Source organism: Mesocricetus auratus, unplaced genomic scaffold (assembly GCF_017639785.1).
Source record: "Mesocricetus auratus isolate SY011 unplaced genomic scaffold, BCM_Maur_2.0 Super-Scaffold_100014, whole genome shotgun sequence".
Classification (NCBI taxonomy): Eukaryota; Metazoa; Chordata; class Mammalia; order Rodentia; family Cricetidae; genus Mesocricetus; species Mesocricetus auratus.
The window spans coordinates 24,611,023-24,678,694 of record NW_024429197.1 but is presented as its reverse complement, the minus strand read 5'-3'; the positions used below and the strand labels follow the sequence as shown (position 1 = coordinate 24,678,694).

At 47.8% G+C, this 67,672-nt stretch overlaps 4 protein-coding genes and 6 non-coding genes across 13 annotated transcripts in view; 3 read left to right on the top strand and 7 right to left on the bottom strand.

Moving 5' to 3' along the window:
- The window catches only part of Plk3 (polo like kinase 3), a 4,829-nt gene extending 3,070 nt beyond the window's left edge, over nt 1-1,759 (bottom strand). The window contains exons 1-5 of the mRNA XM_005072046.4: nt 1,430-1,759; nt 1,215-1,322; nt 1,008-1,124; nt 729-858; nt 551-638 (exon numbers count right to left, since the gene is read on the bottom strand). Coding sequence (XP_005072103.1) covers nt 551-638; nt 729-858; nt 1,008-1,124; nt 1,215-1,322; nt 1,430-1,642 — 656 coding nt within the window. The 5' untranslated portion in view covers nt 1,643-1,759. The remainder of the gene's footprint in view (nt 1-550; nt 639-728; nt 859-1,007; nt 1,125-1,214; nt 1,323-1,429) is intronic.
- Nucleotides 1,760-18,371: 16,612 nt separating this feature from the next.
- Nucleotides 18,372-22,473, top strand: Best4 (bestrophin 4). The gene is made up of 9 exons (XM_005072044.3): nt 18,372-18,523; nt 18,608-18,702; nt 19,162-19,395; nt 19,585-19,739; nt 20,322-20,399; nt 21,004-21,201; nt 21,289-21,369; nt 21,463-21,617; nt 21,727-22,473. Exons 1-9 carry the CDS (start codon nt 18,372-18,374, stop codon nt 21,992-21,994), a joined length of 1,416 nt encoding a protein of 471 aa, XP_005072101.1. The 3' UTR covers nt 21,995-22,473.
- Nucleotides 22,474-25,417: 2,944 nt separating this feature from the next.
- Rps8 (ribosomal protein S8) lies at nt 25,418-27,895 on the bottom strand. Its single transcript, XM_005072043.4, has 6 exons — nt 27,744-27,895; nt 27,254-27,360; nt 26,723-26,822; nt 26,196-26,371; nt 25,870-25,999; nt 25,418-25,572 (listed from the first exon to the last, which is right to left on the bottom strand). Exons 1-6 carry the CDS (start codon nt 27,745-27,747, stop codon nt 25,463-25,465), a joined length of 627 nt encoding a protein of 208 aa, XP_005072100.1. The 5' UTR covers nt 27,748-27,895; the 3' UTR covers nt 25,418-25,462.
- Nucleotides 25,686-25,755, bottom strand: LOC121144182. The gene has a single exon (XR_005881505.1). It is a non-coding gene; the product is annotated as a small nucleolar RNA SNORD38 (small nucleolar RNA).
- On the bottom strand, nt 26,079-26,148 carry LOC121144183. The gene has a single exon (XR_005881507.1). It is a non-coding gene; the product is annotated as a small nucleolar RNA SNORD38 (small nucleolar RNA).
- LOC121144184 lies at nt 26,899-27,001 on the bottom strand. The gene has a single exon (XR_005881508.1). It is a non-coding gene; the product is annotated as a small nucleolar RNA SNORD46 (small nucleolar RNA).
- LOC121144177 lies at nt 27,449-27,527 on the bottom strand. The gene has a single exon (XR_005881500.1). It is a non-coding gene; the product is annotated as a small nucleolar RNA SNORD55/SNORD39 (small nucleolar RNA).
- Nucleotides 27,896-35,157: 7,262 nt separating the features above from the next.
- Nucleotides 35,158-59,299, bottom strand: Kif2c (kinesin family member 2C). 4 transcript variants are annotated; one of them, XM_021228350.2, is made up of 21 exons: nt 59,050-59,299; nt 58,020-58,114; nt 54,474-54,575; nt 54,267-54,315; nt 50,386-50,508; nt 48,608-48,730; nt 47,256-47,356; nt 46,596-46,691; nt 44,225-44,279; nt 43,975-44,137; nt 42,602-42,692; nt 42,325-42,388; nt 42,162-42,253; nt 41,306-41,448; nt 40,308-40,512; nt 40,096-40,206; nt 38,929-38,996; nt 38,498-38,603; nt 38,302-38,412; nt 35,885-36,008; nt 35,158-35,767 (listed from the first exon to the last, which is right to left on the bottom strand). In XM_021228350.2, exons 1-21 carry the CDS (start codon nt 59,183-59,185, stop codon nt 35,685-35,687), a joined length of 2,241 nt encoding a protein of 746 aa, XP_021084009.1. In that variant the 5' UTR covers nt 59,186-59,299; the 3' UTR covers nt 35,158-35,684. The 4 variants fall into 4 exon arrangements, with proteins under 4 accessions (XP_021084009.1, XP_005072096.1, XP_040612803.1 ...); XM_005072039.4 differs by having other exon boundaries at nt 59,125-59,298; XM_040756869.1 differs by lacking the exons at nt 58,020-58,114; nt 59,050-59,299 and adding an exon at nt 54,668-55,056.
- Nucleotides 59,300-63,011: 3,712 nt separating this feature from the next.
- On the top strand, nt 63,012-63,127 carry LOC121144213. Its single transcript, XR_005881532.1, has one exon. It is a non-coding gene; the product is annotated as a U5 spliceosomal RNA (small nuclear RNA).
- Nucleotides 63,128-66,410: 3,283 nt separating this feature from the next.
- On the top strand, nt 66,411-66,527 carry LOC121144214. The gene has a single exon (XR_005881533.1). It is a non-coding gene; the product is annotated as a U5 spliceosomal RNA (small nuclear RNA).
- Nucleotides 66,528-67,672: the final 1,145 nt, after the last annotated feature.

Here is a 67,672-nt window from a genome sequence, read left to right as displayed (position 1 = left end):
CCTGCAGGACAGGAGGAGACCCTGACCCCATCACAGCCCACTCTCCAAAGGTCAATACAGAGGGTCCATGACTGATCCCTTCCCCCACTCCCGTCTGTCACCTCCCACAGTCTGTGGCGCACACAACCAACCCCAGCTGTCATACCCTCCATAAACACTCACCTGCCACACATGCTATCTGTGTCACACACACCCTGTCACAGGGGTCTTCTTAGACACATAGGGTATCATGTCCTGTCATTCCCACACTCAGTCTGCCTTATATACATATGCTCACTGCCTGGCCTGTTTCCCCATTCAACACAGATCAGCCACACACTTTCCAAAAATCCCTAGACTCCCATCTGTGTCGGGGACTCAAGGCCCATCTGTGGCACACATTCATAAGATTGTCCTAGGTTGCCACCTTTACCTTCACACATACAAGACAGCCCATCACCCCATCCCTGTTCATCCCACACACATCAGGTCACCTTGCTCTGCATAGGCACACTGTCACACTACATCATCTGTGTCACATACAGACCATGGCCATCATGCCCTCACTCACTTTTTCCTCTGCTCAGGGGGCTCTAACCGAGCTGCCAGTCCAAAGTCCCCCACCTTCAGCTCCATGTTATCAGTGATGAAAAAATTTCCTAGATAGTGGCAGAGAGACGTGTCAGATTCTTCACTCCCTCCCTTCCCTCCCAGGTCCCCACCCTTCCAACCAGATCCAGGAATCTCACCTAGCTTGAGGTCTCTGTGCAAGATACCCCTCTGGTGCAAGTACTTGAGGCCAGAAAGGATCTGGCGCAGGTAGTAGCGAACCTCTGGCTCCAACAGGGTGTGCCGGGCCTTCCAGATGTGGGCCAGGGACTGCAGAAAGCCACTGTTTCAGTCCCTGCTTGCCTTCCCAGACCTGCCCTCCATCTGTGCTTGCTAAGGGTGACAGGAACCCAGCTTTGGGTATTAAGAACCACTTCCTTTCCCACCCCTGTTCCCGATGAATCCCCTCTACTTCGGACCTTTCGGCTACAGAGCTCCAAGAAAATGTATATGTTGTCAGCATCCTCGAAATGGTGCGAAAAGCGAACGATATGGCGGTGCTGTAGGTCTCGGTGCAACTCGATCTCGTTTAGGATCTGCGACCAGAGCGCGAGATCATCATCTTTCCAAGGTTCCCATGCCACCATCCCCTCCCTACCCTCCTGGTCCTCAGGGCCTGGACCCACCTTCTCGCGCTGATGCGGCTTGGCGACGCGGCTCTGCGGGATGATTTTGACGGCGTAGGCTACACCGGTCTCGGTGTCAGTGGCTTCATAGCAGCGGGCGAAGCCCCCCTAGGAGGAGAGGATGCATCGGTCCGGGAGCTCCGGAGAGGCAGGGTCGGGCCCGGAGGGCTCCCCTCCATCTCCACCAGCGTCACCCCAAAGCCCCGGTGACCTACCTTGCCCAACAAGCGGCCCTTGATGTAGGTACGGCCGCTGCACGGATCGGTGATGAGGCGACCCGGGTCCGGAGCCGGTGGCCCGGCCAGCACCTCAGGCTCCGACCGCGGCGAGGCACTACCAGGCGGCCCCGGTCCAGCGGGGGGCGCCGGCAGGGAGGCCGCGCGCGGGAAGGGGCGCGGGGACAAGAAGCCGGCGGCGGCGGGCTCCATGCGGGCGGCGCGGCGTAGCGCCGGCCCCAGCTGGTTTTCGGTTCCGCCCGGCCCCGGCTGCGCGTGGCGCTGCCTGGTTTCTCTACTCTGCGATCGCGCCCGAGGGAGCCCGGCGTTTTTATCAATGAACGCCTGCCCCCTCCCGGGTGACTCGTCATCGCGAGCTCCGCCCTTTTCCTGGCAGCCAGGCTTGGAGAAGCCACGCCCTCTGCTCTGCCTCACGTCACCTGGGAGAGCCTCCCCCCTGTCCGGCCACGCCTCCTGCTCTGGCCTTAAAGGCGCGGTGGTAGAGTTTCTCAACCCAGCAGGTGCGCCGCTTCTCTTTTTTTTTTCCTTCTCTGCTACCCCGTCCACGTGGTGACTACGTTGTTCTGCCAAAGGCAGCTCCTTTCTTTCTTGCTCCTTGTGGGTATGTGCTGAAGTCGGAGTGGAGGTCAGGTATCTGGAAGCCTCTTCTGAGTAACAAGGATCAGCGTTGCAGCTGGGAGAGGAAAGGCAGGGGTGGCGCAAACTTTCCTCAGTGCTCGTCGCCAACGCGGGCGGTCTCCTGTAAGCGTCTCTAGCTCTGGAACACAGCCCGCAGTTCTAGCCTAGTGCTGCCCTCTTTGGGTACTATGAAATAGCACGCTTCGGAGCCTGATTTACCTGATCTGGGACTGTACAATTGGTTTGTGGAACGAAGCCTGGTATTCACGGTTTTGTTTTTGTTTTCTTTTTTTTTTCTTTTCTTTTCTTTTTTCTTTCTTTTTTTTTTTTCGAGACAGGGTTTCTCTGTATTGTTTTGAAGGCTGTCCTGGAACCGAGTGCTGGGATTAAAGGCGTCCGCCACCACGATCTGATCATTCTTAGTGGAGGCAGTGCCTGTCACTTGTCAGATGCTTCCAGTAAAACTGAGGCCTGGATGGATAGCTCAGAGCAAAAACAAAGCCCACAAAAACAAAAGACGATGTGTCATCCTTGGACAACGTCAGAGGGATTAAGATTCTAGGGTGTTGGGTAGGGGGCTGAGGGAGGGCAGGTGGAGGGACAAGGGAGGAGGGGTAGGAGAGGGAGCTGGGACTGATATGTGAAGCATGCATGCATGTTTCTAAGACATAACTTATTTTAATAAAAGTTAAAAAAAAGATTCTAGGGTGAAGCCTTTAATCCCAGCACTCTAGAGGCAGAGGCTGTTGGATCTCTGAGTTCGAGGCCAGCCTGGTCTACGGAGTGAGTTCCAGGACTGACAGACAGACACAGATAGGACTCTATATCAGACAAACAGACAGACAGGGCTACATAGAGAAACCCTATCTTGAAAACAAAAACAAGCCGAGTGTCGGTGGCGCACGCCTTTAATCCCAGCACTCGGGAGGCAGAGGCAGGTGGATCTCTGTGAGTTCGAGACCAGCCTGGTCTACAATACAAGAACTAGTTCCAGGACAGCCTCCAAAGCCACAGAGAAACTCTGTCTCGGAAAACCAAAAAAAAAAAAAAAAAAAAAGAATGATCAGATCTGCAGCCCTACTTTAGTTTACATTAATCTGCTTTATGGAAGCAGTACATAAGCAAGGTAATTACAGGCTGTGAAAGGTGCTAAGAAGGAAGTAAACAAAACAGCAACAGGAGTTTGCTTTACAAAGACTAATCAAAGAGCCAGCACACACATACACCTAATTCCTGCCAGCTAGTTGAGTTTATCTCTCAGATGTCTCTGTGTAAGCCTACACTCCTCTTCCTTCAGACTCTGGTCTCACCATAGTTTACCTTGTTGGGTTATTGCTATACTGTACTGCCCTCCCAGCCTGCATGTGCGCTCAGACATCTCACCCAGTCTTTATCAGGCCCACAAGGGCTTTGTGTGTGTGTTGCTTTGTTTTGTTTTGGGTTTTTTTTTTTGTTTTGTTTTGTCTTTGGTTTTTTGAGACAGGGTTTCTCTGTATTGTTTTGGAGGCTGTCCTGGAACTAGCTCTGTAGACCAGGCTGGTCTCGAACTCACAGAGATCTGCCTGCTTCTGTCTCCCAAGTGCTGGGACTAAAGGCGTGCGCCACCAACGCCCGGCTTGTTGTTTTGTTTTTGAGACAGGGTTTCTCTGTGTAGTAACTTGGTTGTCTTGAAACTAGCTCTATAGACCAGGCTAGCCTCAAACTCGCAGAGATCTTTATCTCCAAGGTGCATCACATGAGTGCTGGGGTTAAAGACATGCACCACCATGCCAGGCCACAAGGACTTTCTTCAAGTTTGTCCTTGTGGCCCAAAGAAAGAGGTCCCAAATAACCTAAGACCAGGAAAAATACCAGTAACTTAAATGAGAGGATGGGATAAGGGGTGGTCAGGAGTGTCTGAGGTGTCATGCTCAGCTATTTCCTGTTGGGGAGAAGGTAGTGATGAGGCCAGAGAGGACAAAACTTCAGCTTCAAAAGACAGATTCAAAGCCTGGGCTAAGCCTCCAAAGCAATACAGAGAAACCCTGTCTCGAAAAACCAAAAACAAAAAAACAACAACAACAACAACAAAACAAAGCCTGGGCTAGAGGATCAAGAGTTCACCATTGTCCTAGTTAGAGTCAATTGTCAACTTGACAGCCCAGAGAGTGTCATCTCTGAGGAACCGCACAGACCAGATTGACCTTTGGCCAAGTATGTGAGGAATTATCTTGATTGACGATTGGTATGGGATGACCAAGCCCACCGTGTGTAGTGCCATCCCTGGGCTGGTAGACCATATAAGAAAGCTAACAGAGCCAGGCGGTGGTGACACATGCCTTTAATCCCAGCACTCAGGAGACAAATGTCTGTGAATTCCAAGACAGCCTGGTCTACAGAGCAAGTTATAGGGAAACCCTGTCTCAAAAAACCAAAAAAAAAAAAAAAAAAAAAAAAAGAAAAGAAAAGAAAGCTAGCAGAGAGGTCTGGAGCAATGGTTCAACAATTAGGAGCATGGAGTACTCTTTCAAAGGACCTAAGTTCAGTCCCCAGCACCCACGATAGGTGACTCAAAAGTGCCTTGGAACATGAGCTCCAGGGGATTCAACACCTCTAGCCTCCTTGGTTGGGTTCCTTGCATGTATACACTCACATACATACATGTATAGTTAGAAGAAAGCAAGCTAACAGCATAAGAGAACAAGTCAGTAAGCAGCATTCCTTCGTGGTTTCTGCTTAAGTTCTTCCTTCAGCTTCTGCCATGCTTCCCTCCATGAATGACTGAAACCTGGGAACTGAAGTAAACCCTTTCTTCCCCAAGTTCCTTTTGGCCATGGTGTTTATCACCGCAACAGACAAATGACTAGAACAAAGGTCATCCTTGGCTATACACATAGTGAATTTGAAACTAACCTAGAATAAATGAAATCTTGACTTAAAAAACATATTTAATATTGCTTATTTTATTTTTCAGTACTGTGGATTGAACCCAGGACTTTGTTCATTCGAGGCAAGTGTTACGAAGCTTTACCCCCAGCTTGATGTTACAGCTCTACATTTGGAAAATAAATTAACATGTGTGTGTATTAGTTTGGTAGAGATGCCATAACAAAATAATCTTAAATTTAGTGGCTCAAATGACAAAGAAAAAAAATTACTTTTTTCATGACTTTAAAAGTTGGAGGTTTGCCAGGCAGTGGTAGCCCATGCCTTTTATCCCAGCACTCAGGAGGCAGAGGAAAGTGAATCTCTGCTTTTAAGGCCTGCCTGTTCTACAGAGCGAATTCCAGGACAGCCAGGGCTACAAAGAGAAACCCTGTTTCAAAAAACAAAAACAAACTAACAAAAGTTGGAGGTTCATGATCAAAGTGTAAACAGGACTGATTTCTTCTGTGGTTTTTTTTTTTCTTTTTCTTTCTTTTTTTTTTTTTTTTTGGTTTTTCGAGACAGGGTTTCTCTGTGGCTTTGGAGGCTGTCCTGGAACTCACTTGGTAGTCCAGGCTGGTCTCGAACTCACAGAGATCCGCCTGCCTCTGCCTCCGCCTCCCGAGTGCTGGGATCAAAGGCGTGTGCCACCAACGCCCGGCTCTTCTGTGTTTTTTTTTTTTTCCTTTTTTTTTTTGTTTGTTTGTTTTTCTTTTTTCTTTTTCTTTTTTTTTCTGAGACAGGATTTCTCTATATTGCTTTGGAGGCTGTCCTGGAACTCGCTCCATAGACCAGACTGGTCTCTAACTCACAGAGATCCGCCTGTTTCTGCTTCCCGAGTGATGGGATTAAATGCGAGTGCCATCAATGTTTTTGAAGATAGGGTTTCTCTGTGTAGCTCTGGTTGTCCTGGAACTTGATCTGTAGACCAGGCTGACCTCACACTCACAGAGATTCGCCTGCCTCTGCCTTGTAGGAGTGCTGGGATTAAAGGTGTACACCACCACTGCCCATTAATATTTTTAAAATTCTGTGTCTGTCTCTCTGTATGTGTGTTTGAAAATGCAAATGCCAAGCCAGACATTGGTGGCACATGCCTTTAATCTCAGCACTTGGGAGGCAGAGGCAGACAGATCTTAGTGAGTTTGAGGTCAGCCTGGTCTACAAAGTAAGTTCCAGGACAGCCAGGATTATTACACAGAGAAACCCTGTCTTAGGGAGAAAGAAAAGAAAATGGGGGTGCCAAAAAGAAGACAGAATTTAGGGGGCTGGAGAAATGACTCAAAGGTTAAGAGCACTGACTGCTCTTTGAACCCAGGTTCAAATCCCAGCATCCATATGGCAGCTCACAACTGCCTGTAACTTCTGTTCCAGGGGATTGACACCCTCACACAAACATGCATGTAGGCAAAACACAAATGCATATTAAAAATAAAAAAAACAGAATTTAAAATTACATTTGTGTGTGTGTGTGTGTGTGTGCATAAATGTTTATGCCTTGGTTGAGCATATATGGAGCATGAGTTGTTTCTGTTAATCCCAAAAATGGGAGGAGAAAGACTACAGACCCAAAGCATAATGGACAAGTTAATTAAAACAAGTTATTAATTAAGGCAAGCTTTTTTTATTCGTGTTCATGGGCTGCTTCCTCCTAAGGCGGAGTTCAAGAGGTCAGTCAGCCTTGGATTGGATGTGAGGAAGGCACAATGTTACTTTATCTCCTTTGTTCTCCTCCTAGTCAATCAAGAGACAGCCACACCAGCATCCTCAGGGGGTGCAGGGGGAGAGACACCCTTTTTCCTTTCTGCACACTAGAGCCCTTAAGATGGCCGTGCGCCAGTCTGCCGTTACTGTCTCTGCCCTGTGCAGAGGCGGCCCCACCTTGTCCTTCAGAATAGTAAGATCTCCTTTGGGCTAAGAGGTCTGGTATCTGCTGTGTTCCGTACCATTTCCAGGGTCACTTCAGTCCTGGCATAAGCCAAGTGTGATGCCACAGCCCTGTAGTTATATTGCCCAAAAGATAGAGGTTGGGGGGGGGCTGGAGAGATGGCTCAACAGTTAAGAGCACTTACTTGTTCTTCCAGAGGTCATGAGTTCAATTCCCAGCAACCATATGGTGGCTCACAACCACCTTGAATGAGATCTGGTGCCCTCTGCTGGCATGCAGACAGAAGACTGTATACATAATAAATAGATAAAAATCTTAAAAAAAAAAAAAAAAGAAGTTGGAGGATCAGGGATTCAAGGTCATTCTCAGCTTCATAGCAAGTTCCAAGCCAGCCAGGGCTATACTAGACCATCTCCAGACTAGAGAAATATCAATAATGATGATGATAATAATAATACCCTAATGATGGAGGGGAGTCCTTCTGTGCATGTGCTTATCTTTATCTTATTGGTTGTTGAAAAAAGCATTGTTGGCCAATAGGGAAGCAAGATAGGTGGGACTAGGAGTTGAGGTGGATTCTGGGAAAAAGAAACAAAGGCAGACACCATGTAGGCCGCCAGAAGAATAAGAAGTCCAGACCCGAGGCAGGCGGATCTCTGCGAGTTCGAGGCCAGCCTGGTCTACAAGAGCTAGTTCCAGGACAGCCTCCAAAACAATACAGAGAAACCCTGTCTCGAAAAAACCAAAAAAAAAAAAAAAAACAGAAGAGAGAGACAGAGAGAGAAATACTTAGATTATTATGGGTTAAATACTTAAGTCAGAGCTAGTCAGTAAGAAACAAAGCAAACAGCCAACAGCTTTTTTTTTAAAGATTTTATTTATTATATACACAGCGTTCTGTCTGCTTGTATGCCTGAAGGTCAGAAGAAGGCACAGGTCTCATTACGGATGGTTGTGAGCCACCATGTGGTTGCTGGGAATTGAACTCAGGACCTCTGGAAGAGCAGTCAGTACTCTTAACCTCTGAGCCATCTCTCTAGCCCCCAGCCAACAGCTTTATAATTAATATAGTGTCCTGTGTGTGGCAGGGCCCAGGCAACTGGCAGGGAAAACTACACTCTACACCCTAACAAGTTCAGAGTAACTGAACATTTAAAAGGGCCAGACCTGAAAAAGCTTAGCAAAATGTGTGTGTGTGTGTGTGTGTGTGTGTGTGTGTGTGTGTGTGTGTGTGTGTCTTGGTTACCTAGAGGAAGTCAAATTTGAATTAAGGAAGCAGTTATTTGGAGTCTGGCAATAGAGCCAGGGTCAAGAAATGGGTTTTGGGCCGGGCATTGGTGGCGCACGCCTTTAATCCCAGCACTCGGGAGCCAGAGGCAGGCGGATCTCTGTGAGTTCGAGGCCAGCCTGGTCTACAAGAGCTAGTTCCAGGACAGCCTCCAAAGCCACAGAGAAACCCTGTCTCGAAAAAAAAAAAAAAAAAAAAAAAAAAAGAAATGGGTTTTGGGTTGGGCTGGAGAGATGGCTCAGAGGTTAAGAGCGCTGACTGACTCCTCTTCCAGGGGTCCTGAGTTCAATTCCAGCAACCACATGGTGGCTCACAACCATCTACAATTCAACCTGGTGCCCTCTTCTGGCATGTAGGTAGGACACTGTGTATGTAATAAATAAACAAATCTTTTAAAAAAAGAAACACTGCTTTGAAAACAAACAAAACAAGAAATGGGTTTTGGGAAATGCGGAGGGGCAGAATAGCCTTAATGGGTTTCTGGGGAGAGGAAGCTGGTGCTATGGCCCTGCCCCATGCCTGGTTCCCTGGTCCTCCTTGCCAATATGAGGAGCTCTGGCAAGCATTTGATACTAAGCTTAAGGCTGCTCTTTCCAGGCCTGAGACTTGAGCTCAGCCGTGTGACTCATTTTTGCCACAGAGGGGAATTTTAATGAATTCCCTTCAGGGATGTCCTGCCCTCTTCCTAAGCTTTCTTCCACTGGCTTGGACCTCAGAGCCACGGTAGGGCTTCAAGCCTCCTGTACATCTGTTTTCATTCCTCTCCAATGTTAGGGACTGGGCCCAAGGCTTCAGGCCTGTTAAGAAAGTGATCTACTAGGGCTGGAGAGATGGATTAGTGTGTAAGAGTACTGACTACCATTCCAAAGGACCTGGGTTCAATTCCCAGCACCCACATGGCAACTCACACCTGTCCATGGCAGTTCCTGACATTCTCAACACAATGCTCATAAAATAAAATTTAAAAGAGACCTGCCACAGAGCTACATTCCCAGGCAACTGTCCAACTTGGGACTTGGGAAGTTAACAAGGTGTTTGAACCTTCCTCTGAGAGTCAGGATACTAGATCATTCTGGATGCTGTTGTCTTCCTCAACACTCAGTCCTGGTATACAACCATGGGCACGTTGAGCTCTGTCCCAGGTGTAGTATAAGGGCCTGCCTGTGCCACCTCTTCCTGTGTAACCTATACACACACACACACACACACCGTCTATGGCTCTGCCATGTCCCAGGCACTGGCCTAGGCAATTAATGTATTGATTGTTCCCAATCAGCCTATGATAAGGAAGTGATTATAATTCTCACAAGGAGCCGGGCGTTGGTGGCACACGCCTTTAATCCCAGCACTCGGGAGGCAGAGGCAGGCGGATCTCTGTGTGTTCGAGGCCAGCCTGGTCTACAAAGTGAGTTCCAGGACAGCCTCCAAAGCTACAGAGAAACCCTGTCTCGAAAAAACAAAAAAAAAAAAATTCTCACAAGGAAATGAAAGCTCACAGGAATGAAATTTTCTCCAAGGTCAACTCAGCTCCCAGGGCCACATCCAAGACCTGAACAAAAGTCAGACTGACTCTACTAGCCACAGTTACTTGACCTTTGTGGGGTTGCTGGTCCTGTGTCCTTGTACCTGTCTATCTTCAATGTGTCACTGTCCCTCTTCCCAATTCTCTTTTCCTCTCCAGAGTGTGAAGTTGGGCTGAACCTGAGACTTTTCTGAGCTCTCTGTGTGTCCATCCCCAAATGTTGCTATCAGGCCTCCTGCTGTGGTCCTCTTGGAAAATTGGAGTCAGTATCTCTTGGTTAGAACCTAAGGGAGGAGGCAAGTCAAGAATAAGAGGTGCTGCCGGGCGATGGTGGCGCACGCTTTTTTTTTTTTTTAAGATTTATTTATTATGAATACAACATCCTGCCTCCATGTATGTCTGCACGCCAGAAGAGGGCACCAGACCTCATTACAGATGGTTGTGAGCCACCATGCGGTTGCTGGGAATTGAACTCAGAACCTCTGGAAGAGCAGTCAGTGTTCTTAACCTCTGAGCCATCTCTCCAGCCCGGTGGCGCACGCTTTTAATCCCAGCACTTGGGAGGCAGAGGCAGGCGGATCTCTGTGAGTTTGAAACTAGCTTTGTCTACAGAGAGAGTGCCAGGACAGGCTCCAAAGCTACACAGGGAAACCCTGCCTCAAAAAAGAAAGAAAGAGAGAGAGAGAAAGGGAAAGAAAGAAAGGAAGAAAACAAGCAAAAGAATAAGGTGCCACAAAGATTAGGGTTCAGTCTCCGGAGGAAACGCTGGGTTAATCAGTAAGGAGGTCCCAGGTCCTTGGTGCTGCTCCAGCCGCTTCACGGGTTTGGAGAGTCAGCATGGGATACACAGTAAGATTTCCACATGAACAAAAAGCAAAACGGAGGAGGTGGTGGGGTAGCGCAGTGGGCAAAGACTGCAATGCAAGACTGGTGACCTGCGCTTCACCCCGAGAGCCTGCGTAAAGGGGGACGACCCACAAAATCAACTGTCCCCTGACCTGTACATGCACTTCATACACACAGCTACAACAATAACAGTCAACACATTTTAATTTTTAAAAAGTGTGAAGGGGGGGCTGGAGAGATGGCTCAGAGGTTAAGAACACAGACTGCTCTTCCAGAGGTCCTGAGTTCAATTCCCAGCAACCACATGGTGACTCACAACCATCCATAGTGAGATCTGGCGCCCTCTTCTGGCGTGCAGACATAAATGGAGGCAGAATGTTATATTCTAAATAAATCTTTTGAAAAAAAAAGTGTGAAGGGTGCCCATGAGATGGCTCCATTAGGTAAAAGCACTTGCTACCTGAATTCAATCCCCAGGACTATCAGGGTGGGAGGAGAGAACCAATTCACCTACACACAGAATAAGTAAGTAAGTAAATGTAATTTTAAAATTTAAGGAGCTGGCAGCACTCGGGAGGCAGAGGCAGGCGGATCTCTGTGAGTTCGAGGCCAGCCTGGTCTACAGAATGAGTTCCAGGACAGCCTCCAAAGCCACAGAGAAACCCTGTCTCGAAAAACCAAAAAAAAAAAAAAAAAAAAATTAAGGAGCTGGAGAGATGGTTCAGAGGTTAAGAGGACTGGTTGTTCTTCCAGAGGTCCTGAGTTCAATTCCCAGCAACCACATGGTGGCTCAAAACCACCTGTAATGCCGGGCGTTGGTGGCGCACGCCTTTAATCCCAGCACTCGGGAGGCAGAGGCAGGCGGATCTCTGTGAGTTCGAGACCAGCCTGGACTACCAAGGGAGTTCCAGGACAGCCTCCAAAGCCACAGAGAAACCCTGTCTCGAAAAACCAAAAAAAAAAAAAAAAAACCACCTGTAATGAGATCTGGTGCCCTCTGCTGACCTGCAGGCATATATGCTGACAGAATACTGTGTACATAATAAATCATTAAAAAATTTAACGCGCCAGGTGGTGGTGATGCAAACCTTTAATCCCAGCACTTGGGAGGCAGAGGCAGGGGCAGTAGGATCTCTATGAGTTCGAGGCCAGCCTGGTCTACAGAGTGAGTTCCAGGATAGGCTCCAAAACAATACAGAAAAACCCTGTCTCGAAAAAACAAAAAACAAAAACAAAAAATTTTAAAGCAAGTCAGGCTTAGTGGCTCATGACTGTAATCCCAGCCCTTGGGAAGCAGAAGCAGGTGGATCTCTGTGAGTTCAAAGCCAGCTTGGCCTACATACTGAGTTCTAGGACAGCCAGGGCTAGAGAGAGAACTTGTCTTAAAATAGGAAGGGAAGGAGGGAGGGAGGGAGGGAGGAAGAGAGAGAGACAGAGACAGACAGACAGAGAGAGAGAGAGAGAAAGAAACCACAGAGAGAAGAGAGCCAGAGGGAGAGCCAGAGAGAGACCCCCACAGACCATGCATACACAGAGAGACATACACACAAAGAAAGAGACAGAGAAAGAGCTTACACACACACACACACACACACACACACACACACACACACACACACACACACACATTCAGCTCCGTTGGTAGAGTGCTTGTCTAGCATGCAGGAGGCCCTGTGTTCAATTCCCAGTACAGCATAAAACTGGGTGTGGTGATATTCATCTGTAATCCCAGCACTTGGGAATTGGGAGCCAGAGGATCATAAATTCAAGGTCATCATCAGCGACCCAGGGAACTTGAGGTCAGCTAGGAGACTCTTACCCCACCCCCCCCACACACACACACAATTGCTAATGGCTAGACTATGCTTCCTGCTTTCCTCTTGCTCATCTGAGTACTTTGTATATTAACTAATGTTTCCTCGGATGCAATTGGTACTGTCATCTCCAGATTCTCTTCGTGAAATCCATTGATTAAGCATAAAGAATTGACGCCAAGCGTTGGTGGTGCATGCCTTTAATCCCAGCACTCAGGAGGCAGAGGCAGGCGGATCTCTGTGAGTTCGAGACCAGCCGGGTCTACAGAGTGAGTTCCAGGACAGCCTCCAAAGCCACAGAGAGAAAAAAAAAAAAAAAAAAAAGAAGCTAGGCTGCTATGGTGGCACATGTCTATGATCCTGGCACTTACATGGCGGAGGCAGGAGGATCAGGAATTCGAGAACCTGATCGATTACACAGTTTGAGGTTAGCCTGAACTTCATGAAACCCTCTCAAAATAAATAAATAAAAACAGCTTGTCTTGAAGGGACCAGAACCTCACTAAGCCCCTGCTTTAGCAGCTATTACAGGCTACAGAAAAGACACACAGACCTCTTGAAAGACCCCGGCCCAGCACAGGTGGCTGAGGCCTATGGAAAATTCCTTTCCCCCACAGATCAGCCGAATAGTCATTTTTTCGATCAGAAGGAAGCTCAGCTCAAGGTCTTTACAGCTGCATAGTCACTACTATCTCTGTCCAGATAGGGGCCCAGGTGTCTATGGTCTGCACAGCCAGCCCAGAAAGATTGGGCAGGCACAGAAACCTTTGTTCTTCAGATAGGGCCAAGGCCGAGAATTGAGTTATGAGAGAAACCTTAATTGCCTCTCTGTCCAGATGAGAGAAACCTTAATTGCCTCTCTGTCCAGATGAGAGAAACCTCGTTCTGAGCCCCCGCCTCATTTAAATTACCCAATCAGGGTCTGTAACTAGGCTTCTCGCTTCTGTACTGCGCTTTTTGCTATAAAAGAACCCCTGAGTCCCCAGCTCGGGGCTCTCAGTTCCCGAGACTGAGACGCCCCGGGTACCCGTGTATTATCAATAAAGCCTCTTGCTGTTTGCATCCAAGCTCGTGGCCTCGGTGTTCCTTGGGTTCGGGTCTCCCTCCCGTGAAAGTCCCCCGCCTGGGGTCTTTCACTCTGACACAAGGAAACTCCAGATCCTCTGGTGTCCCAGAGCCTAGGGTCAAAACTGAACAAAGAAATTCCAGACACCCCTTACCCCAGCCACCTAGATACTTGGTTCCTGGTAACTGTTTGGTCACAAAAGAAACTCCAGGGGAGTCCAAAAACTCCCCTATAGTCTCCAGTATGTAGTTCTGAAAACTATGGTATCTGTGAACAACAGGCCACCTGCAAGTAACAAGACAAAGCCATAGAAACCACAGAATGTTTCCTCTCAGCGCTGGCCAATGAAAATAATTGGTATACAGGTATTTCATGCCAAAATATGACTTTGAGAAATTCTCCTAATTGTTCCCAAATGTCAACGAATCAGAAACCAACCCGTACCTACTGATGTAATCCTGTGACTTTTGTCTTTAAAACATAGCAGTAGACAGGGAACTTCACTCCCCCTGGAGGCTGCTGAGTAGTTTGCTAGATGGGGTCCCTGTCATGGTTGGATGAACAATAAAACCTTGCTTTTACAGTTCAGTGGATCTGTCTCCCTGGTGGTCTTTGGGGATCTATGCGACTTGGGCACAACAGTCTGGGGTCATGAAGCTTGGAGAGCTTGGGAATGTGGGCAGCCTGGCTGCACACCCCATACTGTTAAGTACTCAGCCATATATCAGCATCATTATGGGGAGGGGAGGCATTGGAAGGCAGGACCAGCAAAAAGAAAATGGAGAAGCACATCTGGGCAAGTGATTTATGGACCAAATGGTTCCCCTTCTGGGGTCATAAAGCTGGGAGAAGGGGCTCATCCTCGGTGGGAATGGAGATAAGGTAATTTAGGAGGGCATGCAGATTGTTTCCTTCTCCTGCCTGGGGCAGGTTTCAGGTCATGAACTTTTATCCTGACTCTGTGGGAAATTCACAAGCAGGGAGCTGATATCAGGTACAAGTCTGAGGCTCCTGAAGGTTTGGGGCATCTCAAGGAAGCAAAGGAGGAAGGGAGAGAGGGAGGGAGGAAGGGAGGGAAGGAGGGAGGGAGGAAAGGAGGAAGGGAGGGAGGGAGGGAAGAGTAAAAGCCAAGATCAGGGTAAGAAGAGAATCCCTCCAACTGGGCAGTGGTGGGGCACATTTTTAATTCCAGCACTCAGAAGGTAGAAGCAGATGAATCTGAGTTCTACAGAGTGAGTTCCAGAACAGCAGAGGCTGCACAGAGAATTCCTGTCTCGAAAAACGAATAAACAAACAAACAGAGTCCACCCTATACCTTGTTTTGTTTTGTTTTTGTTTTTTTGCTGTTTTGTGGGGAGGGGTGGTTGGTTGGAGACGGGGTCTCATGTATCCCAGATTCTTGCATTCTTAGCTGTTTTTCCTGAGAAGCACTTGCTGGTGAGAACCCAATCACAGTGTGGGTGACAGGCAGGTTGTCCCTTCTAGGGTTAAGTGAGCAACCTCTATACCACAAGAGTAAAAGGAGCCACCTAGACCTCTCCCTACTCTGAGGTTCTAGTTCTAATTTGATCGTCTTGGCTTTTATTTGATTAATGCTTGTAATCCCAGCAACTTGGAAGCTGAGGCAGGAGGTTAAGTTCTAGGTCTGCCTGGGTTATATGCCGACATCCTGTCGCAAAAAAGCAAAATTAGCTGTGCGTTGGTGGCGCACGCATTTAATCCCAGCACTCAGGAGGCAGAGGCAGGCCGATCTCTGTGATCTACAAGAACGAGTTCCAGGACAGCCTCCAAAACAATACAGAGAAACCCTGTCTCGAAATACCAAAAAAAAAAAAAAAAAAGCAAAATTAAACAGGGCATAGTGCTGCACACCCTTAATCCCAGCACTCAGAAGGCAGAGGCAGGAAGATCTCTGTGAGTTGGGGCCAGCCAGATCTACATAGTGTGTTCCAGGATAGCCAGGGCTATAGAGAGAGTCCCTGTCTCAAAACAAAGAAAGTAACAAAAAAGAATTCACAAAATAATTGTTAATTAAAAAAAAGTATCACTAAGCAATCAAACGAACAAAACAAGGCTGGAAATGGCTGGCTAGAGGGTTTAGCCAGTAAATGTGCCTGCTGCCAAGCTGATGATGTGAGTTCAATCCCCAGGACCCATGCAGGAGAAGGGGAGAACTGATTCCCAGGAGTCGTCCCTCTGATGGCTACATTCTCCTGACAAGGAAGCAAGTGCAAAAATTAAAACATAACTAGCCGGGCGGTGGTGGCGCATGCCTTTAATCCCAGCACTCGGGAGGCAGAGGCAGGCGGATCTCTATGAGTTCGAGGCCAGGCTGGACCGACAGCCTCCAAAACAATATAGAGAAACCCTGTCTCGTAAAAACCAAAAAAAAAAAATTAAAACATAACAACCCCCCAAGGCTCAGAAGATGGAGAGGAAAAATTGTAAGAATTAGAGTTGAGGAGCTCTTGAGAGAATGTGTCTGTGGAAATGACAGGATCAATGAGCTCAGGAACTCACAGAACCTGTGATTGCCTGAACAAGACCAGTATATGACCAAGCCAGGCAACATTCTAGCAATGGAGGAAGAAGTTCACAGGCCCACACCTTTAATTGAGGAGCTATGGCTTCCCAGGGGAGAAAGTCAGATCTGTAGATTTGTTAAGGGTGTGACTTCTGGTAGATTGACCATACTCCAGTGGATTGCCCTATACTCAGGAGTACATGGGCAGCACAAATTGGACTTGATGGGTTATGAGACAGAGAGACAGAGAGAGACACAGAGAGAGAGAGACAGAGAGAGAGAGAATTGGAGAGTAGGGAGTTGGGGGTAGATTTAGAGTTGGGTAGGAGGGGGTGAATATGATCAAAATACATTGTATGAAATTCTCAAAACATATTCAAAATGCTATATTTTGAAGCTGGATAAATGGCTCAGCAGGAAAGAGCTCTTCCAGAGATCCTGGCTATAGTTCTCAGTACTTAACATCAGGCAGCAAACAGCAGCCAGTAACTTCAGCCCCAGGGGACCTAACATCCTCTCCTAACCTCTTTGAACCCATGCTGCATATAGTGCACATACACACATTCACACACACACACACACACATACATTAAATATAACAAACATTTAAGCTGGGTGGTGGTGGCACAGGCCTTTAGTCCCAGTACTTGGAAGGCTGCAGATGGATCTCTGTGAGTTCAAGGCCAGCCTGGTCTATAGAGTGAATTCCAGGACTGGCTCTGTAGCTACTGAGAAACCCTGTCCCTAAAAACCAAAAAGAAATAAATAAAGAAATAATTTAAGAGAGAGTACGTTGCCAGATGGTGGTGGCTCAAACTTTTAATCCCATCACTCAGGAGGCAGAGGCAGGTGGATCTATGTGAGTTCAAAGCTATCCTGGTCTACAGAGTGAATTCCAGAGTACACAGAAAAACCTTGTCTCAAAAAACTGGAGAGAGAGAGAGAGAGAGAGAGAGAGAGAGAGAGAGAGAGAGAGAGAGAGAGAGAGAGAGAGAGAGACTTCCTAGAGCATTCAGGAGTCAAGACCTTGGAGACAGAACTTAAAGGGATGTGTATCATGCATGGACTTGGGAAGTGCCTGCTGACCAGGACCCCTAGAGCCCGGGACAGAAGCCTGGCACTGTGTTGAAGCTACTGGTGTCAAGGACACTGATCTCCGTGCTCAAGTCCTGCTCTAGGCCCAGTCAGGCAACTCCTAGCCTTTCAAGCCCAGAAGCTGTGGCTTTGACTCCTGCCTCCAACATTAGTTGTGTGACCTTGGGCAAGTCATTTGCCTCCTGGAACCTAATCGGTGAAACTGGGATGATTCCTACATGATGGGGACATGATGACGATTCCATAGGAGGAAGATAAAATGGTGTCCTTGGCACAGTGTCTGTCCCTTAAGTTAGTACTCTGCTATCGGCAGCTGATATTATGATAGCAGTTTACCCTGAACTGTCATCTCACCTGGAGCATAGGGTAGCAATCTCTATTGTCCCTAGTTTAAAGGACATGGCATCACCTGTGCTAGTTGTGGGGTCAGGACACATGACCCTTTTGGTACTCAAAGACCAGCCCGGCCCCACAGTGCTAGCAGCACACACCCAGTTCCCAGGGGCAGCCCGATGACAGCCTCCATCCATCAATGCCAGGACCAGTCCAATCCAACTTTATGACCCAGCTACTTAAGACTGAAGAGCAAAGGCTGGTCCAGTTCTTCCAGGCTGCAGCTGAGACCAGGTAGGCAGGTGTGAGTGGGGCTCAGAGGGCCCTGGGGCTTGGGACACCAGGGGAACGGGTTTCAAGGAGAAGCTACGAAAAGTGATAACTCTGGTTTGGAGTTGGGTCTGATCTTATTTATTTATTTTTAGTTTATATGTATTAATGTTTTGCCTGCATATGTATGTCTGTGTGAGGGTGTCAGATCTTAGATTTACAGACAGTTGTGACCTGCCATGTGGATACTAGGAAATTGAACCCTCTGGAAGAGCAGCCAGTGCTCCCAACTGCCAAACCATCTCTCCAGCCTCCTATTTGTTTGTTTTGAGACATGGCTTTGCTATGTAGCATGGTCAGACTTTGAACCGGTGACCTCCTGCCTTGATTTCCCTAGAGCTGGGATTGTAGGCATGTGCTACCCATCATACCTGGCAAATTTGGGCTCTGCCCTCAACACTTCAGAATCTAATTGTCTCTGCTCTAGAGGTAGAAAGGTTATGGAAAACCCTGTATGAGGGGCACAGAGCTCAGCCCCACTTTGCCCAACCCCATCCTGGCTTCAGCCGGCCATGTTCTGCACAGGATGGTTTGTACTTTGTCCTATAGCTTTTTAACCACTTGTCTAGAGACACAGGGTGAAGATGAGTAACCAGAGATGAAAAGACGTTGCTTGGGGTTCTAGGCTTAGTGACGGCAAGACAAGCAGAGAAGAGGACAGCTCTGTGATCTTCTGCGCCAGGCCCCAGCACCATGACGGTGTCTTACACTCTCAAAGTGGCAGAGGCGCACTTCGGGGCCTTCTCTGGCCTGCTGCTCCGCTGGAGGGGCAGCATCTACAAGCTCCTGTACAAGGAGTTCCTGCTCTTTGGTGCCCTGTACGCTGTGCTCAGCATCACCTATAGGTGAGAGCAGCTCTGAGCCCTGGCCTACGAGGACTTGAGCTGCCGGCCACCTTCCAACCCAGGTCTCTGCCTGATGTGCCCTAGGCTGCTGCTGACCCAGGAACAGAAGCAGATTTATGCCCAGGTGGCCCGATACTGCAACCGCTCAGCAGACCTCATCCCCTTGTCCTTCGTGCTGGGTGAGGCCCCTTCTCGTTTTCCCTAGTCTCCTAACCATGTTCTCTGACCTTTGGGTTGAGGTGCCAACTCTGGGCAGCAATAGCCTGGAGTCAACTAGCAGAAGGACTAGAGCCTGGGTCCACAGATTCCTCTGGGTCACTCCTTGCCTGTCATTTGCTGGACCCTCCATCATCACTGGCACAGAGACACCCTCTGGCTTCATAACCCCACTCTGGGTGCCAAAGGGGAGCTAGAGAGAGTAGCTCCTTCCTACCCTCATGGAAAAATGTCTGAGTCAACAATAACTTCATCTCAGACCCCCACTTCCTCTTCCCTGCAAGTTTGTATTCTCTGCCTCTTTTCCGGGTCCAACTTTCCCAGCAGGCAATGGGACCAGAATGGCCACAGAGTTCAAAGTAGTACCTCCCTAGAGCCTGGCCCCTGTCTTTCTGTCCCTGTTATCCATGGTGGCTCACTAGGTTTCTACGTGACTTTGGTGGTAAACCGCTGGTGGTCTCAATACACAAGCATCCCGCTGCCGGACCAGTTAATGTGTGTCATCTCAGCCTGTGTGCACGGTGTGGATCAGAGTGGCCGCTTACTACGCCGAACTCTCATCCGCTATGCCAACCTGGCATCGGTGCTGGTACTGCGTTCCGTGAGCACCCGTGTGCTCAAGCGCTTCCCTACAATGGAGCACGTGGTGGATGCAGGTGCCTGGGTGGTCGCAGCCCTTGGGTGGGTGGTAAGATGCTGTCCTGTCGTCTTGGCTTAGTCTGACCCTTAGAGGGCGCTCCAGGATTTCACGGAAGCCAGTGGGCTTAAGGGAGAATAGCCAGATGCTGAACCGCTAGCGCCCCCTGGGGACAGGAGACGTCTGCACCTTAACTTCTCCCTGGCAGGTTTCATGTCTCAGGAAGAGAGGAAAAAGTTTGAGAGCTTGAAATCTGACTTTAACAAGTACTGGGTCCCTTGTGTCTGGTTCACTAACCTAGCCGCCCAGGCCCGCAGGGATGGACGAATCCGTGACGACATTGCTTTCTGTCTCATATTGGAAGTAAGTCCGTTTAGGATTTGGATCTAGCTTCAGAGTAATAATTTTGGTACTTGACACTTAAAAGGCACCAACTATATGCCGCACACTTTTTTTGGGGGGGTAAGATTACTCTCCATAGATCAAGCTTACCTGAAACTCACTATTTAGCCCAGGCTGGCCTAAAAACCCATGGCAATTCTGTCATTGTCTCCCGAACTTTGGAATTGCAGGCATGAATCACTAGGCCTACTACTGTGTACTTTGGAAGCATGTGCTTAAGCTGACTCATTTAGTCCTCAAAGCAACCCTTGAGAATGGCACTATTATCACCCTCTTACACAGATAGGGAAACTGAGGCACAGAGTTGAAAAGCCCCTCACACAGCATGTTATTGACGCTGGGATTCATGGTTGTTCTGGTTCCAGGTCTAGAATGTTCTTTGCTACCTTCCTAAATTGCTTCCTACCCTAAGCACCTCAACCTGATAATCCGAGAGCAGTGGGGCTCAGGCCAGGCCCAGGTGGTCTTCGTGTGGGGTCCCCGCTTTCTCCCTCATCATCCTTCCTTGTCTCCTCTGACCTCCCGCTCACCTGCCTTCTCTAGGAGTTGAACAAGTACCGTGCCAAGTGCAGCCTGCTGTTCCACTATGACTGGGTCAGCATCCCACTTGTCTACACCCAGGTAAGTGTTGCCTGCCCAGCTCAGGCGTCTACTGGGTGTCCGATGGTGTGTGGGATGCCAGGGGGCAGAGAGGGTCTTCCCTTGGGCCAAGTCAGTCTCACGTGGCACTGAACTGCTGAGGGCCATACTCAAAAGCCTTCCTCCACACCCACAAAGATCACCCACTCTGTCTTGAGCTAGGCAGTGGTGGCACATGCCTTTAATCCCAGCTACTAGGCAAAAGCGGGCAGTTTTGAGTTCAAAGCCAGTCTCCTTTACACAGTGGGCTCCAGGCCAGCCAGGGCTAGACAGAGACAGTCTTGAAAAAACAAACAAAAAAAGATTATCCTTTCTTGCCCAGTGTGGTAGCACAAATCTTTAATCCCAACACTTGGGAGACAGAGGCAGAAGGACCTGATCCAGTACAACCTGGTTTACACAGGAAGCTTCAGGACAGCCAGGGCTACACAGAGACCTGCATAAAAGATGAACCTATCTCCATTGCTGCTGCCACCCGGTCCATGCTTAACTACTTGTTAGACTCCTCCAGGCCCTCAGAAACAGGGATGGATTCTCTCGCTGCCCCAGGTACTCTGGCCTCTGGCCCTTGCTTTCCCCTCTTCAGGTGGTGACGATAGCTGTATATTCCTTCTTCGCCCTCTCCCTGGTTGGCCGACAGTTTGTGGAGCCAGAAACAGGAGCTACCAAACTTCAGGAGACTCTGGAGCCAGGCAAGGGGGCCTCTCCAGTCCTGGGGGACCTGGACATGTTCGTGCCTCTCACCACGTTGCTGCAGTTTTTCTTTTATGCTGGTTGGCTCAAGGTGGGCAAGGATAAACTGTCACACTGCAATGCTGGGCAGTGGTGGGGGGGGGCTGCGCCTAGAAGACACCATTCCTGCGATTCATAGGTAGCTGAACAGCTCATTAACCCTTTTGGTGAGGATGATGACGACTTTGAGACCAATCAGCTCATAGACCGAAACCTGCAGGTTAGATGATGTGGGGCAGGGGATGGGGCAGAGGAGCTAGGTGTGCTGAGGAGAAATGGTTGTGGCCTACTGCTTGCCCTTCTGCCGGCCCAGGTGTCCCTGCTCTCTGTGGATGACATGTACCAGAACCTGCCTCCTGCCGAGAAGGACCAGTACTGGGATGAGGCCCAACCTCAGCCACCCTATACGGTGGCCACAGCTGCTGACTCGCTGCGCCCTTCCTTCCTGGGTTCCACTTTCAACCTGCGGTGAGTGGATTTGACATGGAAACGGGGACCTAGTCCCTGGCCACCCTGCGGGAATACAAACAAGTCTTCTGAAAGTCAATACTTGTTTATGTCGCTCTGACACCGACAGCATGAGCGACGACCCTGAGCAGTGCCTGCAGGTGGAGGCGTCCCCAAGGTCCGACCTGCCCGCACCTGCTACACAGACGCCGCTGCTGGGCCGCTTCCTGGGCGCAGGAGCGCTCTCGCCTGCTGTAAGCCTGCGCAACTTCGGCCGAGCACGCGGGGCCCCCAGGACCCCGCACTTGCCTCGTTTCCGAACTGAGATAGGCGGCCAGGAGGCTGCCAGCCGCATAGATGAGGCTGAGGAATCTGGGGATGAAACCCTGGAACCTTGAGAATCCCTGTCCGTCCGGTGGCCACTGGGCCTTCTTTGCCAGTTGCACTGTCCTGCGACCAACTTGTCTGCAGTGGGTGGGCCACTGGGGAAAGCATTGGGGGACAGCCCTTGAAAGCAAAGATGGCAAGGAGTCAGAGCTGGGGTAGGGTGTCTCCTTTGGCTTGAGGTGAAGCTAGAATGAAATGGCCAAATATGTAGGGCTAAAACAGAGCTAAAGTTCTTTCCAGGCGTATGGGGGCTAGGCTGGTGGCCCCAAACACTGGGGTGGCGTCCGCACCTTGCCTGGTACCCAGCCTCTTTGTACTGCATTGGATTTAGTTCTGAGCTTAGGAAGTGGCATTTCTAATTTTGGGACGCTGCAGGGCTAACCTAGGACAGCCGTTTCAGAATGTTCCCTACCCCAGTAAGGGAAGTCCCGCAGCATATCTGCCATGTTCACTTTCTGTTTGAGAATATATCCCATTTGTTCATTGTGAACTGTCTAATTTGGCATTTGCCTAGCATATAGGTGGAACTAAGTTTGGGAACTTGCTCTGGTGGCCCAGCACAAGAACAGAGTTGTAGAAGTGAGCTCTCTTGTCCTTATAAACCAGAAGAAACTAAAAACAGAAACACTGGAGGGTAGACAGGATCTCACTATTTGCCTGAGAGTCCTTCAACTGTTTGATTCTATCTCAGATTTCCAAGCAGGATTACAGGCTTGTGCCAATGGGACCCAGTTCTACCTGTCCTAAATTTAAAAAGTTATGAGCCAGGGGGTGTGTTGGTGTATGCCTTTAATCACAGCACTTGGGAGGCAGAGGAGAGTCAACCTCTGAATTCCAGGCTAGCCTGTTCTACAGAGCAAATGCCAGGACAGGCTCCAAAGCTGCTGAGAAACCCTGTCTTGAAAAACAAAAAGTGCATTATGTGCACGAATGTTTGTTTGCACCATATCAAGTGTACGGCATACATTGTCCAGAGGCTACCAGATCCCCTAGGACATTATGTCTTAACTCCTGGAACCTCAAAGGTGACATTTGTGAACTGCCATGTTGATACTGGAAGTGAACTGAGCCATCACTGGAAGAGCCACTGAGTCATCTCTCCAGCTCCCTCCAATTTAAAAATTAGTTATATTACATATCAGTGTGTATATACACATTGAAGTCCGTTCTGGGCAGTGGTACACGCCTTCAATCTCAGCACTTCTACACAGAAAAACCCTAAAATTGTTGGGCGTTGGTGGCACACTTAATACCAGCACTCAAGAGGTAGGTGAATCTACAATAGTTCCAGGGCAGCCTCCAAAACCAGAGAAACCCTGTCTCGAAAAATACCAAAAAACAAAACAAAAAACAAGTTAGTTCTGTCTTTCTACCCTGTGGGTTCAAGGGACTAAACAAGTCACCACACACTTTTACCTGCAGAATCATCTCAATGGCAATTAAAACTAACAACTTTTTCTGAGACAGGGTTTGTCTTTGGAGCCTGTCCTGGAACTAGCTCTTGTAGACCAGGATGGCCTCGAACTCCCAGAGATCCACCGGTCTCTGCCTCCTGAGTGCTGGGATTGAAGGCGTGCACCACCACAGCCCAACAACAATGAAAAACTTTATTTGAAGTATGTGCCCCAGGAAGGGAGTGTATAAATTCAAGGCTGGGATTAAAAATGTGAGCCATAGCTGGGTGTTGGTGGCGCACGCCTTTAATCCCAGCACTCGGGAGGCAGAGGCAGGCGGATCTCTGGGAGTTCGAGGTTAGCCTGGTCTACAAAGTGAGTTCCAGGACAGCCTCCAAAGCCACAGAGAAACCCTGTCTGGAAAAACCAAAAAGTGTGAGCCATGGGGGCTGCACATGACTCAGGTTAAGAGCACTGGCTGCTCCTTCTAGGTTCTGAGTTCAATTCCCAGCAACCACATTGTGGTGCACAATCATCTCTAATGAGAGCTGGTGCCCTCTTCTGGCCTGCAGAGACACACGCAGACAGAGCACTATATACACAACAAAAAAGTGTGAGCTACAAAAGTGGTGACAGCATGCCTTTAATCCAGGCACTTGGTAGGCAGGGATTCTCAGGGAGTTCCAGGAGAGTCAGGGTTGTTTGTTACAGAGAAACCAAAAAACAAAAATAAAACCAACTTATTGGAGGGGCTAGAGAAATGGCTGTTATTTCTTGAGAACATCCACTCTAGTTTCAAGGGATCCAATGCTGTCTTCTGACCTTGGGAACTTGCAAAACATTCATAGGACGGAACATGGATCTTATTGGGGTCAGGCATGATGGCACACACCTTTAATCCCAACACAGGAGGGGTTAAAGGCTAGCCTGGTTTATATAAGGAGTTTCTGATCTAAATGAGAACAGTCTGGTATACAGTTAAGTTCCAGGACAGGCTCCAAAGCAATACAAAAGAAAAAAAAATCAGGTGGGGTGTTGGTGGTGCACGCCTTTAATACCAGCACTCTGGAGGCAGAGGCAGGCGGATCTTGTTTTTTGTATAGAGTTCCAGGACAGACTACAAAATACAAGAGAAACCCTATCTCTAAAAAAAAAAAAAGCAAACAAATGTAATTCCCTGTTACCGCTTACATTTCAGATAGCTATAAAATGAGCTACTGCCACCAGCTGCAATGCTCCCCACCAAAATGGCCATAGATTAGCCTCTGCAACTCCCAATAAACTGTAAAATTTGCAGGAAATGATAGCATAACCTCTCAGAACTCAGACGCTAGTGGATCTGAGTTCCAAGATAGCCAGGACCAGAGACCTTGTTTTAGAACTCCCCTCCACACAAAAACTATCTCATTCCATCCAGTGCAATATACACCTTTAACCCCGGCAATCAGGACACAAAGGTGGGCAGATCTGAATATGAGGACAGTCTGGATTACAAAGTCCTGTCTTAAAAAAAAAGCAAAACAAAGAAAACCCCTTGGTCTTTGGTACATCAGTGTCTGCTGTATGAGCAAAGACCCGAGTCTAGATCCCTACAGAAGAGCACGGGATTGAAGACCACCTAGTGTTGAGACATAGGAGACTTTGGGGTAGGGTCCCACTTTTCTCTTTAGATATCTTTGGAAAATCCAAACCTTAGCCAGGCACAGTGGTGTACACATCTAACCCAGCACTCAGGAGACATCTGAAGATGGATCTGGGCTGAAATTGGCCTCCCCCCCAAACTGTTAACCTTGTGGCGAAGATACCTTCTCTTGTAACTTGCATGACTAATGAGCATGATTTAGTCCACACTCCCACAGTTTGAGAACTCAGCTCTGAAGAGCTCATAAGTCTCTTCCATACCAACCTGTTCTAGGATTCCAAAAGTCCAGGAAATACTGGCTTTACTCTAGTCCCTGTTCTCAAAATAGACTGGGTATGGGGCCTCTTCAGCTCTGCTCAGGAGCAGGAAAAAATTGCCAAACATTTAGACAATGTAAATACAGAACAGTAAACACCTTTATTACATGAGCTGTGAAGGATGGTTTATTTGCCTTTCCGGGCTTTGATCTTCCTCAGGTAGAACTCCAGCTCCTTGCCCTCTAGCACATAGCCATCTGCTCTGCCACACTGGCCTGGTCTCGAGGCAATGCAGGCTGTAAGAGAATAGGTGGCCCTTAGTAAAAGGACAAAAGGCTCCACACAACCTACCTGTCCCCTTAAAAGCCCAAGTTGGTCTGATACCCAAAGGCAGGCATGAAGCCCACTGTCTCCTCAGACACACTTTATCCTCACTTACACGTCAGCAGCAGAACTGGACAAAGTTCTCATCACCGAGACAGCCACCAGCCAGGGCATCACTACGTCCCCCCCCTTCCGTCTTCCAACAGCCACGTCCTCTACACCACCACTGAAACCTCCCCACACCACCACCACCACAGCAGCCGGCTCACCAAGAAGCTTGCCCTGCTGGAACTGCTCCTCCAGAAGGCTGCTGATTTTGGCGTTCTTTTTCCTTTCATCATATTTCTTTTGAATTTTCTTTGATCGTTTTTTGTTTAATATCTCTTCCTCCTCGGGAGTCTGAATAAAGAAAACCCAAATGGGCAGTCATGAGGAAAGTTACCAAGCCTTCTCAAACCCCACATTTCCTGATGCTTGCCTTCTTCAGCGCTATAGTGTTCATCTCCTTCCTTCAGTAGCAGAACTGGACACTATTCTCATCACAGGAAGGCAGCCAGCCCTTCCCCTCATCCACCTACAGGTAGACACCACTCACCAGCTTGGCCCCCTTCTTGCGGCCCAGGGGCAGTGCGTAGTGGGACTCGTACCACTGCCGGTACGGTGTGCTGTCGATGAGCACGATGCAGTTCTTCACCAGGGTCTTGGTACGGACCAGCTCGTTATTGGATGCATTGTAGACGACATCAATGATCCTTGTTTTGCGGGTACAGCCTGCACACAAAGGAAACTCAATTAGGGGGCTGGGGAAGCAGCGCAGTAGCAGGGCGCTTGAGTAATGCACCTGGCTCCAGACATAAACACACGTGCACACAGGGCAAGCACTGGCTTTACCTCCCCTTCCCAGGAAGAGCAGAAAAGAACACCCAGCCTCCACGCCTAAGCTCTTCACCCACAGCCATTTCTCCTTTAAATCAGAAAGCTTTTGTAAGCACCCTCCAAAAACCATCCCATGCTGCAGGAGTCAAAAGATCACACCAGAAAGAATCCTCCAACTACATACGTCAAGGCCTTTCAGCAAGGGGCAAACTCAAACACCTTGATAACCCCCAAAGGCCTACGTACACTCAGAGCCCCAGGAAAAGTTCCCCACGTCCAATCTTAGGGCACGGTATTTCTTATTGCCTCCTCGAACTCGGACTGTGTGTATACGACGAGGGCCAATCTGGAAAACACAAGAAAACCAGAACGTGGTCATCCAGAATAGTGGGGGTCAGGGGGGAATCTGGACTAGATGGAGGTAACAGTCAGTGTAACTATGACAAGTCCTTTCATTGGCAAGTGGCATTCAAGTGACCAAGACGGCCTAACCACGCCTAAGGATACTTTTTCATCACTCTAGTTACCTCTAAAAATACCCCAATTTTAGAGCACTAACGTGAAAGGAGCCCCATTCCCAGGGGTCCCTGGTCCCCAGCATGTCTCCATTAGACCTTGGTGATCCGGGCGCACCGACCCAGCACCCTTCACTCAGCACGTGGGTATGTGCAAGACGCCCAGTCTCCAAAACAGACATCATAGCCTAAGAAAGTGACCAGAGTCACCGCTAGCACGCTCTATCGCAGGGAGTGGGACTCCCCCGACCCCCGCACTCACCTTAGTGTTGGCAGCAGGCCGTCCCAGCTCATACTTCCGCTTCTTGTGGTAGGGCTTTCTCTTACCCCCGGTCTTGCGGCGCTTGTGCCAGTTGTCCCGAGAGATGCCTGTGTGCGGGAGCGGGGACGCAAGCCTGAGCAGGCGGGCCTCGGTGCCAGCGACTCAGCCAGCTCCGGGGCTCCGCTCGGCGCGGACCGCACGTTCAGCTCTCCAAGGTTGGCCTCCCCACGACGCAGTCGGGAGTGTGCAGCATACCTAGGCGTCATCATGCGCGTGCGGCCCGCGGCAGCCATGATGGCCCGCTCGCAGCCCGGAGCCCGGGAAGAAGCGGCCGCAGCGATCTCGGCAGCCCAAGCCCACGGCCGGCCCTCCCCACGGCTGCTCGTGGCCCAGGGTTGGGCCGGACACGCTCCTGGCCGGGGTGCGAGGCAGGATGGGGACGGATGGCGCTCGCTCCCCGCAGCCCGACCCGGCCCCCAGGAACACTCACCCATCGCTCGGCGCTGGCTGGAAAGAGGAAGCGCAAAGCTTCACGGTCCGGTTTCTAAAACGCAGCCCCGCCCTCTTTACGTCTCTTCCGGTTTCCGGGAAGGGCCTGGGGGCTCCTGGGACGCTGGCACTGGGGAGGGTCCTGCGACGTGCCGACGCCTGAGACTCCCGCCTCAGGTCCTTTGACCTTGGGCAGACTGGAGGGTCCGCCCGGAATGCTTTAAGCCGACGTGACAGGTCACACTTGCCCGCCGTTGTGCCCACAGTCCCCCCCCCCTTTGGAAACATGGTCTTCTGTAGCCTGGATCCTAAATTTCCACCTCCGAAGTGCCGGAATTAAAGTCGTACATTACCTTGTCTTTATATGTTCTCCCCCCCTCCCCGGAGAACATATAAACTACACTTGTCAGGGCATGGCTCATGCCTTCAGTCCCAGCTCACCGGAAGCAGAGGCAGGTGGATTTCTGTGACTTTGAGGCCCACCTGTTCTATAAAGCGAGTTCCAGGACAGCCAGGTTTGCACAGTCCCTGTCTCTAAAAAGAGAAAGAAAATAGAATTAAACTTATCGGTCTGTGTGGGTGAGCTCGTGACTGGAAAAGGAGTCAACTTGAGGGAATCGGTTAGGTTTGCCCTGTGGGACCCGGCATCTTTTGTTTTTGTGTGTGCTGCTGTTGGGAACTGAAGCTGTTGGATACCAGGCAACCACAAGCGGACCTGACCGCCAGGTTCTTCCTGCGTCCCTAAGTCTCTGCCTGATACAGGGCATGGCTGCCATACCTGGTCCTCTACCCTGAACTCTCTAACCCAGGGACAGGGCTGCCCTTCCCTACACGGGTAAGACATACACAGACATTTTGGTTACCGGCCCCCTTTTGTACCTTTGGCCTCCAGGCTGCTGTGCCTGGTCTCTCCTCTCTCCCTGTCCCTACCCAACATGGCCCAGCTCAGTCTGCTCATGTCCACGCTGGACTCTCCAGACGTCTCTGCATCTACCTACCCTCTCCCTTTTCTCTACCTCCACCATACCAAGGAGCAGTCATGTCCTTTCCTTTTGATTTCTATTTTTCACTCATACCCTAGTTCTAGAATACAATTATTTTTTAATTAAAAAATTGATTTATTTTCGCCCAGCAGTGGCGGCCCACACTTTTAATCCCAGCACTCAGAGGCAGAGAGACAGGTCGGTCTTTGTGACTTCGAGGCTACTCTGGTCTGCAGAGCAAGAGAAACCCTGTCTCAAAAAAACAAAACAAAACAAAAAACAACCCGGCTTGATGGAGCATGCCTTTAATCCCACCACTGGGAGGCTTGGGGCGGGATGTGGGGCATTTTGATTTCCTGGGCATTGGTGTTTTGCCTGCATGTATGTCTGTGTGAAGGTGTTGGATCCCCTGGAGCTGGGGTTACAGACAGCTACGAGCTGCCATGTGAGTGCTGAAAATTGAACACCATTCTCTGGAAGAGCAGCCAGTGCTCTTACCTGCTGAGCCATCTCTCCAGCCGCTGAAATACATTTATGATGAGGCTACTTAAGGCACAAGTACTTAATCCTGTCTAGTCAGAAAATAGCAAATATGGGGCCAGTCAGAAGACTCAGCAGTGAACGTTGCAGCTGTCAAAACCTGAAGACCTGAGTTTGATCCTCTGGACTTAACAGAATAGAAAGAGAGAAGAAACTTTTGCAACTTGTCCTCTGGTCTCCAAGCACTCACATACATACATAATTTAATAAACTATAATAAAATAGCAAATGAATGGCTGTGTCATGTGCATACTTGGATTTGAGTTCCATGTAATTTTTTAAAATTTATTTTTATTTCATGTGCATTGGTGCTTTTGCCTGCATGTATGTCTGTATTGAGGGTGTTGGATCCCCTGGAACTGGAGTTACAGTTGTGAGTTGTCATGTGGAGGCTAGGGGATTGAGCCTGGGTCTGCTGGAAGAACAGCCAGTGCTCCAACCCCTGAGCCATCTCCTCAGCCCAAGTTTCATATAATTTTCGTGTCCACGTATTATGTCTTAAAAATAAACTCCTGGACTAAGTACCCCACAGACCAGACAAACTCAAAATGGAGGCTTTAAAGGGCTCTAACTCAGGTGGTACAATGCTTGTTTAGCATGCCTGAAAGTGGTGGGTTCAATACAACAGAGGAAATACATTGAAGACAGGGTTTTTCTGTATAGTCCTGGCTGTCCCAGAACTTGCTTTGTAGACCAGGCTGGCCTCAGACTTAGATATGTACTTGTCTCTGCCTCCTGAGTGCTGGGATAAAAGGTGTGGGCCACCATGCTTGAATCTTTTTTTTTTTTTTTTTTTGGTTTTTCGAGACAGGGTTTCTCTGTGGCTTTGGAGGCTGTCCTGGAACTCGCTTGGTAGTCCAGGCTGGTCTCGAACTCACAGAGATCCGCCTGCCTCTGCCTCCCGAGTGCTGGGAATAAAGGCGTGCAGCACCACCAACGCCCGGCTTCACCATGCTTGAATCTTTTGTTTGCTTTTTTCTTTTTCTCCCTCTTTGTTTGCTTTTAAAAATAATATCTTCCCAGGCGTTGGTGGCACACGCCTTTAATCCCAGCATTCAGGAGGCAGAGGAAGGTGGATCTCTGTGAGTTCCAGACCAGCCTGGTCTACAAGAGCTAGTTCCAGGACAGCTTCCAAAGTCACAGAGAAACCCTGTCTCAAAAAAAAAAAATAAAAAAATAAAAAAAATAAAACAAAAAAAACAAAACAAACAAAAAAAGTACCTCTCACTCTTTAGCCTAGGCTGCCCCTCAACTGGTGATAATCCTCAGCCTCAGTACTGGGATTAGAGGTTTGAGCCACCACGCCAGACCAAAATGTCAGATCCTCTGGAACTGGAATTGCAGGAGCTGTGAATTACCTAACTGAACTCAGGTCCCTTCAAGAGCAGTAAGTGCTTTTAACCACTAGGCTGTCTTTCTAGAACTAGAATTGCTTTTGTTTTTGGTTTTTTGGTTTTTCGAGACAGGGTTTCTCTGTGGCTTTGGAGGCTGTCCTGGAATTCGCTTGCTAGTCCAGGCTGGTCTCGAACTCACAGAGATCCGCCTGCCTCTGCTTCCCGAGTGCTGGGATTAAAGGCGTGCGCCACCCGGCCTTGCTTTTGTTTTTATTTTCCTTTCCAGATTCCTAATTGCTGCCATATAGATAGACACATGAATTTTGTGTGATCATATACAGGATCAAATCCACCTGTGAACAGAGAATTTCTACTTTTCCAATTAGGACCCTTTACTCCTTTCTTGCCTAATATCCCTGAGCAAAAGTAAGTGTCCTTGAGCCAGGCCTGAGGCACGGGCTTACTGTGTCAGCTAAGAGGTCTGAGGTTGTAGGGTTGCAAGTTCAACACTAGCCTGGGTACCTTAGTGAGATCTTCCTCAGAAACAACAAAAAGGGCTGGTGAGATGACCTATTGTAAAGGAGCTCACAAGCCTGGTGATTCCAGTTTAATATCAGGACCCAGGTAAAGATGGACTGCAAGAACCAACTCCACAAAGTGTCCTTTGACCTCTACACATGCCATGAGTACAGGTGATGACTCAAGCCCTTCGCTGGCTTTTCTTTTAAGATTTACTTTTTGTAAGCAGTAGCTTCTTTAACAGGGTTTCTCTGTGTAGCTCTGGCTGTCCTTGAACTCTCTCTGTAGACCAGGCTGGCCTTGAATTCAGAGACCCACCTGTCTCTGCCTCCCAGCTTTCTTACTTTCTAAAATTAAATTTCAAAATAAATATCCCCATAGGTAGCAGAGAGATTTGATAACCCACTCAGATTCTGCAGTTGCATAACCAGACAGTCACTCTAAAGTGTGGCTTCAAAAACTAAGTTGTTAGCTGGCTGTGGTGGTGGCACTCAGGAGGCAGAGGCAGGCGGCTCTCTGTGAGTTGGAGGTCAGCCTGGTCTACAGAGTGAGTTCCAGGACAGCCAGGGCTGTTACACAAAGAAACCCTGTCTTGGAAAACAAAACAAAACAAAACAAAAAAATGAGCTGTTAACCTCCAAACTGTTCTGCAAAATATGGTCCTCCTAGAGCAGCAGAGAAACTGACCAGATGGGTTAATTTAGGTCAGAGTAGGGCATTCAGAATTTATCCTTTGTACCAGGGAAGTTACTGAAGAACACCAAGCTGAGGACTAATTTACCATTCCCCTGGCTAGTTGACAATGGGCCACTGAAGCAAGGGCAGACTGGTTAGTGGTTCCTAACCAGAGCTCTTAATTCTCCAGATGAAAGTCTTTAGTTTAACCTCTGACATTAAAGGTGGATTTCTGTAGTCTTTTAGAGGTGGGGTGGACAGTTAAGTTTCTTCTCCTCCTACCCCAGCATCTCCTCTTGCTGATGCCAGGCAAGTGTTCTGCCACTGAATTCCATCCTTAACTTCAAGAAGCTGTTGTCAAGGCCACAGAGTGATTGCTACTTCTCTCAAACATGGGACTCAGGGTTGGAGAGATGGCTCAGAGGTTAAGAGCACTGCCTGCTCTTCCAGAGGTCCTGAGTTCAAGTCCCAGCAACCACATGGTGGCTCACAGCCATCTGTAATGAGATCTGGTACACTCTTCTGGTATTTAGGGATACATGGAGGCAGAATGCTGTACACATAATTAATAAATAAATAAAAATAAATCTTAAAAAAAAACATGGGACTCAGCCAAAATTCTGAATGCAGAAATTCATATTTTAAAGGCTACTTTGTAAATGGCGACAGCTCCTCCCCTGAAGTTGCCAGTAGCCCAAGACCCACCTAAAGTGGTCAGCTTTTGACCACAACAAGCCCAGCTCATGGAGGACATGGGATCACCTCTTGCCTACAGGGGACGTAAGCTCCCTGATTTAGTTCAGTTGTGTGACTTCTCCAGCCCCTGATCTCTGGGACTGGAGGGCTCACTTGGGAGTTGTTTTGCTGAAGTAAAATTATTCTTTTGCTTTTTCAGTTCCAATTGATACTGTGTCAGTGGAGAAACCTATTATCTTGTTACAGAAAATCTATTAAGGAAGGAAGAAAGAGGAAGGGGACAAAGAAGGGAGAGGAAGCTCTGTCTTGGAAGAGTCCACTGTCCTGGATAAGCTCCTTTGTTATCTGGATTTTTCTTTTTTTTGTTTTTTTGTTTTACGAGACAGGGTTTCTCTGTATTGTTTTGGAGGCTGTCGGTCCAGCCCGGCCTCGAACTCACAGAGATCCACCTGCCTCTGCCTCCCGAGTGCTGGGATTAAAGGCGTGCTCCACCACCGCCCGGCCCTTTTTTTTTTTTTCAATTTTTAGTTTTTGGTGGTGGGGAAAGGAGAAGTCTTACATACGGGTCTAGAACTCATAGGTAGCCCAGGCTAGCCTTGAACTCCTGGGAATCCTCCTGACTCAGCCTTTGTAATGTTACCACACCCAGCTTCTCTGGATCACTCTGAACTGGGGATGAGCAGTATCTCTGCTGTAGCACTTCAATGGTCTGTCACACACAAGTCATTGTCAATGCACTTTACTGAAATGGGCTTGTCTCCACTGCAGTTGGATTTGCAACCTTTCGGTTCAGGAGACCCAAGGTCATGTACAAGAAACAGGTTTGTAGAAAATCATGGATTATAACTATAGCCAGCTGTCCAGCAACTTTTTTTTTTTTTTTTTTTTTTTTTTTTTGGTTTTTTGAGACAGGGTTTCTCTGTATTGTCTTGGAAGCTGTCCTGGAACTCAATTTGTAGACCAGGCTGGCCTCGAACTCCCAGAGATCCACCTGCCTCTGCCTCCCAAGTGCTGGGATTAAAGGCGTGCGCCACCAAAGCCCGACTGTCCAGCAACTTCTTAAAGATGGGTGCCATGTAGAAGCCCATCTTGCTCAGTGGCCAAAGGCCCCTCAGTTCCCAGTTCAGAAACCATAGGGCCCAGACCTTATGAGTACCATTTGATTGGTAAGGTTGGGAGATCCAGCATCCACAGAAATGGTCTGTGGCAAGAAGTAACTTCTGTGTATCATACAGGTACAAGATAATAGATTTTAGGATGACTCAGGCCAGGCCTGGTTGCTATTTCTCAGAAAATACTAGGTGTAAACCTGGCCAGCACCCCCCCCCCTCCATGGCAGAGAAAGAGCCAAGGATTTTTACCACTTGTCATCACCTTGGGTTTGTGGGCTGAGTCCCTTTTTTACCCAGTCTGAACATGTATTGCATTAAAATCCTTTAGGAACACATTAGCACCACTCACTGAATTCATTCTATGACATCTGATTCATGAGTGCCCACAAACCCATGTCTTAAGCTTAGTTCCTCAATCCACCTGACAAACTAATCATTTTGCAAAACCATACTAGCGTTTCCTTCCGATGCCTTTTCTCTTTAAAAGTCGAGTGCTTTGTCAGCGTTACCAATTTCTCAACATGTCCTGAGAAGAGTAAGCCAGGTCTGGAGCCACAGACCAGATTCTTGCTAAATGCAGAGGCTGAGGAGGGAGGGTTACAAGTTCAAGGCCAGAGAGTTAGTGGGACATTGTCTCAAAAGCAAGACTGTGCTGAGATGGCCTTAGCTCCATCTTCCCTGGAACTCTTGCACCACGAGAGCCTGTGCCTTCGCTTTTCCTCCTCTTTGCTCTCATGGCGCAAGACGAGGCAGAGGTGCAAGTGAATACCTGTGCATCCACAAGGCTGCAGGAGCGGAAGTGAGGGGTGCTGAGGACGGGGCCCTGGTACAGCCCTTGGACTGTGCTGCTGTCAGCAACGAGTCTCAGTGGATCTGGAGCTTCACCATCTGCTCAGAGAGCACCTGAGAGGCCTGCCTGCCTTCCAGGCCGGACTCTGCTGTCCCTCTGCCCTGGACCTGTGGCATCGGCCCTAACAGTGCTGCTCTCACTTGTGGCCAAGAGTAACTCGTGTACCATAAATCATCTTTCTCACTGTCTCAGCTGGAGAATCAATAATAAACAAAAAAGTAGGAATGCAGCTATCTAGTGCTTTCCTAGCATGTTTAATCCCCACTGCTTTGTAGCTGGAGCTATAGAGCAGAGTGCAACGCAGCTCCAGCCCCATTCACTTAAAAGAGGTCCTGGCCCCAGGGCCTGCAGCTCAGTACACAGCTACTGAAGCAAACCAAAGGTTGGAACTTCAGCCTGTTGCTGAAACCATAGGTGTAGACTTGGTTTCCAACGAAGTGACTCATAGCCCAAGGTAGTAGCAGTGTCCTTGGTCCTAAAGACTCAAGAGACACCGGAGGTGGTGGTCCACGCCTTTAATCCTAGCACTCGGGAGGCAGAGGCAGGCGGATCTCTGTGAGTTCAAGGCCAGCCTGGTCTACAAGAGCTAGTTCCAGGACAGCCTCCAAAGCCACAGAGAAACCCTGTCTCAAAAAACCAAAAACAAAAAAGAAAAAAGAAAAAAAAAACAAAAACAAAAAAACAAAAAGACTCAAGAGACAGCATGTCTGACAATCAGAGTCTGATTTTTCTTTATTGTTAGGTACAACATAAAAATACATACAGCAGGAAACGGAAATCTTGGATTTCTAAGACTAAAACAAAGAGGTCTCAAAAACTTTTTTCTGCAAGTATAAAACAGGAGAGTGCTCAGACCAAGGGTGATAGCACAGGCCAGAGGCAGCAGAAGCTGGACGAGGACCAGTTTCTCTCCCAGAGCCCGGGCCTTGCAGGCTGTCTATCAGCAGCTGTACCGAGGGCAGGGTGCTGCACCAGGGAAACTACCCACACAGCACTCCCCTCCGACGGCCAGGAAAAGGGGAAACAGTCACGGAAAGCTCCTTCCTCCTGCTCCAAACTGAGGAAGATAACAGCAATTTTCTCTCTCCGAGTCTTCCCAGGTCTGATGCCCCTTACCTGGCCTTTACCAAAACCCATCCAACTCAATCCCTAACCAAAGCCAGAAGGTGCCCAAAGTTTGCTGGGTAGGGGAAGAGGCTGGTGTGATATCAAACAGATCTTTATTTGAAGTCATCATTGGTGCCGTTTCTTGATGCTTATTTGTTTGCTAGCCTGTTCTTCCAACTGCATGGCCACACGCAGGGCCTTGATGACCTCTGTAAGGAAGGGGAAGTGGGTTACTGAGTGTCTTTGGAACCACCTTCCCCAGTGCCATTGACTGCACTGCTAGGAGCCACAGGCCAGCACCGCTGCTGTGCAGTGACAACACCCACCTCGCAGGGCTGAGAAGTGCTTAGTCTGCTGCGTCAGGGCAGATTCTGCTTTGTTCACAAAGGTCTCCAAGTCATAGTCAGGCTGATCGGTCATCTCAGAGAGCTCAAGCCAGCCTGGTCCTTGCTGAAACAACAGAATCCAGTCAGCTCAGCTCAGCTCACGGAAACACTCCAGCAAATCCTCATCCTCAGCTGAACCCATATCCACACCTGTGTTCTGCCTCCTGGAACCCTTCCCCCAGCAAGTGCTCAGCCTGGGTGCAGTGTGGTGGCGTATGCCCATAATTTCAGCACTCAGAGGTAGGAGGATCAAGAGTTGAGAAGGGGAAAAAACGGAACAAATCCCAAAGCCCAGCAGTGGTGGCGCACGCCTTTAATCTCAGTACCCAGGAGGCAGAGGCAGGCGGATCTCTGTGAGTTTGAAGCCAGCTTGGTCTACAGCGTGAGTTCCAGCACAGTTAGGTCTACACAGAGAAACCCTGTGCTGAAAAATAAAAAACAAAACAAACAAAGAGTCCAGAAGACAGGGCTAGATAGAGACAGTACGAGTAGTCCAATTACCAGGACCCACATGCAGGAGAGAACTGACTCCTGGGAGGTGGTGGCGCATGCCTTTAGTCCCAGCACTTGGGAGGCAGAGGGAGGGGGATCTCTGTGAGTTTGAGGCCAGCCTGGTCTACAGAGAACTGACTCCTACAAGTTGTCCTTTGATTTCCTGGGCTCCAAGAAACCCTGGATTAAAAAAAAAACAAAAAACTCCCCCCCCAAAAAAACCAACCAACCAAGACAGCTTGAGCGTAATCAGCATCTCCCTACCCCAAAGCTGTCCCTATGTCAAATAAGTGACATCACTGATCCTGTCTTTTGTTTTTTGAGACAGGGTTTCTCTGTGTAGCCCTGGCTGTCCTGGAACTAGCTCTATAGATCAGGTTGGCCTCAAATTCAGAGATCCACCTGCCTCTGCTTCCAGGGTGCTGGGAATTAAAGGCGTGTACCACCACTGCCCAGATGATCCTGTTCTAAAGAGTCAAAAATTGGAATGACAACTTTCTTCCTCCCTTTCTTTGTGACAGGGTTTCATGTAGCCCAAGCCGACCTGGAACTACTCTGTATCTAGGAGTGGCCTTGAACTCCTGAGCAGTAGCATCAGGCATGCCATCACACTCAGCTGATGAACCTCGCAGGTACTCTAGGAAAACAACCACTGAACTCTACTGGCCCTAGGTTTGGAACAGGCTCTTACTTCGTAACCCAGGCTGACCTCCACTCAGCCTCTTAAATACTGGGATCGTAAGATTTGAGCCACCACACCACACATGGCTCTTTGGTCCCCTCCTTTTCTTGCTTTCCTGACATGAGCTGGGCATGGTGGCTCACACCTGAAATGGCAGTACTCAGGAAGCTGACAAAGAGGATAGAGAGCTGAAGGTTACACATCTATTACTCTATCTCAAAAACAAAACCAGGGGCTAGAGAAACATGGAAGCTCATAACCAGTTCTAAAGGCTCCAATACCTTCATCTGACCTCTGTGGGTATTAGGCATAAAAATGGCACATACATGTAGGCAAAGACATTCAAGCACATTAAAAACAAAAAAAACAAAAAACACCAAATCTGTTCTCTGACCATATTGCTGAAGTCCCTTCAAAGGCTTCACTGCACCATGATAAAATCTGAGTCTTTGGTAGGAGCCAGATGTAAGGCCCTCTAGCACCAGGCCCTACTAACTGTATCTTTATCCCCCTCTTTGCACAGCTTTTGCTTTGACTACAGTCAACTCTCATGTCTCCTGAAAGGGCCATGTATTTATTTTGTCACAGTGCCCCCAGACAAAGCAGGGAGGAGGGCATGTCTGCACACTTAGTCTTCACAGCAGTCTCCTAAGTGGCGCAAGTTCTTTCTTTCTTTCTGCTACCTAGTCTGCCACTGACAGGAGATGCTCCCACCTTCTCCCACAGCAGGCTCACACAGAAGTAGCATTTTCCAGCTGCTGCTGCTATAGAAGCCAACCATTTAATCCTCAAAGACAACACTATGTCTTGCTTAGTTTAGAGACAAGGAAACTGAGGCTCAGTGAGACTAAATGCCTTTCAACAGGGAACGAGCTCACACCTACAAGAGTGAGGTGTTATAGGTCCATGTGCTATCACAGACGAAACTGGAACATTCAGTAAATAAATATGATGTCCCTGTGTATGAAGGTCCCGCTACACCCCTAGTCAGCAGCACCAGGCCACAGGAGAGTGTCCCATGTGAGCAGATGGACACTGGGGAGAGCTAGGTATAGAGGGCTGCATTGTCCCAACAAAGATCCAAAGGAGTAAAGCCCGGATTATGTTCCAGGAATAGAGCTGAGCTCTGTGAGCTGTGTGAGAGTGGCCTGCCGATCCCTCCCTGGCTGGGACCAGTTTGTACCTGTATGATCTCCTTGAGCTCCTCCATGGCCCTCTCTTCCAACTCCCTGATCTGAGTCATGGCTTCATTAAAGCTGGACATCTGGGAAGACAGCTCCTCCTCTTCCTTGAACTGCAGACCACAGGGAGATAACAGGGTAAAGACTGTGGCTCGGGGTCCTTTCCCGAGCTCATTTCATCTTGCCCTCCCACCTTACATCGACTGCCAGCGAGGTCCCATGAGAGCTGGCTTCCATCTCCTCCGTCTCCATTTGAATTGGCTGCTCTCCACTGGGCCCGCTGTGGGGGCTCAGCTCCTTGACTCTGAGGAAATAAGACGGTCTTCAGCTTCTCCCAGTCCCCTGGGCACTCACTACAGAAGTGCATCACCACCCAGACAACAAGGCTTAGGGACCCGAGGGGTGAGTGGCAGCTAGTCTTCAGCCCAGGAGAGGTGGCATAACCCTGAGGCTGACATGGAAAGACCCTCACATACTATTTTATTGACTGAAGGGCACTGGGACAGACCTAGTGTGTGGCTGAATGCCACACCTCAGATCTCCTGTTTAGGGAGGAAATTCAGCAGTTACTGGAGGGCTCCAGTCACTTCCCTTCCCTTCTCCACCCCACCTAGATGCGGTCCTCATACCTGTCTGCATATCTCAGCGTGTTTAAAGTATATTCACAGGAGCTTATGCCTGGGGAGATCATGGCAATCTGAGAAGGAGGCAACAAGTGGTTAGCGGTGGGGATTCAGAGAGTGCGGGCACTAGAAAATCTGCTCCTGGAGAGCTACCAGGAGTGGCTGCCAACAGGCGACACTGACAAAGTAAAGCTTATGTGCTTTGCTGGGCAACTTGTTCATGTGCATGGAAGGCTAGAACTGACAGTAGAGGAATAGAGTCCTGCAAATTGTCCTCTGACCTCTACCTGAGTACCATGACATACGTCCATGTGTACACATTTACATAGTAACACATTTTAAAAATAAAAAAGCTGGGTGCAGTGACACATGCCTTTAATCCCAGCACTAGGGAGGCAGAAGCAAGCAGATCTCTGAGTTTGAAGGTAGCCTGGCCTATGTAGTGAGTTCCAGGGCAGCCAGAGCACCATAGTGAGCCACTGTAGAAAAGGACTGGAGAGCTACCCCAGTGGTTAAGAACACTTGGTGTCCCCACCTGAGTTCAATTTCCAGCACCCATACGGCTGCTCACAACCATGGTTAACTTCAATTCCAGGGATTAGACAACCTCTTCAGTACTCTGAGGGTACCCAGAACTCTGGTTCAATCCTCTACAGTGTCAGAGGAGAGAGAAAAGTAGTACTAATTAATACTAATAGAGCTTAAGCTGACAGAGAAACCTATCCTTCTTTATGAAAAGGCCCTACTCATAGGGCAGAGGCAAGGGTGTGCTCAGATAGTGGCAGATCTCACTTAGCAGCACCTGGAGATAAAGCAGGCCAGGAAGCATCATAAGGGCTTGGAATATGAGGCTACTTGTAGCGTGGGAGTCATGGAACCTGAAGGAAGCTGTGGAAAAGGGAGGATTTACTTCTTCTGCACCTGCTAAAGCTCACTTCCTGAGTTCCAGAAACCTTTTTATCAGGTAAGAGAGCAATGGCTGATCTCAGCACCTACAGAGTGGATTCTTTCCTCCTTGCCTGTAGGAAAGGTGGAGGCTACAGGCTATGGAAGTCCAGTCAGGAGCCCGAGAACACAGCTAGAGAGCACTGAGCTCTCTGCCCAGAGTCAGGTCAACATCCCCCTGCAAGCAGCTCTGGGTCTTCTTCATCATCCACTAAGTCATCCACTCACCATGCAAGTCCTGGAGTTCTCCCCAATGAAAGAATCTCTCAGCACCTGTGTCAGCTTGCTCTCCCGGAACGGGGTGTGAGCCTTGTTCTGTCCCAGCGCCCTGATGCACTCCTGTGGGGCAGCAGAAACAACTGAAGCCTCTCGCCCTTCTTATGCCCTACTCTCTCCCTTCTCAGCTGCCTTCCAGGCCACCACTAGCAAGCGCTTGCTACCTTCAATGCTAGGAGAGACTTATTAATCTCTGCACCCTCCATTCGAGTCTGCCGGTCAGCACTAGAAGTGTCAGCCCCTCGTTCATTCCCCGCCAGATCCACCAAGGAGAATTTGCCATGTAATCTCCCTTTGGCTCGAAGAAGAATCTGGAAGCAGGCATGGGAGCGAGAAGAATTGGAGTTGGCAAACGTCTGTCCAGAAGTCCTATTAAAAGGAGAGGAAAGGCAAAGAAAGGTTACAAACTTCGGGGACCACTATCCCCCTGGAAACCCAGTGTTTAAGCATCCCAGGGCACAGTGGTAAAATCTACAGTAAAGGAGGCACATGGATCAGAATCCGAAAAAGTCCTGTGTCTTCGGGTCTGTAACCTCCATTTTACCCTCCAAGACAGTAGCTCTTGACCTATTTTTCAGGCAGCACTGGACTCTGTGCTTGGGCACTGCCAGTCCTGGTCATGAAAATGAGGAAGAGCTGAGTCTGCTGTGAGGCACGGGGTCTAGCCATAACCACTTGCCCAAATTTGAGGGCTCTTGCCATGGGTGGAGCTGTGTAGAGCACTTGCCCAGCATGTGAAGCAAAACTCTGAGTTTAATCCCCAGTGCTGGGAAAATAATCTGAGTTCCACAACTAGCCAGCAGGCACTGCACCATGTCAGCACCTCCCTGCATTTACACAGAGGCGCCACGGTCTCATTACTTCCAGCCCAGAACACATCCAGGGCTGCTCACTTCTTCCACAAGAGAAAACTAAGAACCCAGATCCCAAGCAAGAATGTCGGACAACGAAAACCTGCCTTTGTTAGATTTAAGCACTCTGATTTTGCTCTTGAGACTTCTGGAATTATCTGCCCCACTTAAAGTAGAGGCTCTCATAGCATTTACCCTGCTGGGGTAAGAAGAACTATGTGCAGGAAGAATTGTGCATGTTTTTGGATCTGAGGCCTCATTACTTGAACTAGGTATTACAAGCGGTTCCCTTTCCTGGACAGGGTTCTGACCTGCAGGCACTGCCCACGTGGAGCATCTTGATGACGTCATCAGCACAGTTAACCAGGTACTCCTGCAGTCCCACAACCTGCACCTGTTGCTTGCTGTCTTCTAGTACACGTAACTTGGCCTTCTTGTTGAGCAGATCAAACACCTGTGCCAAGCAGAGAGCAGAAACACAGGACCATCAGTGCTGGGTACCCAGGCTACGCCTTCCGCAGCCTGGACAGGGCCAGGAGCAGGAAAGGCAGAGAATGTGCCAACAGGTAACAAACAGACCTGCTTCCCTGGTTCACACCAATGTCACCACTTTATTACTTGACCACTCTGAGAAAGCTACTGAGCTACTCTACTGTTTGCAGCCTGCAAAGTGAAAAGAAAAAGACTAGAATAGCAGCAGGGCAGTGGTGGCGCACGCCTTTAATCCCAGAACTTGAAAGGCAGAGGCAGGTGGATCTCTGAGTTCCAGAACAGCCAAGGCTAAACAGAGAAACCCCATTTTGAGAGAAGAAAAGACTAGCAAGTGCTTAGCACACAATATCCCATTAATGATAACTATTTTTATTATTGAGGTCTTGCTCTACAAAGGCAATTCTACAAAAGTACAGAGAATAAAAGGAGAGAGAGAGAGGCATGGACATGAGAATATACAGGATGGGGGGCAAGGGAGGACGGCTCACAAAGAAGGCGACCTCCCACCTCAGAGGGAGCCTGGAAGAGGACATCTGCTCTCCTTATGAGTTTAGCTGCCATCTCACCTTCAGAAGAAAGGTCCATATGCCAGGCAGAGTAGCCCAAAGGCCTACAGCTAACAAAACGTCTGGCTTCAACTATTTCTAGCCATCTTTAAGGTTTTAGTTCATTTACCTTCCCATTGTAGATCTCGAAGAATGTCACATAAACTTCCAAGTTTAAGTTCCGGTAGCGAGGCTGACTCTTCAGAAGGAAGACATCCCGGGCTGGGAGGAAGAGCCTGTATAAGTAAGCAGCTTTCCATGCCCCATCCCTATGTGGAAAACAGTTTACTTACAAGCCATTGCATAGATCCCTTTAGATGCATTCTGAGATTTACCAGACAGGTCTCCACCCATTGTCTGTAAAAGGAAACAGCACATGACCACAGCATACCAGATCATAGGTGGTAGCTCTACTGCCACAGTGGGCCACATCAGAGCCAGGAGACTGGATCTGCTAAAGTCCCTCTCTTCATGTGGTATGGCAAAGTCTAGTGATGGGCATCTGTACCACTCCTTAAGAACTTACTGCTGCACTACACAAGGCTTCCTCTGCAAGACTATAATACTCACATGAGTCTTCCCACTGCCTGTCTGCCCATAGGCAAAGCAGGTTGCTTTTCCCCCTTCAAAAATCGTCTGTACCAGTGGCCTTGCCGTGAACCTAGGAGAAAGGATGGAACAGAGGGAAAGGCATTTGGGTAGCTAGTCTTTATTTAATATCCAAGAGGGATTGGTGATGGAAGCCCCCAGATACTCAGCACATACCTGATGTTTAAATCACTGACTTTTTTTGTGGTGGGTAGAACTCAGGGCCTAGCATATGTTAGGCAAACACTTTTCTTTTCTTTTTTTTTTTTTTGGTTTTTCGAGACAGGGTTTCTCTGTATTGTTTTGGAGACTGTCCTGGAACTCGCTTTGTAGACCAGGCTGGCCTCGAACTCACAGAGATCCGCCTGTCTCTGGCTCCCGAGTGCTGGGATTAAAGGCGTGCGTCACCAACGCCCGGCCCAGGCAAACACTTTTCTACCGAGTTGATTTCAGTCAAGTCCTTTATATAAAATGGCATAATGTCTGCATGTTGCTTACAGATGCCTTTATATATCTCTAGATTATTTGTATCCTAATAAAATGTAAACAAGATGGGCAGTGGTGGCGCACACGCTTAACCTCAGCATTCAGGAGGCAGAGGCAGTTGGATTTCTGTGAGTTTGCGGCCAGCCTGGTCTACAAATTCTAGGAGTTCTAGGACAGCCAGTGCTATATAGAGAAACCCTGTCTCGAAAAACAAAACAAAAAAGATTTAAATGCCGACTGGCATACTGGACTTGACAGAGTAGATTTTTTTTTTTTTTTTTTTTTTTTACGAGACAGGGTTTCTCTGTGGCTTTGGAGGCTGTCCTGGAACTTGCTTGGTAGTCCAGGCTGGTCTCGAACTCACAGAGATCCACCTGCCTCTGCCTCCCGAATGCTGGGATTAAAGGCGTGTGCCACCAACGCCCGGCTGACAGAGTAGATTTGAAGTCACCTGAGTCTGCTGAACTCATTTAGGTAGTGAAGTAGTTGCATCAGCCATGGGAAGGTGTAATCTCAGCAGTCGGGAGGCTGAGGCAGGGCTGCCATGGTTCAAGACCATCTGAGTAACATAGACACTAAGCTAGCCTGGGCTATAGAATAAGATTTTGTCCAAACAAAAACAATACTAGGAGAACCCCTGGCACCTAGCCATGAGCCTGAGTGCAGTGAGTAATAGTTCACTCAGTCACCAATACTGGGCTGCTGCAGCTTAAAAGGTGACATGGCAGACTCCAAAGTGGACCTTCTGGTTATAGGGTCAGAGCTCATTGATCAGAGAGCTGGTTCAATAAAACACAACAGGCCAGGGAAGGAGCTTAGTGTTTGATGGGGAGAAAGTGGGTATAAGGAAGGCCATCAGAGGGGCTAACCTGTAGACAACTTCATTCGAAGCTGTTTCATCAAAGGCAAAGTCGAAGCAGAAAGCCTGGTTCTCCAGATACTTTGTCAAGTCCACTTTCAGTTTGGGTTCATGCACAAAGAGCAAACACTTGCTGGGAACAGAAATCACATCGATTTCTTTCTTGGCCAGTTCTGCAGAAGGAGAATATTTCAGGGGCTGCTCCCAAAACATGGGCCCTTCCTCTCAGTCAGTCTGCTGCTTCCGACTGAGCAGCTCACCTTGTTTATTCAGTGGGCGCTTCCTCACACACACACAGATCCTGTGCTCTTCAGTCTGCAAGAGGACGAGGAGGTTAGACAGTACCAAAGCAAACACCACAACCCCCCTCTTGGCCCTAGCAAGGGACAATGAGGTCTGATTCTAGGGCCCTAGGCTCCCTGTTACCTATTCTAGGGTACAAGAAAGCTGTTCTGGAAAAAAAACATAAAAAAAAAAAAAAAAGAAAGCTGTTCTGAATTCCCCCTGGTTCTCTCACTCCACTACCTTCAAGATTCCAGCACTACTCTCCTAGCTCTTAGCAATCTGGCCAGCCTGAAGCAGGGAGTCTCATCTGAGCCTTAACTAATGCTCTCACTAAAGCATTTAAAAACCAACAAACAAAAACTAGCTGATGAGATGACTCAGTAGGTAAAGGCCCTTCCATCTTCTGTCAAACCTGATGATCTGAGCTCCATCCCTGAAACCCACATGACAGGAGGGACCCAACTCCAGTAAGTTGTCCTGTGGCCTCTTCATGTGTGCCAGGGCATGAGCACACACAAACTCATGCATGCACAGAATGCTTTCCGTTTTTAAAAAGTCCAAGTTTCACAGCATACATTGAAACCGTCTCAAGAGGTAGAAAAAAAAAAAAAGAAAAAAACAACCAGCTAGTAAGATATCTCAGCTGGTAAAGGCAGATTCACTACACCAAGCCTAATGACTGGGAAAACTTTTCTAAACAGCTGCAGCTGGCTGAGTCTCAGCACCTTCTATTTAACTTATGTGAATCGTGTCTGAGAGTTTCCTAAGGGTACAAAGCCTGTGCAAAACTTGGTTGGGAAAAATAGGCACATTTGGCATTGTCCCTTTGGAAGATCAGTTAGGATGTTTTGGGGATATGGAAATCAGCTTGCTAAGGTGTAAATTGGAAGACAATAAAGAAGCCCTTGGTTAGCCAGGCAGTGGTGGTGCCAGCCCTTAGGAGGCAGAGTCAGGCAGATCTCTGTGAGGTCTATAAAGTGAGTGCCAGGACAGCCAGGACTGTTACACAAAGAAACCCTGTCTGGGGGGTGAGGGAGCACTTAGCTAAGGGGAGGGTGACTTAGGGTGGGCCTCTGCAGCTGGAAAGTTTAAAATCATACTAAGAGTGCCTCTGCCAGGCAGGTGGATCTCTGTGATTTCGAGGCCAGCCTGGTCTACAAAGTGAGTTCCAGGACACCCTCCAAAGCCACAGAGAAACCCTGTCTCGAAAAACCAAAAAAAAAAAAAAAAAAAAAAAAGAGTGCCTCTGCCTTCTTTTCAGACCTGCATGAACCCACACCTGTTCCAGACACCCTAGGACCCACATGGAAGAGAGAACTGACTCCTACAAGTTGTCCTCTGACTTCCATATAGCAATGTGCACAAGAACCCTCCTTGTGGTATAGACAAATAATTTAAAGACATTTTTTTTCTCCGATGCAAAAGCAAAGAGTCTTTATTGTTGTTTAACGAGCTAACCCCATTAGCTCGGGCCCTTCATACGTTCATCACAGCAGATGCTGGAGAAGGATCAATTTAAAGACATTTTTAACTGGATGCAGTGGCATGTTCCTGTAATCCCAGCACTTGGAAGGCAGTTTAAGGCCAGCTTAGTCTACACAGCAAGTTCCAGGCTGGGCAGGTCTACATAGTGAGACCCTTTTGTTTTTTAAAGTGTACAGGTTAAAAAAAAAGTGTAGCCGGGCGGTGGTGGCGCACGCCTTTAATCCCAGCACTCAGGAGGCAGAGGCAGGCAGATGTCTGTGAGTTCGAGGCCGGGCTGGACGATAGCCTCCAAAACAATACAGAGAAACCCTGTCTCGTAAAAACCAAAAAAAAAAAAAGTGTACAGGTATTGTGCCTGCATGTATGACTGTGTATCACACGGGAGCAGTGTCAATGGGGTCAAAGAAAAGGAATTACAGTTGGCTGTGAGCCACCATGTAGGTGCTGGGAACTAAGCCCAGGGGTTTTGGAAGAATAACAAGTACTCTTAACTTCTGAGCCATCTCTCCAGCCCCAGACACTGTTTAAAAAAAAAAGTATTGAGGGGCCCCACCAGGGATATAGCTCAATGGGACACTCTGTGTTCAGATATACCTGAGTCCTGGATTCAATCCCCAGAAACAAACAAACACACACACACACACACACACACACACACACACACAGATGGGGAGGTGGGCGGATATGGCTATTCACACACACAGAAGGGAGGGGGAGGGGAAAAAAGGAGAGAGAAACATAAAACTCTCCAGACAACACTCAAGGGTGAATGAAGACCCCAGCAATCCTTTTCCATGTCCTTCAGTGTGCTTCCCTGTCCTGCTCAGGGAAGAGAGGTAGAAGCCTTTCTGGTATACTCACAGGATCAGTCAGAGTAAGTGGGTGACATTCTATAGTAACCCGGAATTCTTTAATCATCCGGGCAAATTCCCAGTTTGGAAAGCTGCTGTCGTATTCCTGTTTGAGGCAAGAGGAATGAAGGGCAGACTGTTAAGAGTGAGTGCTCTTAGACCTACAGATTCCAGGCAGCGACAGCCCCACAGCTGCTGAGTGCCTCAGCCCTGGCTCTGGTCTGAGAAGTCAGGCACAAAGTCCTGGGAGCAGGATTGTCAGGGGAGCCTAGGCACACCCCAGGGACAAGGACTGCCTTCCACATCCCAGGAAGCAAAGCAGCAAACTGGGTTTCCTCAGAGCAATCACCCAACTAAGAGGGCTCCACTACCACTGCTTCTACCTGTAACACAGGTTCAGGGGATGGAGGTGAAAGCAGGTGTGCCCAGCAACGGCATTGTTCCTTGTGAGCACATGATGGGCTTCCCCACTGGCCAACCAGCATCAAACATGGCTTATCTGAACAACTTCAGATAATTTTGAATTATGCACTTACTTTCTGAATTCTGATAAGAAGCAATTAAACTTCCAGGATATCAGAACTGGAGCCTTAGAAGTCTAGGGCCAGGTATGTGTTGGCTGCTTATCTGCCAGGGTGCAAACCTCTCACCCACATCTCCCAAGAGTCACCTGAGCTCGCTTTATTCTTATTTCCGAGTTCTGGGCCCTCTTCTCTTCCCGCTTGTTCTTCATTTTTTCCATTTCCTTCACAATACATGATTTCCTCCGAACTAAGGGGAAAGGAAGGCACTGTTTACTCACCTGCTTCTTGTTAGTATCTAGCTACTCTGAGGAGTACTGGGCCTTCTGTAGGAAAGGTGTCCCTTCTCTAGACTCTATTTGTTTCTATTGTTCTATTGATTTTGTTTGGGGTTTTTTTTTTTTGTTTTGTTTTGTTTTTCGAGGCAGGGTTTCTCTGTGTAGCTTTGGAGGCAGTCCTGGCACTCGCTCTGTAGACCAGGCTGGCCTCAAACTCAGATCAGCCTGCCTCTGCCTCCCAAGCACTGGCATCAAAGGTGTGTGCCATCATGCCTGGCCTTTGGTTTATAAATTAGTGTGTGTGTTTGTATGCATACATGTGGAAGTTGGGATAATTTTTGGAAGTCAGCTCCCTCCTTCTACTATGTGGGACCTGGAAATTGAGCTCTGATCATCAGACTTGGTGGCAAACACCTTTTGTCTGCTGAGGCACCTCAGACCCCTTTTTCTAGATTTTTGTCTGATTCTTGGATAGACAAGTTCATGAAGTACTAACTGGGCTAATGTGAGGTCAGAGCGCTATACTTCTGCAGCTATTTTCTCTAGAACCAAAATGAGGCAGGGCTGGAAAGACAGCTCAGTGGTTAGAGCACTTGTTCTTTCAGAAGACCAAAGTTTGATTCCAGCACCCACATGATAGCTTATAACTATCTGTAACTCCAGTTCTAGGAGATCCAATGCTCTGACCTCCACTGGCATCAGGTATGCACATAGTGTACAGACACATGTGTAGGTAAAAACACACACACATAAAAATCAATAAATCTTTTTTTGAAAGATTTATTTATTATGTATAGTATTTTGTCTGCATGTGTGCTTGTACACCAGAAGAGGCCGCCAGATCTCATTACACATGGTTGTGAGCCATCACGTGGTTACTGGGAATTGAATTCAGACCCTCTGGAGGAGCAGCCAGGGCTCTTAACCTTTGAGCCATCTCTCCAGCCACCCCCAAAATCAATAAATCTTAAAAAAGGTAAGATATCACACTTCATTTTCACAAGTCCCCTGGGCTATTTATCAAGAATTTAGCTGTGAATACGTCTCACCTACAGCAAATAGTTTCTGACAAACTTTTATGTATTGTGGAAGACTCTGTCCATAACCATAGGTCACTTACCTTCAAGGTAACAAAAGGGTTTGAACTCAGGTGCCTAGGCAGGCCCAATGTTAACCACCTGTCCTGTACTAGAGCAAAAGAGCATATAGCTCAGTATGTCTACCTGAATTCCCAGGGTTTGCAGAAAATGTGCTTCGGGTGGGGTGGACTTGATCTTCTGCCTCCTCGCTGACCACGGACAATGGTAATTCTGTCATTGCAGGGCAGGAGGGCCTAGGGTGACCAGCTGTGGGAGAACAAGGGTCACTGGAGAAGCAGGCAGCACAGAGCAGCTGTCCTAACCTGGTCTCAACAGGTCATGAACAAACTTGGGGCTTTTCCTCTTGCCCTCATCCCAAATTCAACCACCCTTCCAGCCAAGGACTGTCCCTGGAGCCGAAAACCTAAAGCTAAATATGAAAGTAGAATTTTAAAAACAATTTTAAATTGAGTATGATAGCTCCCACCTGTAGTCCCAGCACTTGGAAGAGAGAATGATTTCTATAAGTTCAAGGACAGGCTAGGTTGCAGAATGAGTTCCAGAATGAGAGGAAAGAGACCCTGTCTCAGAACAACAGCAGGGTATAGTGACACACATCTTTAATCCTAGCACTCAGGAGGCAGAGGCAGGTGGATCTCTGAGGTCACACACAGCCTGGTCTACAGAGCGAGTTCCAGGACTTTACAGAGTAACCCTGTCTTGAAAAACTGTTTTGAGACAGGGTATGACATAGCCTAGGTTAGCCCCAAACTCTGTATGATTGAACTGAGGTTGACCTTGTATGTAATGATCTTGCCTCATGAATGCTGAATGGCAGGCGGGTTCCACTATGTGCAGTTTCATGTGGTGCTGGGAATGGAACCCAGGCTTTATACACGCTGGGCAAGCACTCTACCAACTGAGCTACAGACCTAATCAAGTAATAATTTTAAGCGAAGTGTTTTTTCAACTAGATGTGTAAAGCAGGTGGCGATTTTGTATTATGATATATGTATTAAATTCATCTAAATGAAGGCAAATGGCCGGGTGTTGGTGGTGCACGCCTATAATCCCAGCACTTGGGAGGCAGAGGCAGGTGGATCTCTGGGAGTTCGAGGACAGCCTGGTCTACAGAGAGTTCCAGGACAGCCTCCAAAACAATACAGAGAAACCCTGTCTCGAAAAACCAAAATAAATAAATAAAGGAAGGCAAATGAAAGGATCCTGACCATGTATGAGTGCAGTAAGGCATGATGGGCTGGGACTGTACATTTCTGTGATTCTGTCTGGTCTGCTCAGGTTTTTTGTTTTATTTTTTGTTTTTCAAGACAGAGTTTCTTTGTAGCTTTGGAGGTTGCCCTGGAACTTGCTCAGTAAACCAGGCTGGCCCCTTGAACTCTCAGAGATCCATTTGTCTCTACCTCCTTAATGCTGGGATTAAAGGTGTGCACCACCGCCTGGCCTGGTCAGTATTTTCCAATTTGAGTTTTTGCTGTTCTTGGTATCTGTGTGTTTTTGTGTTTGGAGACAAGATTTTCACTCTAGCCTAGGCCAACCTGAAGCTCATAGCAATCTCAAGTACTGGCATTTTAGTTGAGAGCAACCACAGCCACCTGGTCCACTCAGTTAGTATGGTTAATTGCTGCCCAAGTAGTCAGTCACCTATGTTTTTTTCTTTTCCCCAGTCTTTGCTTCTTTTAATCACCTGGTTTCTGGGGCTTTGGAGAAGTCAGACAGGGCTGGAATGGCCAAAAAAGCCATGCTTGGGTCAAGTCTGTAGGATCAGGCCTCTGAAAGCTTTCCCTCCATGGCAAAGCCCATCCAGAACTACTTTACGAATCCTGGGAAATTCAGCATAGCATGAAGAAAGCCTAAGGAGTTGCTTTAGGGCCTTGGACAGGGAGAACACATTGATTACTCACTGGCAACTGGAAACTGCTTTCGAGAGTTTGTAACCACAGGCAGCTCCACCTCCATTTCATTCTCCTGAGTGGCAATTCGAACTTCTGGGACAGTGGACATGCGCGTGGAACGGCTTCGAAGACCTAAGACCAGGAGGACCAATCAGCGCAGCACACTAGGGTGAGCTAAAGCAGCAGGAGACTGCACACAGCAGGCAGACTCCAGCCTCCCAGACGAGAGCCCAGAAACAGCAGGAAGACCAAGAATAACTATCCCCAAAGTAAATGCGCAGTCTATAGATCTAGGTGCTCCCGAGGGCAAGGATATTTCCCTTAAGAGCACTTGTCTTGGGCTGGCCATATAGCTCAGTGGTAAATGCTTATCTAGAATGTATGTAGCCCTAGTTTTAATTCCCAGGTTGGGCTGTGAGGGGGAGTATGAATAAATAAATAAACAGAATGACCTACAGATAATCTAAAATAATTTCTAGAGAGAAAGATCTATTCTTCTAAGTCTTTTTTTGTTTTGTTTTACAAGACAGGGAGAACTCTCTTTGCTGAGCAGTCTGGCCTTGAAGTCCCAGAGACCCCTCTGCCTCTGCCTCGCGAGTGCTGGGATTAAAGGTGTGCACCACCACCACCCAGCCTATTCTTCTAGTCTTGATGGGAAAACAAATTTTTTTTTTTTTTTTTTTGGTTTTTCGAGACAGGGTTTCTCTGTATTGTTTTGGAGGTTGTCCTGGAACTCACTCTGTAGACCAGGCTGGCCTCGAACTCACATAGATCCGCCTGCCTCTGCCTCCCGAGTACTGGGATTAAAGGCATGCGCCACCAACGGCCGGCAACAAATCTTTTTAAAGGATTCATTTGTTAGGGGTGGAAAGATGGCTCAGCAGTTACAGAGCACAGGACACTGGCTGCTCTTTCAGAGGACCCAGGTTCAATTCTTAGCACTCACATAGCAGCTAATGGCCTTCTGTACTCTAGTCCCAGGGTGACTGATGCTCTCTGCTGGCACTGTATGGATGTGGTGTACAAACACACACACAGGTAGGCAAAACACTTCCACACATAAAACCTCAAAAAATTTTAAGCTGGGCAGTGGTGGCAAACACCTTTAATCCTGGCACTCAAGGAAGGCAGAGGAAAGCCATTCTTTGAGTTTGAGGCCAGCCTGGTCTATAAAGTGAGCTCCAGAAAAGCCAGGGCTACACAGAGAAACCCTGTCTCAAAAAAACAAAAGGAAACAAATATTCCATTTTACTTTTTATGTATGTGTACATATACGTCTGCGTAACCACACATGTGTGCAGATGGTCAAGGAGCCCAGGCAGATCTCTGAGTTCGAAGTCAGCCTGGTCTACAGAGAGTTCCAGGACAGCCAGGGCTACACAGAGAAATCCTATCTTGAAAAACCGTAGATAGATAGATAGATAGATAGATAGATAGATAGATAGATAGACAGACAGACAGACAGACAGATAGCCCCCTCTGAGGTCAGCTGGGACTATATTGTAGTAGTATCCAGCTGGCCTGTTGTGGCGGTGAAAGCAACCTAGCCCCTAACTACCCGCTGAGTGGTATCTGGCCTAGCTCCAGAGACCAAGCACCTAGCCTAATCCATCCTTTCACCTACCAATACCTTTTGTTCCCCTATGTGAACTTTGTTTGGGACTTTTCCAAAAAGACAAAGGCCTATGCAAAACTTGGTTCAGGAAACCCTGAAAACTGTGGCACCTATGAATCCATACTTTGCTTTTGGCATTGCCTTTTGGAAGCCTCATTCAAGTTGTTCTGAGCATATGATAATCAACTGGCTAAAGTGTAAATAAAGAGAAAAATAAAAATGTCCTGGGCATAGAGAATGAACTTCAGTTCATCAAGATTGGGGCCACCTGCAACCAAAAAGGCTAAATTCATTCTTGAAGTGTCTGAGTTTTCTTTTGACAGACCAACATGAATCCACACCCAAGCACGCCTCGACACTACATAGTGAGACCCTGCCTCAATCCCCTCCTTCAAACCCCATAATTTTTGTGTTTCAAAAATGATTGGTAACTCTGCAATTTTTTAACTTCATCCCCACTTGTATGTGTATGTAGGATTTGAATGTGTGTACATGACTATGCACAGGGCCCTCACTTATGCCTATAGAGACCAGAGGTTGACACGGAAATTTCTTCCTCTGTCACTTTTCACCTTAATTGCTGAGAGAGAGTGTCTCTCTCTGGACCTGGAGCTCACCATTTTGGCTGGACTGGCTGGCAAGCCAGCCCTGGGGGGTCTTCTTGCCTCTGTCTCTCCAGCACTAGGGTGTTACAGACACATATCATCACATCTGGTTTTCACATTTGTGATGGGGAATCTGAGATAAAACCTTCATGCTTGCACAGCAAGCTGTTTACCCACTGAGCCGTCTCTCTAACCTTCATTCCTACTTTTGACTCACATACACACTTAAGAAGCAAGCTGGAGAGATGGCTCAGAGGTTAAGAGCACTGGCTGCTCTTCCAGAGGTCCTGAGTTCAATTCCCAGCAACCACATGGTGGCTCACAACCATCTACAATTCAATCTGGTGTCCTCTTCTGATATGTAGGCAGAACACTGTATATGTAATAAATAAATAAATCTTTAAAAAAAAAAAAAAGAAGCTACAGGGCTGGGAGCACAGCTCAGTGGTGGAGCACATAGACAGTTTCAGTCCAACCCCCAGCAAAACAGAACAAAGTCAAACAGACCCAGGTTGGGTAGCTCTAATAGAAAACTAAGGCAAGAAGATTGTCATAGGTTTGAGGCCAGCCTGAATTCCACAGTGAGTTCCAGGACTGAATTAGAGACCCTTTCTCAAAAACAAACAAACAAAACCAGGGCAGGCGAGATGACTCAACAGTTAAGAGTATGTACTGTTCTTCCAAAGGTCTGGAGCTGGGTTCTCAACACCAACATTAGGTGGCTCACAGTGGCTTCTAACTCCAGCTCTAGAAGGATCTGATGCCTCAACTTTTCCTCCGGCATCTGCACTCATGAGTAGCACATATAAACTGGTTCACAAACACAGAATTTCAAAAAGCAATATGACCAGGCAGTGGTGGTGCAAGTCTTTAGTTCCAGCACTTGGGAGGCAGAGGCAGGTGATCTCTGTGAATTTGGGACCAGCCTGGTTGTTTTGTTTGTTTGTTTTTGTTTTTTGAGACAGGGTTTCTCTGTGTAGTTTTGGAACCTGTCTTGGAACTAGCTCTTGTAGACCAGGCTGTTCTCGAACTCACAGAGATCCTGCCTCAGCCTCCTGAGTGCTGGGATTAAAGGTGTGCTCCACCAACGCCCAACTGGCTATCCTGGATCTTGCTATATAGATCAGGTTGACCTCAAACTCAGAGATCCTCCTGCCTATGTCCCAAGAGCTGGGATTAAAGGTGTGCACCACCATTCCTAGCTTCATTTTGGAGGGATGGTTCCTTCCTATAGCCCAAGCCTGCTAGAATTTTCCATCCTCCTGGTCCAGCTTCCTGTGATGATCATAACCATGCATCACTGTACTCAGCTCCATTACTTGCCTAAATAGCCCAAAACTACATTTATGCTTTCCTCAGTTTTATTGCAAGGCTCAGTGTTCTGAGGGAAGGAGGCAGGCCTAACAGGAACTGATCTCCACTCTCCCCTGTATCACTCTGGTCTATAGGGTAAGTGTCTAGGCCAGAGGACAGATGACTGAAATGTACAATTCTCTCAGGTTAGGTGTAGGCTGGTTTCTTCCTCACCGAGAAAGATGACTGAACAAAAGACAGAACTCAGTTCACACAGAGGTCACATGCTCAATTAGGGTACAGAGTCTACTTTGGCTTCTACTGAGCCTAGGAATCTCACCCACAGCAAAAACACATGACAACAGCCAGCCATTTACCTTCTTTTGGAGCTGGAATTTTGGAGTTGACTGATCTGCGTTTTTGCTTCTGAAAAATAAAACAAATCACCACAACATATGGCTCTTATCAGTCCTCAGGGTCCTGTGTACTGTGATAAGGCCCCAGGCAGTCCCAGACAGAAATCAGCAAAAAGGTAACAAGTGACTCTTCAGGGACAGCAGCTCAGTCAGATGACAGGCACTCACCGGGACCGTTACATTTTCCTGCAGTGGCAGATTGTCCTTCAGGTGTAAGGGAAGAAGCTGTAAAAGTTCTGGGTTTATTGCAGCCACATCATCAAAATCAATCTGCAAGGACAAGTGAGTTCCAGTGAAGCAACAGTGCTTGATCTAAGTGAACTGCTGTAATCAAGGCCACCCAAAATTCAGGCTTTACCAACCTTACGTTCCATTAAGCACTGACCACTACAAAATAGTTATTCCTTAGTAATGGTTTACCATCTAGATGGAATGGGTTTCCAGGTTCTAAGCCAGCCGGAGATTGTGAGTGATGAGAATAAGGTGGAGAGGAAAACAGAAGTCCACAGTAGACCTAGGCCACTTGGCTCTCCTACTGATCTGCTGGGCAGTGACGTCCTGCTGGTCACAGCCCCCTGAGCACCTTCTTGCTGGCTGATACGAAGGAGGAAACAAGTTCTAGCAGGCTGGTAATAGTCTGATGGAGGCCCCCTCAGGATCTTATAAGCAGGAGTAAGTTCCCGAAAGCTGCTACCTAACCCTAAGTCTACCTACATTTTCTACTGGGCCCAGAAACTTCTTCCCAGTCACACCTTCCTGTTGATGCCTTTCCCAGTTCCTGCTCACACCCACAATGAGGTCACAATTCTGGGTTTACATCACCAGAGTACTGTAACTCTTTAGGAACAGCTCAAACCTCACCAGCAGGAACAACTCAGACTCATAGGTTTGAAGCAGCAAATACAGCTGAGTGATGTAGATCAGCAGTAGAGGGTTTGCATGTGGGAGGCCCTGAATTCACTCTTCAGCACCATACACACACGCAAAACACCAAATGGATCTCACTTTGTTTATGTTTTGAAATGGACAAAGCTATGAATACACCTTAGAGCGAAGAAAGCTTTACCACCTAAATCCATAACCTGCATCTACTTGTTTACTTTCTACAGTGCTGGAGCTGGCTGGCACCCAGGGCGAACAGACAAAGCAAGTACTCTATTGTTTAGCTACACCTCCAGTCCAGACCGCATTTATTAACTGTGTTAGGAACCAGTAAGCCAGCAGCATGCAAGAGAGGATAACCAAAAATAAACGCAAATATAGCACCTTTCTGTAAATTCAAATTCTAATGGGGAAGAAAGTCATGTTCCAACGTGTAGAAATCAAGCAATATGGGTAAGATGAGGACAGCAAAGCTGGGCGGTGGTGGAGCACACCTTTAATCCCAGCACTTGGGAAGCAGAGGCAGACGGATCTCTGTGAGTTCAAGGCCAGCCTGGTCTACAGAGCTACACAGAGAAACCTTATCTTGAAAAACAACAAAAAGATGAGGATGGCATCACTGTCTGCAAAAGCTGGCAAGTACTTCACTACCACCGTCTTGAGGACACTCCTCGCACTACTACATATTCCTATTTCATGCCCAAGCCTCAAACTACACAGAGCATAAACACAAGAGCCCAGACCAATACTATCCCAGTCTCCTATGTATACTCACACTGAACATCCTAGGACAAAGAGCAAGAGTAAGAGTGTGAAAACAGGAAGGCACAGGCCTGGGTGAGTGGAGCAGCCCCATTTGACTGGAGTAAGATCTTAAAAAGCTCTAGAGATGGAGATGTAGCTCGGTGGGACAATACAATTTATGTGAGGCCCTGAGATGAAGCCCAGACTCTCTCACTCCCCCTCACACACAAACTATACACACTAATTTTCTCTCTCCCTCTCTCAGGACAGGGTATCCTGGCTGTCCTGGAATTCGATTTGTAGACCAGGCTGGTCTTGAACTCACAGAGATCTGCCTGCCTCTGCCTTCCGAGTGCTGGGATTCAAGATGCGAACCACCTGCTCCATTCTCTCTCTCTTTTTTTTTTTTTGATAAAGGGTCTCACTATGTAATACAGGTTGGTCACAAACTCTGTTTGGGCAGACATGAAATCTGTAATTCCAGCATTCCTAAATCAAGATGAAAGATGAAGACAGGACAATCACCCAGAAGCTGCCAAGCTAGCTAGCATGAGTATCATGTCAATGGAAACTAGACAAAAAAAAACCTCAATTTCAATAAGGCAGAAGGTGAGAAACATCTTCCCAAAGTTGTTCTGAAATCTTCACACATGACACATGTGCATCATAGCACCCATGTGCTTCCTCCTCTTACACACACACTATTTTTTTGGTCTCACTAGGTAGCTCAAACTGTCCTGGAATTCACTATATAGATCAGGCTGGCCTGGAGCTCACAGAAATCTGTCCACTTCTGCCTCCCAAGTGTGAGGATTAAAGGTGTGTACCACCACTGCCTGGCATAAATATTTCTAAAGGAAAAAGACTTGGATGTATCTTTTTTTTTTTTTTTTTGGTTTTACGAGACAGGGTTTCTCTGTTTTGGAGGCTGTCGGTCCAGCCTGGCCTCGAACTCACAGAGATCTGCCTGCCTCTGCCTCCCGAGTGCTGGGATTAAAGGCGCGATGTATCTTTTTTTTGAGACAGGCTCTCACTAAGTAGCCCTGGCTGGCCTAGAACTCACTATGTGAACCAGGCTGGCCTCAAGTCCATAAATGCCTGCCTGCGCCTGCCTCCTGAGCACAGATTAAAGGTGTGCACCAGCACACCAGAGCAGCGTCTTGTTCACCTCATTCCCAGACACACACTCTCACTCTGGAGTGAGTCCCGCAGGATTTTGTGGTTAAACCCTCACAACTATCTGCGGTAGACATTGTCATCTTTACTTTATAGGCTAGCAAAGGAACTTCTAAGGGCAGACACATGACTGAGAACGCATAAAGCAGACCAGTGCCCTTTTCACAACACTGTGTCTTCCCATCTCTGCTTTCTCAATTATTGTAAGGCTCCCCACCCACTAAATCTAAACATGGAGTTGCAGGGGTGACGCTCCAGTCTCTCTTTAGTCTTTTGGGTGCTGCCAAAGCACCCAAGCTTTGTCCCTCAGGCCTCAGGCCTGATGCATGCCATTAGCCTTCCTACACTGCTCTCCTGTGGCACCATCACCAGCTGCTTTATGACCTGGCATTTCAAAAACACACCTTTGTTTCCTTTCCTGAGTTGCTGATTTTGTTACCTAAACTGAAACAGTAGTGTGCCACTCAGAACTCAGCTCAGGGAAGCAAGTAAAGCCATAGGATTCGCTGCAATTTGCTCTCCACAGACACACCAGAAACTATTAATTCCTTCAATTTAGAACATACCTGAGGGGGCTGGCGAGCCAACTCAACATTTAGGATCACGGACTGCTCTTCCAGAGGATCTGGGTTCAATTCCCAGCACCCACATGACAGCTCACAGTTGTCTATAACTGTCCAATTCTGGGTGACTAAACACCCTATCACAGACATTCATGCAGGCAAAACACCAAAGCAATAAAATAAACATAAGTAAATAAATTAGAACACACCTGACTAAATGAAATTCCAGTTTATCCAAAGAGGACCATTTTTTAAGACTGTAGGAGACAGCACAACATGAGAAACTGAGTTCTCCCAGGCACATACACAGGATCATGTGAAACGCCATATAAACAGTCATAGAACCTACCTCTTTGCCCTTCGTGTTACCTCCTTCTATCCATTCCACGGAAACACAGGATTTCTCCAAGTTCACTGTGCTTATATTGGCACTGTGAATTAAGCCTGTGTATGAAAAGACCAGAAGTTATCCATGTGTCCCCTGAGAACTTAACTTCTATACTTTTTGCTTTTAGGGTCCTACGGAGACTTCCAATGCAGAATTTACCTGGGAAGGGAAAATTGATTTTCCCCTTTAAAAAAAAAAATCAACACAGCCAGGTGGTGGTGGCCCACACTTTTAATCCCAGTACTTGGGAGGGAGAGGCAGGCCGATCTCTGTGAGTTTGAGGCCAGTCTGGTCTACAAAGTGAGCTTCGGGACAGCCAGGGCTACACAGAGAAACCCTTTCTCGAAAAATAAACAAACAAAAACCCACAAACACTAGTAATTCTAGTGGGGACTCACCCGTAGACGATTCCACAATGAGGTGGGTAGGAAACAGGTTTTAAACCCCAGCTACATTGGAGAAGGATTCATCTCTGCTTCAGAGTGTGCAATAGAATGAAGGCTCATTTGAGCAAGGAAGTCACTACAGTCTTTAGAGGAGCTGTTCCTGAATACATCGTTAACCTCTTGGGTTTCCCTAGCTCAGTTTTGGCAGTCGCTACCTGGCTACTGCACGGATGACACATTAGACGTGCAGTCGTCGCTTAATAAAAACATACGGTTGTCTTACCAGCTCCTTAGAAGCAGGGATCCTGCCCGTTTACTTTGAATCCCTGCGTCTGACACACTGCAACAGCATCATATACAGCAGTCTGGGGGCTAGGGAGCCGAGCAGTTTCAGTGAAAGATTTCGGCAGAAGTACAGCCACCGGCTCTAAGCTAGCCTAGGCGCACCAATGAACGCAGAGGTGCTCCGCCCACACTCAGAAAGCAGGCAGGGGACCCACAACTAGGGCAGCGTTTCCCCCCAGTGTAGTGGACACTGATCGCTAGTGCAGAGATAGGGGCCTCCTCAGTGTGGGATGGGGGTAAGTGTCTGCCCCAAAGCTTGCCGTTTGCGGGTCGGGTAACCATCTTGGCATTCTCGCCGCTCTTGCGTCCCCTTGGCCTCAGGACCATGCCCTCACCATTACTGCGTTGAATCTTGATGGAGAGACCAGGAAACAACCGAGAGGGAAGCGACTCCATGGACTCGGGAACAACAGCAGGTAAAACAAATCCAAGAAGCTTGAAAAGGACGTCTCTGCTAAAGCAGCGCAATGTTAACGCCGCCTAAACCGCTGCAGTTTAAATCCCGCGCCAGCGTTCTTACGACGTCATCATGCGAAAGCACCGCAGTGCATTTAGGGATATGTAGTCTTGGCCTCATGACTTCCGGTTCGTGGGCGGGCTCCCAGGCTTTGTGTCATTGGGAGTATTTCGAGGTCTTTTTTTTTTTTTTTTTGGTTTTTCGAGACAGGGTTTCTCCTGTGGCTTTGGAGGCTGTTCTGGACCTAGCTCTTGTAGACCATGTTGGTCTCGAACTCACATAGATCCGCCTGCCTCTGCCTCCCGAGTGCAGCAAGCAACGCCCGGCTTGCTTTCCCATCTAGTACCAGTTCGACCCTCTGCTTTTATGTACCAATAGGAAACTTATATATAATGTTTCAGTTAGGGCCCTGTGGTTCTGCAGACAGGGGTTCAGATCCTGACTTTTTTGGCAAGTAGCTCAATGACTTTAAAGACGTCAGATACTTATTCTTTGAAATGTATAAAATACTTCAAGCTGGGTGTCGGTGGCGCACGCCTTTAGTCCCAGCACTCGGGAAGCAGAGGCAGGTGGATCTCTGTGAGTTCCAGACCAGCCTGGTCTACAGATCGAGTTCCAGGACAGGCTCCAAAACAATACAGAGAAATCCTGTCTCGAAAAAAAAATCGAAGATACCTATTTAACATAGTTTTGAGTATCTGCCACATGCTAGTGCTGGACATGTTGCTAGACAGGAATAGTGGAATGAACAAGACAAATAATGCCTGTCCTTGAGACATTTTTTCTATTAAAAACATGGTGGAGAAGCTGGGTGTTAGTGACCCATGCCTTTAATCCCAGCACTCTGGAGGCAGAGGCAGGCGGATCTCTGTGAGTTGAGGCCAGCCTGGTCTACAGAACTAGTTCCAGGACAACCTTCAAAGCCACAGAGAAACCGTGTCTCAGAAAAAAACAAAACAAACAAACAAAAAACCACGGTGGAGGACTAGAGAGCTGGCTCAGCAGTTACGAGCACTTGCTGCTCTTCTAGAAGACCTGGTTCAATTCCCAGCACAGACATGGCAGCTCACAATTGCCTGTACTTCCTGTTCCAGAGGATCTGACATCTTCACACATACATGCAGGCAAACACCAAAGTACATAAAATAAAAATAAATGATTTTATTAAGAACACGGTGGAGGACTGGAGCACTTGGGAGACAGAAGCAGCAAGATCTCTGTGAATCTGAGGCCAGCCTGGTCTACAGAGTGAATTCCAGGACAGCCAGGGCAACACAGAGAAATCCTATCTCAAAAAAAAAAAATTAAAGCCGGGCGTTGGTGGTGCACGCCTTTAATTCCAGCACTCGGGAGGCAGAGGCAGGCGGATCTCTGTGAGTTCGAGGCCAGCCTGGTCTACAAAGTGAGTTCCAGGACAGCCTCCAAAGCCACAGAGAAACCCTGTCTCGAAAAACCAAAAAAAAAAAAAAATTAAAGAAAAGAAAGAGGTGGGAGGGAAGAAAGGAGGAAGGAAGGAAGGAAGGAAGGAAGGAAGGAAGGAAGGAAGGAAGGAAGGAAGGAAAGAAGGCCAAAAAAATCAAGCAAAACAAAAAAGCCGACTGGCAGGCTTGGGACTCACTATGAAGAACAACATGGCTTTGAACTTGTGAACAATCCTGCCTCATCCTCCCAAATCCTGGGATTGCTTATAGCTTTTCAGCAGCTTCCTCTTGCCATCAAGGTAAAACAGATCACAGACCCCCAGTTTCTTCTCTCCCTTTCCCAGAATCGAGGCCATTCATCTAGACAACGTTTTCTTTATGAGCCAGAGTAGATCAGATGTGTTGTGAGTTTACAGCTCTTTTTTTTTTTTTGGTTTTTCGAGACAGGGTTTCTCTGTAGCTTTGGAGGCTGTCCTGGAACCCACAGAGATCCGCCTGCCTCTGCCTCCCGAGTGCTGGGATTAAAGGCGTGTGCCACCAACGCCCGGCGAGTTTAGAGCTCTTATGAAGAGTTTAGCTCTCTCCCTTCCTTGCAACTGTCAGCAAGGCCAGTGCCTCTGAGCCCCAGATCAAGGGACAGACTTTGCTTTTTAATTTAGTGTCTTCCTGCCTTTTGACGCCTGGCACTCAGGTCACAACAGGCTAGATTATATAGTATCTACCCCACAACCTGTAAGAGTCAGAAGAATCTCCCTTTGTCCTCCAGAAGTGAGGGTCGTCTGTCTCCCTTTAAGACCCCAGTCTCTGGCCAGAACAGTCAAGGCTACATATTGAGAGACCTTGTCGAAGGAGGAGGAGGAAAGAGGGAGGAGGAGGTGGAGGAGATGGAGGAGGAGGAGGAGGAGGAGGAGGAGGAGGAGGAGGAGGAGGAAAAGAGACGCTCTCATTCTGCCTCTGCCTGTCTTACGTTATCTGTCTCCCCTTATGTCCTCTCACTTCAAGTCCTCTGTTCAGGCACCATGGCTATGATTTTGTCTCTCCTAGGAAAGCTCACCCGGAGTGTAATTTCACCTCAGCTTTCCTTTCCTCGACAAGGCATAACATCAGGTGCCTCTCTGCAGTTGCTAACTTGCTCTTCTGGATCCTGAGAACTTGGCCTGCATCAGTAAAGACTTCGTCATCAGTGGCTAGGCACACAGTCCTGTGTTTTAGAGCAAAAGAATGCTGCTAGTTCTCAATACATTTTTAGAAAATGAATGTACCAGAGCCGGGCGTTGGTGGCACACGCCTTTAATCCCAGCACTCGAGGCCAGCCTGGTCTATAGAGCGAGTTCCAGGACAGCCTCCAAAGCTACAGAGAAACCATGTCTCTAAAAACCAAAAAAAAAAAAAAAAAGTACCAGAAAAGCAAGTTTCAAGATTTGATTATTTTTTATATTTATGTCTTGGTGCTAGACAAGCTCTGCCCCTGTTTTATTTTTAATTAATTAATTTTTTTTTTTTTTTGGTTTTTTCGAGACAGGGTTTCTCTGCATTGTTTTGGAGGCTGTCCTGGAACTCGCTCGGTAGACCAGGGTGGCCTTGAACTCACAGAGATCCGCCTGCCTCTGCCTCCCGAGTGCTGGGATTAAAGGCGTGCGCCACCAACGCCCCCGCTATTTTTAATTAATTAAAAGAACCTTTAAACTGGGTGTGGGGGGCACATGCCTACACAACTTTTAGTAGGCAAACAGGAGGATCAGGAATTCAAGATCTTCCTAGGTGATGAGGCAAATTCAGTGCCAGCCTGGGATACAAGAAACTCCCTAATGGGTACCCAGCGCTCATGAGGTTGAAGCAAGGAGAATCTGTGCTCAACTTCCCAGGCCCGACTCGCCAGCCTAGGGGACCGTGTGAGTGAGACACTGGCTCAAAACTTCAAGAAGCAAAATCAAAATATCGTGCTCCCCCCCCCCAAAAAAAAAGAAAAAGAATTTTTACTTGGTGTAATTATAAGATTTTTGTAGTTGGACCTGGCATTAATCCCATGAATTTGGCTTCTGCACTGCCCCCTGGCGTGGGCCCAACATTTACTCTGGGAAAATGAAATAGTTATTTCCGTATATTGGAGGTTGGTGAAACAGCGCTATTTACATACCCACAATGCATTGCACCCAGGCAATGTGAAATTTAAATGGGCAGCTCTTTTATTTCTTTCTTTCTGGTTTTGTTTTCTTTATTAGTGATGCAGTTTCAGAGATTGTGTGGGCAGAAAGTAGGAGTCATCGTTTACTTTATGGAACTAGCTCCCATCAGCGAAATAGGAGTCATAGTTACCCAAGAAATCTTGGCCGCAGTTCTCAGTATACTCTGGTTTCTCTTCAGATCGTATAAATCTTTCGCCTTTTACTAAAGATTTCCGTGGAGAGGAACAATTCTGAGTCTTAATCTAATTTTTTGAGGTCCTGCTTGTGCAGGGCTCTTTCTACTGGGTTGAAAACAGACTTCACTATGTTATGTATTTGTGTACTTCTCAGTATTTGCTTAATGGTGCGAATTTGAAATTTCGATCTATTTTTAGTGTTTAATGTTTACTAGTTACTGAAGTCTTTTTAGTTTTTGTGTTATGGGCTAGGGTTTCTTCTCCCGGGTTTGTCAATATGGTGGTTCGGTTATTTGGTCGTTTCAACTTGCAGCAGTATTCTTGGGAGCTAAAGCTCTCTTAGCAAGCGAAGAGCGGTGTAGGTTTCTTGACCTTGTGTTTTAAGAGGTGCTGGTCACCTTCACTAAATGAGAGTTTGATGCCTTGAGCAAGAACTACATAGTTCTTGGAACTCAAAGCTAAAACAAAGTTTAAACGTGTGGGTCACTATGCGAAAGCTTTTTATTGAATTACTAGTTCTGGATGCCTTTTGCTTTTATTTAGTAAGCAGTCTTCTGTCTGCATGCTGGCAGAGGGTATCAGATCTCATTATAGGTGGCTGTGAACCACGTGGTTGCCAGGAATTGGACTCAGGACCTCTGGAAGAGCAGTCAGTGCTCTTAACCGCTGACCCATCTCTCCAGGCCCCTGGTTGCCTTTTGTAGACTAAACAAAGCCAAGAATGGTGTGGCAGTTTGCAGGCATCTGGTCTGTTGACCTGAAATGGAGGCCACACCCCTTGGGTGTGGCTTCAGGCAGACGGAAGTGGAAAGAGGAGTTTGGGGCGTGGCGTTCCTTTGGGCACTTTTTCTGTTGGGTCCGCGGATGCGGTAAGGAATGGCAGGGAAACGCCCTGGTGGTTCTTTGTGATTGTTCCCATTTATCATTTATCTTAGGTCTAGTGATATAATTACATCCTTTCCTTCAGTATTTTCTCATCAAGAGGGGACCCATACCTAACACTACTTGCATTACTTGAGTAACCAAGAACTAGAGACCAGATAGCCCAGAGACCTAGGTAAAACCAAGTACTACTGATCTTTAAAAAAAAAAAAAAAAAAAGAGCCGGGCGTTGGTGGCGCACGCCTTTAATCCCAGCACTTGGGAGGCAGAGGCAGGCGGATCTCTGTGAGTTCGAGGCCAGCCTGGTATACAGAGTGAGTTCCAGGACAGCCTCCAAAACAATACAGGGAAACCCTGTCTCGAAAAACCAAAAAAAAAAAAAAAAAAAAAAAAAAAAAAAGAAAAGACGCTGGGCTGGAGAGATGGCTCAATGATCAAGAGTGACTTTTCTAGAGGACCCAGGTTCAGTTCCCAGCACCCCACATGGCCGCTCACAACTGTCTGAAACTCCTGTCCAGGGCATCCTACACCCTCACGCAGACATACATGAAGGGAAAACACCAATGCACATAAAGTTTAAAAAAAGGGGGGGGAGAGGTACTGGAGAGATGCCTCAATGGTTAAGACCACTAGCTGCTCTTTTAGAGGACCTGAGTTTAATTCCCAGCAACCACATGAGATCTGGTGCCCTCCTCTGGTGTGCAGGCATACATGCAGACAGAACCCTGTATACATAATATATAAATAAATACATAAATTAATAAAGTCTAAAAAGGTATATATCTAGGAGCTGGGGAATGATCTCTGCTCAAGCACAGGGACCTAAGTTTGGATCTCAGCAGCAACATGCAGGTCTAGCATGTGTCTGGTGAGATGGCTGACAGTAGAAAAAGGCAGGTGGATCTCTGGAACTTGCTAGCTAGCAACTTGTTTTAGGAGTAAACCAATAGAGAGACAGACAGGTAGAGAGGCCTCAAGCCCCAGTGAAGGGTCTGCTTGGAATGGAGGAGGACAGGCTTTGGGTCACTAGTAGCAGAGGAAGTGCTGCTACTCTGCTTACTCAAGTGGACCCATGCTGTGGCCATGGGCTGAGGGCGAAGCTAGATAGTGAAGGGACACTAGTCCACTTGAGCATGTGGCTCTGCCAGGCCTTGCCTTCTCCCCCATTCTCTCTACCTTGCTCAAAAACCGGTAGATTACATTCCTAAATCTAGCCACCAAGGTCTAATCCCATATTTGGCCACTTAAAATCCAGCAATCAAAAGGCGGATCTCTGTGAGTTCGAGGCCAGCCTGGTATACAAGAGCAAGTTCCAGGACAGCCTCCAAAGCCACAGAGAAACCCTGTCTCGAAAAACCAAAAAAAAAAAAAAAAAAAAAAAAAACCCAGAGAAGCTTGAACCCTCTTCCAGAAACTGATGGAAGCAGATGCAGAGACCCACAGTAACCCTTGGGATGAGCTCCCGAAGTACAATGAAAGTGAGAGGGATAATGAACAAAGGAGTCAAGACCATGATGGGGAAATGCACAGAATCAGCTGACCTGAGTAGTGAGAGGTCACTGACTCCAGACTGACTACTGGGGAACCGGGACTGGAATGTAAATAATAAATAAAAAGGAGGACAACCAAAACGTTATGGTCATCATGTATGTCTGTGTGTGCCTGGCTCCCATGGAACTCAGCAGAGGGTAGGGAGGGTTGTGAGCCACCATGTGGTTTCTGGGAACTGAACCCTACTGTGTCATGTCTCCTAATCTGGTCATGTTTTCCATCTTAGAGTTGTTCTTTCCTTCTGTTGACTATGGTTCTCCTCTCCTTCTTCTAGTTTTGGAGATAATCACACTCTATATCCCAGGCTAGCATAGACTTTCTATATAGACCACCATGGTGTTGAATTCCTGGCAATCCTCCTGCCTCACTCTCCCGAGTTGCTTTACAGCTTTCCTGTGACTTCCTGGTGCCTTCCAGGAAAACATCAGGGTTACCACCTTATCTCTTCTGGACCTGCTAGTGCCTGGCCTCCACGTCCCAAGGTTGTGATCTCCACTCAGCCCACAGGCCTGTGTCCCGGGGCAAGCACAGCTACTGCTCAGCACATTTGTGACAAGTGAATGATCAAGACAATTGTCAAGGTCTCTGTTTATTTTGAGACAGGCTCTTTGTAACCCTAGCTGGCCTGGAACTCGCTTTGTACAAGAGGTTGGCCCCCTGGTGGTGGCCCAGCACTAGTCCAGGGATAAAGGCTGGCGTTTTGGAACCCTGGCTTGTGACTAAACGTATTTTACATACCCATAATGCATTGCGCAGAGATCGGCGCTTTCATTTAAAAGTATGAGCTCTTTTCCTGTTTCCTTTTTCTTTCTTGAGAGCGAAGCCGCATCCAGAGATTGAATGTGAACTGAAAGCAGACGTCAATGACGGCTTGATTTGTGCAGCTAGTTCCCATCGGTTATATAGGAGTTACAGACGGTGGAGAACGGTGGGCGGCCTGCACAGGTCATACTCTGGTTTCTCTTCAGATCGTATAAATCTTTCGCCTTTTACTAAAGATTTCCGTGGAGAGGAACAACTCTGAGTCTTAGCTCAATTTTTTGAGGTCCTGCTTTATGCAGGGCTACTTTTATTGGTTTAAGAGTAGACACGACAAAGCCGGGCGTTGGTGGCGCATGCCTTTAATCCCAGTACTCGGGAGGCAGAGGCAGGCGGATCTCTGTGAGTTCAAGCAGCCTGGTCTACAAAGTGAGTTCCAGGACAGCCTCCAAAGCCACAGAGAAACCCTGTCTCGAAAAACCAAAAAAAAAAAAAAAAAAAAAAAGACCAAAAAAAAAAAAGAGTAGACACGACAGATAGGCTCTTTACCTGTTTTGAAATAACGAGTAACAAAGTGCATTAGTTATTATGCTTTGTATTTTTTCCTTTGGTTTTTCGATACTGCCTTGGAGGTTGTCCTGGAACTCTCTTTGTAGACCAGCCTAGCCTCGAACCTACCTGCCACTGCCTCCGGAGTGCGAACTCCACCAAAGTTCCGCAAAATTGTGTAATTTGAAATCACTTGAAAGGTCACTGAATAGTTTAGTATTATTTTTTCCCGTTTTTTTTTTTTTTGGTAGTTTTGTGCGTTTCCATTGCCCTTTTGAAACTCTTTGTAGATCAGAGCGATTTCTGCTTTTCTATGGTATTGCTCACAAGTTTACCCCTTAGACACTCAGGATATTTTAGGATGTGCTCTTCCTCCACACAGACCTCTTGTATTTGTTTGTTTGTTTGTTTGTTTCTTTTTTTTTTTCTTTTTTTGATTTTTCGAGGCAGGGTTTCTCTGTGGCTTTGCGGGCTGTCCTGGAACTCGCCCTTGTAGACCAGGCTGGCTTCGAACTCAGAGATCTGCCTGCCCCTGCCTCCTGAGTGCTGGGATTAAAGGCATGCGCCACCAATGCCCGGCGGCCTCCAATCGGTCTCAGTGTGTGTTATATTACGTAGAGACAATCAAGCTGGGCAAAAGCACACTGAACACAGATTTCTGTCAGCTGTAAGACAGCCAGAGCTACATAGATTAAACCCTGCCTCAAAACGCAAAAGTAAACAGGCAGGTTTAGGGGTGCTAATTCTTTTTTTTTTTTTTTTTTTTTTTGGTTTTTCAAGACAGGGTTTCTCTGTGGCTTTGGAGGCTGTCCTGGAACTCGTTTGGTAGTCCAAGCTGGCCTCGAACTTACAGAGATCTGCCTGCCTCTGCCTCCCGAGTGCTGGGATTAAAGGCGTGCGCC

Coding starts and splice junctions, on each gene's coding strand:
- Best4 (XM_005072044.3), top strand. CDS start 18,372: ATGACGGTGTCTTACACTCTCAAAGTGGCAGAGGCGCACTTCGGGGCC. Junction 18,703..19,161: donor CCCCTTGTCCTTCGTGCTGG/GTGAGGCCCCTT, acceptor GTGGCTCACTAG/GTTTCTACGTGACTTTGGTG. Junction 21,618..21,726: donor GGTTCCACTTTCAACCTGCG/GTGAGTGGATTT, acceptor TGACACCGACAG/CATGAGCGACGACCCTGAGC.
- Rps8 (XM_005072043.4), bottom strand. Junction 26,000..26,195: donor GCAAGAAGGGGGCCAAGCTG/GTGAGTGGTGTC, acceptor TTCTTTATTCAG/ACTCCCGAGGAGGAAGAGAT. Junction 25,573..25,869: donor CCAGCAGGGCAAGCTTCTTG/GTGAGCCGGCTG, acceptor ATTCTCTTACAG/CCTGCATTGCCTCGAGACCA.
- Kif2c (XM_021228350.2), bottom strand. CDS start 59,185: ATGGAGTCGCTTCCCTCTCGGTTGTTTCCTGGTCTCTCCATCAAGATT. Junction 42,254..42,324: donor AGGGATCTATGCAATGGCTT/GTAAGTAAACTG, acceptor TCTTCCTCCCAG/CCCGGGATGTCTTCCTTCTG. Junction 38,413..38,497: donor GGACCTCGCTGGCAGTCGAT/GTAAGGTGGGAG, acceptor TGTGGTCTGCAG/TTCAAGGAAGAGGAGGAGCT.